The sequence below is a fragment of the Manis pentadactyla genome, chromosome 3 (genome assembly GCF_030020395.1).
Source record: "Manis pentadactyla isolate mManPen7 chromosome 3, mManPen7.hap1, whole genome shotgun sequence".
In the NCBI taxonomy this organism is placed as follows: domain Eukaryota; kingdom Metazoa; phylum Chordata; class Mammalia; order Pholidota; family Manidae; genus Manis; species Manis pentadactyla.
The window spans coordinates 219,272,520-219,342,932 of record NC_080021.1 but is presented as its reverse complement, the minus strand read 5'-3'; the positions used below and the strand labels follow the sequence as shown (position 1 = coordinate 219,342,932).

The 70,413-nt window shown below is 58.7% G+C and overlaps 1 long non-coding RNA gene across 1 annotated transcript; it reads right to left on the bottom strand.

The window, feature by feature from the left end:
• Nucleotides 1–37,169: 37,169 nt before the first annotated feature.
• LOC118920505 (uncharacterized) lies at nucleotides 37,170–70,102 on the bottom strand. Its single transcript, XR_005027948.2, has 5 exons — nucleotides 70,010–70,102; nucleotides 67,439–67,586; nucleotides 66,297–66,439; nucleotides 51,312–51,386; nucleotides 37,170–38,103 (listed from the first exon to the last, which is right to left on the bottom strand). It is a non-coding gene; the product is annotated as an uncharacterized LOC118920505 (long non-coding RNA).
• Between the last annotated feature and the right edge of the window lie 311 nt (nucleotides 70,103–70,413).

The window sequence follows — 70,413 nt, the reverse complement described above, 5'->3', positions numbered from 1 at the left end:
AGACCAGGAGCTCTTTGAGGGAGGAGCTGGGGAACACGGCAGGTGCGTGACGGGAACAATGGCCCAAAGAGGGCAGATGACCCACCTGAGGACACGGGCAGGTCAGTGAGCAGAGGGTGTGAGGCCTGGCCTCCTCTGCCCTAAGCCGCTCGGGAGCCCTCCTGAGGCCCCGGCCTTCTCGCAGCTGGGGGAACCGAGAGCCCAGGCCCTGCGTGGAGGCCCCATAGCACCTGACACCAACCCCGTGGCTGGACTCGAGCCCACGGACTGCCGGCGTCCTGGCCTTCCCTGGATGCTTCTGGGCATAATTCAAACCCACCCCGACCCCCCCAGCCCAGCCAGCTCGGGGCCTGGAGGGGAGCTGCCGGCCCAGCGTGAGAACGAGCCCAGCCCTTGCGTCTGCTCTCCAGATGCCCGACTCCGAGCTGCCTCTCTTCTCAGGCGATCGTCTGATCCTGCCCCAGAGCACACATTCCTCGGCTTGTCCTCAGAAGACAAAGGTCGCTCACCACGTGTGCCATGCTCTCTGCGCAGCTCACCCCAGCTGAGCTGGGGACCATGGCGGGCCCACGACCAGGACGGCCGGCAGATGCCCCCTTGCATGTCCCTGGGGCTGTTCACCGGGCTGATGCGACAGCACAGCGGGGTCAGCCTCCAATTCCGGGAAGACGCCGGGGTGGATTCGTGATGTCTGCCCTGGCTGCGAATGGAGGGCGTTTGTCTGCAGCTGACCAACGGCCTTGACTCTGCACTGTTTGCTGGGGAGGGTGGGGGGCGGGGGAACACGCCTCCTCCTGCGGGGTGCTCTTCCTCACCCACGGCTCCCTGAGCAGACCCAGAGGTCCACCCAGCTTTCTCACTCCTGACCAGACACTGCAACAAACTATCACCACCAGTTGCCCCATTCAACCCTCACTGCAGGCCAGGAGGGTGGAGCCAGAGGGGCGACCCCTGCCCCATGGGAGAGCTGAGCCCCAGGGTGGGGAAGAGCCCAGGCTCCAACTCAGCTCTCTCTCAGGCCCACGCAGGCGGGGCGCCTGGCTGAGACCCCAGCCTCCCCCAGCCCCACTCCACCCCACCTCTGCTGGGCGGGCCTGGGCCAGCCCTCCAGTCTCACCCTGTGCATCTCCCCACATCGTTCACCTCTCTCTGCTCGCCTGGGTCCCCCACTCCCCCTGCGCACAGGGCCCCTGCTGCCCTGGCTCCCCCCCACAGGTCTCAGCTGGCTCTGTGCCCCTCAGGCCCCATCCCGCCTGCCCTCAACGTGCTAGCACCCTTGCCCTTCCCGTCCAGGGCACGCTGCATTCACGGGGGGTGGTGGGGGGGAGTGAGTATCCCTCCCACTCTCCCGCTCCCTCCCTGTCTCCGCGCCATCTAGAACATTCCAGCAGGAAAGTGCCAGGAGGCAAACACTGACCCAGCAGGGGGTGGCAGTGGAGTTGCGCTCGGGGGGCACCGGAACCACAAATGCATCACCATCGTCACAGGCATATTTGCCGCATGTGTGTTTTCCTAGAACCTTCTGGAGTTGCGTGGGAAATCCCCTGGAGGCTCTGACAGGGCCCCTGGGTGAGCCAGGATCCCACAGGGAGCTGAGAGCCTCTGGGAAGGCCACACAGACTGTGTGCGGGTCTGTGGGTCCCACCAGGCTGGGTCCAGCTGCCCTGCCCCAGCCCGGCCCTAAGTGGGGCTGGCTGACGTCTGAGAGCACGTGCTGGGGGTGCCCCTGCTCTTCTCCCGGGGAGCCGGAAGCCCAGGAGGGACAGTGTGAGAGGTGCAGGATGGAAAGCAGGCGCCCTGACCCAGCCTGGGCACCGGGTTCATATGGCACTGGGCCAGCCAGGCCGGCACCGTGCCTGGCACGCAGTAGGCACTTAACAAGAGTCTCACGTGCCAGTCTGGGACGAGAATCACGGTTGTGGCGATGCTCTTCCACCAGCCGTGGGGGGAGTTCTCAGGACAGGGCCCTGCCATTGCTTTGACCACCAACCAAATAGCTACCACGTGTGCTTCTGAGCAGCAGTGAAGCCGTTTAGGAGCAGGAGAAGGTGTGGTGGGGCCCGGGGTTCTGTCACTGCTCATCTCCAGACGCCTCGGAGGCCCAGGAGGCTGTAGGCACCGGGCTGAGCTGGGAGCCCCGGACTGCCAGGGGGGCCGGGTCACGGACCACAGTCGTACTGCGGCCATCCTCCCTGCCAGGGGGCTGTGTCGGGCATAGTGGTGTCATCCGGTCCTCCCAGCCCCTGACCAGTCATTCCCACCTGCCTAAAGGAAAACACTGCCAGCTTCCTGGGCAGGGGAGAAACCAGGCTGGTGAGGAGCTCCAGCAACATCAGCCTACGGTGCCGAGCTGCTCAAGTTCAGAGTTGCCCCTCCAATGTTTATCAAGCTCCCGAGGTGTGGCCAGTCGGCCCTGACCAGCAGCCATGACCCAGAGGAAGGCCCCGGCCCTGCCCTCAAGGGGACCACAGTCCAGGCAAGCTTGGCCCCAGGATGCAGGCGCCCATGGGTTCGGGCCCTCGGTTTTCTCATGGCTAACGAGGTACCATACTGGGGCCCACAGGACCCCCAGGAAGGGACGGTGCTCCCGAGGTGCAGAGTGGCACCCAGTGAGCAGCTAGTGGTCAGTCGTGGCAACTCCGGCCATTGCAGGTGAGTGCCCCAGTCACCGCCACCATGACCTCCCCATCAGCTCCTGCACACCTCCAGGTTCCTGCCCCTGCCTGCCCAGCCCACGGATCCCAGGAGGCAGAGGGAGGCACAGGACGCCCACCAGCCAGGCTCCTCGGTGCCCCCTCAGGCCCTGCGCACCGGCCCCAGTGTCAGCACGTGGGCACTGCTCGGCCATGGCAGAGGGCCCAGGGCCGCGGGGGCGTGGACGCCGGCCCCTCCCCTCGCCCCTCCTGTTTGACCTGGCCTCCCAGGCCCCTGCTGCTTGCCACTGCAGTCCACGCAGGGCGATTTCCTTTCCCGTCTGGACACTGATTCCTCTCCAGACAGCTTCCTCCCGCTGTGCCCTCCACCAGGGAAATGGGCCAAAGCCCAGGGCTCAAGGCGGGCAGGAGCGGCACAGGGTGGCGGGTGGCAGGAAGGCGCCGGCTTGGAGAGGGCAGGGCTGTGCAGAAGGGCCCGGGCTGAGCGGCTTGGGGCCAGTCCCACCAGACCAGGCACAGTGGCCACAACTATGCCATGAGCACATTTTTAGACTGTGAGTCAAACTGTTAATAGAGTGATTTTTTTAATCATCCCAGAAGGAAAGCTGACATTCAGCTCTTCTCTGCAGAGTCGGGAGAAGGAGGAGCTCAGAGAGGCTGGGGTGGGAGGGAGGCAGCGGGGCCCCCTGTCAGCCACTGGCCGGGGCAGGGACAGATCTGAGAGGCAGGGACAGACCCTTGGTGGCCCTCCGTAAGGAGCCCGTGCGCCCCAGAATGAGGTGCAGCACGGACTCCACCAAAGGACCCATTAGCACAGTCCCGGGGCCGGGCTCCCTAGATACTGGCCCACATCACTGTCGCTTCGACTCCTAGTTACAAAGGAAAGTTAAGTCCACAGAAACTGCTCCCCCGTGTCCCTGGCCTGTGCCGAGGCTTGTGGTAGTAAAAGATGAACAAGACAAACCTCACAGGAAGAAAGGCAACACGTGTGAGAAGGAAAGTTCCAGATCCAAACAACAGTGGTTGTGTCCCATCTGTGTCTGCAGAGCAGGGACCCCTTTGGACCAGGCTGTTTATGCTCCAAGGGCCGAACATGCACTTCTCCCTACATGGTGCCCCAGCTCCCGCCGCTGCCGGCGGGCCGGGTGAGGGAGGCTGATGCAACCGAGCCTGGTGGCCAGCCCCGCAGGAGCTCCCGCCCTCGCCTGCCCTGCCCCGGGGGGAGTCACAGCCCCGTGCTGGGCAGGCGCCAGCCGGCGCACAGCGGCTTCTGCACGGTGGCTCCCAGGACCTCTGGGATCTCCACTTGGAGTGAGGCGGGCGGGGGAGCCTGCAAGCTCAGTGATCCAGCTTCCCACCTTCCGGGCCACAGAGCCTCGGCACCCGGCCACTCAGCTCCACAGCCCCTCAGGCTGGCAGTGATTCCCACCACAGGCTGCGTGCCCAGGGGGCACGACCCCTCTAGGTCACAGATCCCTCTGCTATAGCACAAAGGTCATGGTACAAACCCCTCACAGAGCATGTAAAGCGGGTGGACCCTGAAACGCCGACAGATGGCGGTGGAAGCGCTACGTGCTCTGGGGACAGCAAAGGACCCTCACAGGTCTGCCCCCTTCCCTCTGGGTCCCGTGGCAGCCGTTGCTGATCACAGCTCCTTCCTGTAGGTTCAGGTCGGCCTCGGGTCCTGCTCAGCACAGCCCTCGGGGCCCCCACTCGGGATGGATCAGTGCTGCCGATGAGCAAGTTCCTGCCACCGCTGCTCCGCTCACAGATGGAAGGGACGCTCGACAAGGCGCAGGGCTTGCCTGAGATTGATGGTTGTGGGGAGCAAAGAAGCTACAGCTGCCTGGACCGAGGAAGGAGGGAGAGGGGGAGGCAGAAGTGCCCTTGGGAGCATCGGGGCTGGAGGCGCCTGAGCAGAACAGGACCAGACTGGGCAGAGGTGGCCGCACAGACAGCTGCCCCCAAGGGCTCTTCTAGCCCAGCACCAGAGCGCGCCCCCGCCCCGCCCCGCCCCTCCCACTCACCACTCACGGGCTTGGCGCAGCACAGATGCCCCTCCTGAGGGTCCAGAGCTCCAGGCTGAGCATGGAGCGGGGCCTGGCCTGGGGATGCTGAGGGTTTGCCATGGCCAGGCCAGCAGCCAGCGCTGCGCAGGAGAAGGAGGTCAGCTTTGGTGTGAAGATGAACACGCCAGTCACATGGAGTGTCCCTTCCTGCCCCCAGAAGGAGGGCCCTACGGGGTCGCTTACACAGAGACTGCTGTCAGGGGCAGGGCACACCCCAGGTTCTGCCAAGGGCACAGGCACAGTGCACACAGCCAGCAGGCCCCTGGAGCTGGTGCACCCTGGGACCTGCGTCTAAGGGACGAGGCCCTGACGGTTCCCCAGGGACGTGAGGCAAAAGTCATCCACGACTGTGCTCCTGTGTCCACCGGAGCAGGCGCCACAGCCACACCTTCTCTGCAAGCTCCATGACGCTTGCCCAACAGAGACAGACAGGGGACACCAGGGCGGGGCCTGGAGACCAACAGGACACAGGACGGGGACAGGTATAGGAGCTGGGAGCCAGGACTCCCTTTCAAGCCACCAGGACGGTATTCTGCCCCAAGCGCAGGTCTAGAAACAAGCCAGAGAAGAGGGTCAGTGGTGTACAAGGCAAGTTCTGTCATTAGGCAGAAAGTCTTTCTCAGTGGTGGGAAAAGAACATAACTTGGCCCAGGCACTTTCAATGAATATTCCAAACATCCAATAAGCAGCAAGATGCAGGAAGAAATTCCCTCTGTCAGAATTCCTGAGAGCCATTCCTTAGAAGGCCGCAAGGCCCCCCGCAGAGAGCTGGGGCCCGCTGACAGCCCGGGGGAAGCCCCTCGCAGCCAGGGAAGGCCTGCAGAGGCCCCCCAACACTGCCCAGGGCAGAGGCCTGCCCACCTCCACCCCCGGCATGCAGTTCAAAACAAAGCGATGGTGTACACTAAAACGAGGGGAAAGAAACCCGACAAAATGATGATTTTCTCCCGAAAGGCTGCTGCAATGCTCTTTATGAAATACAACAATCATAGTATCTTTTACTAGCTCTAGAGGATCTGAACAGACACTTCTCCAAAGAAGAAATCCAGATGGCCAACAGGCACATGAAAAGATGCTCCACATCGCTAGTCATCAGAGAAATGCAAATTAAAGCCACAATGAGATATCACCTCACACCAGTAAGGATGGCCGCCAACCAAAAGACAAACAACAACAAATGCTGGCGAGGCTGTGGAGAAAGGGGAACCCTCCTACACTGCTGGTGGGAAGGTAAATAAGTTCAACCATTGTGGAAAGCAGTATGGAGATTCCTCAAAAAACTCAAAATAGAAACACCGTTTGACCCAGGAATTCCACTCCTAGGAATTTACCCTAAGAATGCAGCAGCCCAGTTTGAAAAAGACATATGCACCCCTATGTTTATCGCAGCACTATTTACAATAGCCAAGAAATGGAAGCAACCTAAGTGTCCACCAGTAGATGAATGGATAAAGAAGAGGTGGTACATATACACAATGGAATATTATTCAGCCGTAAGAAGAAAACAGATCCTACCATTTGCAACAACATGGATGGAGCTGGAGGGTATGATGCTCAGTGAAATAAGCCAGGCAGAGAAAGACAAGTACCAAATGATTTCACTCATCTGTGGAGCATAAGAACAAAGGAAAACTGAAGGAACAAAACAGCAGCAGAAGCACAGAACCCAAGAATGGACTAACAGTTACCAAAGGGAAAGGGACTGGGGAGGGTGGGTAGGAAGGGAGGGAGAAGGGGGAAAAGGGGGCATCACGATTAGCACACATAATGTGGGGTGGGGCACGGGGAGGGCTGTGCAACACAGAGAAGACAAGTAGTGACTCTATAGCATCTTACTATGCTGATGGACAGTGACTGTAATGGGGTATGTGGGGGGGACTTGATGATGGGGGGAGCCTAGTAACCATAATGTTGCTCATGTAATTGTACATGAATGATACCAAAATTAAAAAAAAAAAAAGAACTAGCTCTGGTGCTCTTGGCGAGCTTAGTGTGCACACTGTACATCTCACTTTATTCCAACCCCGTGTGGGGCTGGGGAGCCTTGCTTTCTCCCACACACCACCCCCAAGGGCTCTGGAGGTAAATGGTACTATGGGGCCCCCCAGCTTCTCCAAGAGACCTTAGCCCCTATGCATGGCACCCCACCCCAACCCCAGCCCCAGGCTGGCACACAGTGCCCACCTCCCCAAGTACCATTTGAAATGCTTTGTGAGTTAGAGGGTGGCCTCCTACAAGGCTGGCCTTGTGACACAAGGGATTCCACGGATGCTGGCTGCTTGGCCACATCAGCTCCTACCCGAGAAGTTCTACACTTTGCACGGCCGTATGTACCTGACAGCGGGGGGAAAATGGTGCAGATGAGGAGGCACTCACGGACAAGCAACGTCTGCTCCTTCTTGGTCAGAAACGGTTTGGGTGCGGCCACTGCATCAGTGCAGCCGGAGAGAAGCGTGGCCAGACACTCACAAGGTTGAGAGGGTTTCAGAAGGTGGGGTCTGGGGTCAGGCATGCCTGTGTTCAAGCTGTGGCCGCATCACAGCCTAAACCTGATTCCCGGAGGCCCCTGACCTGTCGTCTCCCAACTCCCCTCATCAGGAAAGCAGAGCAGATCCCTGCACTCGAGGGCAGCAGCCAGGGTGGATGCAGTAACAGGTGCACACGCGGCTCAGCACAGGAAGCCCAGCCGTGGCCCTGGAGCTCTGTGCAGGTGTTGCACAACCGGCTGTGTGTGGAGTGGGGAGAGCCCGCCTGGTAGCGTTTGCGAGTTTCCACGGTGTAAACACTCCCACCAGAATGGACTTCAAGCACCTGATGTGATGACTCTGAATGTGGAGATGGGAAGAGATGCCCACCATCAGCTCCTGCCAGCCAGCCAGCCTGCCTGGAGTCCAGCAAATCCTGGGGAAGTCTGGTCCCTTCGCTGGCCACTCGCCCAGAAGCTGCGGCTGAGGGAGCAGCAGAAGGGCCTTTGGAAAATGCCACTGAGGCCCCAGCTCGGAGATGACCCTGGTAAGGGTGAGGACGGGCCCCCCAGGACGTGGTATGCGCCCTAAATCAACAACCTGCTCCCAAGAGGTCCACTCTGGGAGTCTAAGGACCCGGGGGGGAGGAAGGTGTAGTCCACTCCCACCACTGTCACCACTGCTCCCAGCCGTGACGTGGGGAGGTTTGTGCTCCTGCCTGCGTGACTCGGTTCTCACCCATGACCACAACCTGGTGAGTTCAGGCTGCTTGTGGCAAGAGGCGAGCTGCTCAGATGGGCCACAGTGCCACCAGCAGGGCCACCAGCCTGTTAGCAGGAGGTCACTGCCCTGCTGGACAGGGCAGCCATCGCAGGGCAGGGCAGGGGAACCTGTGGCTGCTCTGTGTTTGCCCCTAACCACGTGTGACGACAAGCCAACGCACAACAGCTGCTTACCGGAGGCGGGACTCCAGGGGGCGCTGAGCCCTCAGGGCCTCCAGCCAGCGGAGCCCAGAGTCGAGTCAGCGGCGAAGGGATCAAGACAAGGTAGTGGGGCAGGAGTGCAAAATGACAGCAGCAGCGTCATGTTAGGGCCTTGCCGCCCCGGGGTGACAGAGGAGGTGTGCTGTGTCTTTGCTCGACCGCCAACCTCTTCCCCAAGGAAAGTTGATTCCAGGTGGGGTCTGTACCTTATGAACCAAGTGGGTGTGAGTGGCACAGGGGTGGCCTGGAGCGTACCCCAGACCACCTCTCACCACCCTTGCTGGAGACCACGGTGCTCGTTCCTCACAAGCTGGTGCTCACAGCACAGGCTCCCTGGCCATTGCTCCAGACCAAAGGAGCCGTGCTGGGCAAGGCCACCCCCTCCCTGGGCCAGCCTGCGCCTAATGCCTAACGGCCTAGGGAGCGGGTGGTACAGAGGCCACCTCCTTCCCTCACAGTGGGACATGACCAGAAGCCGCTGGGCTCCAGAGCTCCCCGTGCAGTGGCTGCAGCCCCATCACGACTGCACCACAGCTCAGCCCTGCCCCTGCCCACCCGCGCTCCTCACCATCTCTGAGCCGTGAGTCTCCAAAGCCATCTGTACCTAATTCTCCACGTCAAGGCTGCCAGCGAATCCATGCCCACACCGGGAGGAGGACATAGTGGCCGGGAGGCCCGACCGCCCCGCCTGCGCCCCTGGGGGTTGGGTAAGTCGGCTGTGTCTGAGTGTCTTAAGGGCCTTCCCTCCAGCGGACTGCAGGAGGGGACCGGGACGCACTGGGCTGGCCTTTACTGCTGTCATCCTTAATTCCACCGAGCGCCAGGTGACTGCTAGTGGGGACAGCGCGTGTCTGCGTGGCATACTTTGATACATGGTGAGAATGCCTTCAATTAGTCAAACAAAAATGTCTGAGGAGTCGGCTGCTCATCGACTCCCTTTCATGGGGGTGTTGGGAGAATTAGCTGCACATAAACTAGCTGTGGAGAAGACAGTCCGCTTCTCGGCGCGGATGGAATTCTGCTCTGGGATTTTCAATATGGTCCAGAGCCAAACTTATTCCTCTAGGAAATACATCTGAGATTTTATTTGAAAAGCAGTGAGAAAATAATTCCATGTATACACGTTAGGCAGCCCTCATGCTGGAAGGGCTCTGGCCTGTAAAGCCAGGCCTGCCTGGGTGTACACACGCTGGAGGTGGACTCCCATCATGCAGGTAGCGGGAGGGAGCGACACAGAAGGTCTCCGGGCGGGCACGGAAGGCTGGACCATTTTCAAACCGCTGTCTGGGGCCCTCGAGGACCTAATGATTCTCGGAGGCTGCTCTGGGGCCAGTGCGGGCAAGTGGCAAAGGGCATGCTCTCCAAGGGCATTGCCTCAAGAGGGCCCACTGCAGTGTATTCCATACCCTGGGCATCCACACAATTTCAGGTGGCAGAGGGGCCCTGTGGTTAAGGAACTGCAAAGGCACGTGTCACATAAATGACAGCCACGCTCTTGCAAGGTCCTGGCCAGAAAGAGAGGAGCAAGCCAGCCGGGCCTCCTCAGCCACATGGCAGCCGGGTACCGAGCTGCTGGGTTCCACGTAGGCAGTGTGCTGGGCCGCACGGGTTGGGGCAGGGTAACCGTGGCAACCTCGCCCCAGTCAGCGCTAAGTAATTCTTCCACAATGTACAATTGCTCTGTTTATAGGAAGAATGCTGACTATATATTCTGGGTTTCCATGTACAATACCTCACTAGGAAAGAATGCAGAACCCACCAGAAGGAACACACGTTACAATTTTCAACCGACTCGCTTCCCCGTCCTTGGGGAAGATGACGGGTGGGCTCTATTGCCCTCTGCAACCGAGAAGGCACAGAGTGGATTCTGTGCCCAGGAGCGGGTTCCCACAGGTCAAACCGCGCTGAACCCAGCTGAACACCTCCCTGAGGCAGAAGGGGTGTTTGCCTGCCCCCCGTGCGGGTCTGGAGCCTGTAATCAGGCCAAGCCACCAGGCACACTCATTCGTCAGAGTGAAATTTCAACCCCGGATTAACTTGGGGAGAGTTTTACTTCTCGCTGGGGAAGGCCACAGGCATTTCTTTGTGACTTCAGCTGAGCTTTGGTTTAGGAGGGGAAGATGAGTTTCAGATGCTAAAAATAATCTTTGGGGACCTTTCAAGGAAAAGCAACAGCCCTGCAGTTAGGCCAACCTTCGGAGAAACGTTTCACTCTTGATTTCCGTTTTTGATGGATGTGGCACTCAAGTCATTGATATTCCAAATGTAGCCTGTAATTTCCTGCGACCTGGAAATCCAGATGTTCCCTGGCATAGACTTTGCAAACTCAGAAAAGAGAATTTTAGTAAAATGCACAAAGGAACTCTTTGGAGACTTTTTTTTTAACGTTCACTGCAGAAAACTGCACAGATCGACAGTGTCACTCAACGAATGGTCATGAGATGTGTGCCCAGGGAAGGACACACAAGCCAAGAATTCGGGCAGGGTGGGCTCCCCGGAGTCCCCGAGCCTCTCCCGCCGCCATCCCTCCCCGCCTCCGTGGTCCCCCGGTGCTCTCACGCCCCCTCAGGTGAACGGATCCTGCAGTACACAGCCCAGTGCCCCTTTCCTTTGCTCAACACGCATGACATCCACTTGTGTCGCTGGGTACAGTTCTCATTCATTCACTCCCATTGCTGTGTAATCATATCCAGACTTAAAAAAAAAAAAAGTCAGTGGGGAGAAAATTAGCTTGTCATTATTTGAAGGAAAAAGCTTCCCCGGGGTGCAAGCTTGGGGCCAAGAGACCTGGCCCCCAGGCTGGGACAAGGGCCTCCTGTTGCTCCATCTGCCCCCATCTGCGATGAATGGCGCCCGTGTGTGACTCACGCCTCTGGTATTTTAAGGCTGCCTCCAGAGACTGGAGGATTCTGGTGGAAGGAATCTCAGTTATTAAGGGCTGTGCTAATTACAAGCGCCTCCCTGCAGCTGGTCAAAGTGGGAACCACAGCCCAGCAATCCCAGTGTTCGTCCAGTGTTTAATAATACGAGGGAGAAAGCTGGTTTAGGACTCGGAAGATGAGCAGGGGCCCCCTGAACCTCCCAGTGCCCTCTTTTCATCCAGAGCGTGGACACCCCACCCAAGCGTGGCCTCTGTGATGGGGGAGCGCCCACGGCAGAGGGGGCTGCAGGGGCTTAGCTGGAAGGGCTGGGGACACCCATCCCGTGAGGGGCCTGGGCCCTGAATCAGGGTACAATAACCAGCTGCTCTCGTCGGAACCCACTCACAGAACACTCCCAAATCCAAAAATAACTAAGCGTATTTCACAAGAAATACGCAGGATCTATATGTAAAAAGCAGGAAAACTGGGTTATATGAATTAAGACGAAAAGGGGGAAATTCATCATGGATGGAATGCGTATTAACTATAATGCCATCTCCTCCTGAAAGTATATATTAATGCCACTGAATCTTATCAATTAAAATGCAATAGTATTCTCTGTGGTGATGGTAGAAGGAACTTAACAAAATGATTTTTCAGGTCAAACAGAAGAGTTCAGGAGGACAGACCAGAAAACTCTGCTACAGTGACAAAGTCGTTTAAATAACGTTCTCTGCTCTGGAAGCCACCACCCGTACCACAGCCCAGGACTGGAGATCTAGGCCCCGCGGTAAAACTGAGCAGATCCAGAAATGACCCCAGAAAGACTGCAGCCTCTTGGAATACGACAGATTGGAGAGAGAAGACGGGACGCACTATGAACTGTGGCAGGACACACGGCGAGTCATTTGGAGGCAGCAGAGCTTAAGGAAGAGCTGAATTTCTACCTCCCTCCTTACACCTCAACAAATTCATGGAGAGAGCTTCAAACGTGAAAACTGAAGCCATAAAAAAGGGTAGGGGGAAAACCAAGTGAGTTTATAATGCAACCCTGGAGGAAAGGCCATTCTAGACAGGACCCCAAAACAGTTGTGTCAGAGAATATTAATTGGCTTGAATACATAAAATCTGAAGGTTCTGCAGAGCCCCGCAACACACCCACATGTAGATGTGTGTGTATATCTGTGTAACCCATAGAGGCTATAGGTATGCATGAGTGTGTATTCGTAGGTACACATCAATATACAGTTGACTCTTGAACAATGTGGGTTTGAACTGTGAGAGGCCATTTACATGTGGATTTTCTTTCAGTAAACATATTGGAAACCTTTTGGGAGACTTAGGACAATGTGAAAGATATCTCCTTCTCTCTAGCTGACTTTATTGTAAGAATACCATGTATAACACATAGAACTTATGAAATATGTGTTAGTCGGCTGTTTATGTTACCAGGAAGGCTTCTCCGGTCAACAGCAGGCTATTAGTAGTTAAGTTTCGGGGGAGTTAAAAGTTATACGTGAATTTCCCAGGGGGGGCGGGGGGCTGTCATCACTCCAACCCCTGCATTGCTCCCTTGTCAATTGTGTGTGTAGATATCTCACATCTGTATTGACATATAAAGGAAACCTGGCCAAAAAAAAAAAAAAAATCTTCTACAGGATAGACCAGGGCTTCGGTTCCTCAATAAACCAAGAGCTAATATAAATCAATAAGAAAAACAGGCAATTGACACAGAAAAAAGGAAAGAAAAACAGCCTACAATTATATAAAAATATGCACAACCCAACTCACATTATTTTTGACCTAGTATACTAGCAGAAATTTTAATGTTTTCCACACCCAGGTATCGGTGAGGGCACAGGAGAGGCGAGTGCCAGTGGGCGCATTAGAAGGCAGGGCCACGCGATCATGTTGCGGGACATTTAAAATGTACCTCCGACTTCTCAGTTAGGAATCCACTGCAGTGGATTTACTTATTCCCACAGAAGTAAGCTAAAATACACACAGGCGGGTGTTTCTAAAGGCAAAACACTTCAAGTGAGGGGGACGGTGCCCCAACACCTCAGGCACTGAGCCGGGCATGGTTCCAAGTGCTCTGGGAGTGTGAGCAGCTTCCCTGAGATCAAGCACCCCATCCCCTATGGGGCACAGAGGCTGCGTCACTGCTGGGGGTCACAGGGCAGGAAGGGCCGGAGCCTGGCATAGAAGCTGGCATGTGGCAGAAGAACCTTGCCCGGCAGCCAGCACTGCTCTTATCATGACGGGCCCTGGGTGTCCTGGTTAATGGCTTATTGAAATGATGGCATCACCCTTCCAGAGAGTTTGCAGACTCTCTTACTGAAGCACTCTAAAAGCAAATTGTAGAGTGGGCTTAACCGCAGGCAGATTTGGTGTCCAGGGCAGACTGTTGTCCTGGAGGCCACAGGTCAGCTCCATGGTCCTGAAAATAGGGGCCCTGCAGGTTCTGGACATGGGCTTCCCTGCCGAGCACACAGTCTGCAGCCAGGTTGGCCAGGCAGCCCGCAGCCGAGCGCAGCCCAAACCCCCTGCACGGAACGTGCTCCCCAACAAGGCCATGGGGGCTGCGAGCCGCACTCGACCATTTCCAGGAAGTTATTTGAAGCGGGTCATAAAAGCCGAGCGCCCCCCTTCTCTGGGTTCCGGCTCTGGGCACTTTCCAGATGCTGTCCCCACACCCTTGGCGGAGTTTCAGGGGGATTTTTCCCTCTAGTTGAACCAGAGAATCAATAGGGGGTTTGTCCCACAGATGAGGTGGTGGGAACCCGGGCCACTGGAGGCCAGTGTGGAGGCCACTCGGGGAGGTCGAGGCCTCAGCCCCCAGGGCACCTGGAGGATGTCACTGATCCATGCCTCACGTGCCCGCAGGTCATGAACTCTTTCACTCAGGGAAACCCGGGACCCTCCCTGGAGCCACCCGAGCTTCCCCAGGGTCCTCAGGAGTACTAAGGGGAGGCCATCAGGGGCCACCTTAGGGGTCCAAGGGGGCATGATGTGGCCCAGTGGTGGGGGGCACAGGGGCTCTCTCCCCATATAACTGGTCTACCCTGGCTACCACGCACACTTCCCTAGTCCCAGGAACAAGCTTCACTCCCAAATCCCGTAAGAGTGACCCACTAAGAGGAACCTTGGGCTTAGACAGAGCAGGGTGACGGCCTCCGGAAAAAGCAGGGCAGGATATTTACAGTCAAAGCAATGTAATAATGTAAAGTCCCTATGAAAACTGTGTTCAGCATTATGCAAAGTCAAGGTGACACGAATTCTCTAGGGTAAAGATACCAGACTAGGAATATAGGCATCTTCAGTGGGATCAGTTAAAGGTCAAAAGGCCAGGAGCAACTAGGCCTGGAATGTTTGAGTGTTCTGCAAATAAAGGGTTATCTCAGCATATGACTTCACTGTAAACAGCCCTGGCAAACAGACAACAACCCAGCCCACCTTGAGGGCAGGGCAGGTGGTACAAGTCCACACCCTAAGCCCTCAATTCCCCAAAATCCTCAACTGCCTATAAATCCCCTAGACAACACACCACCCCAGGCTCTCTTGTCTCCTCCTGGCGTGAGCTGGGAGCTCTTTCCTCTCACTTTCTTTCTAAATAAAAGCCTCTCCCTGGCTCTCCTACCTTGGGTGTTTGCTAAGTTCATTCTTCAACTCTGCAAACAAGAACCCCGGCATCACCAACACCCAGCTCTGCTGAGCTAGTGTATGTTTACAGGGGGGTGGAAGGGTGGCTGTCTGGCTGGGGAGAAGGGGCAGATTAGAATTGGCCAGTCTGTTGATAAGGAAACAACTGTCTGTAATTACCCCCGGTTCAGCCATGACCACCTTGTGCATCAACACCTACGTCCCCACAGAGAAACCACAGCCGAGGACAGTGAGAGGAGCAGGGTGGGAACAGACAGCCAGGAGGTGGGTGCCTGGATGCAGCTGACTCTCTCCCCCGAGGCCTCCGCTTCCCAGATGAGGAGTGGGCTGCATCGGGCTCCAGTGGACCTTCGGCTGGACCTTCTGGGCATCTCCAGGGGGTGGAAGGCAGCTGGTCACAGCAGGAACATCAAGGGACCAGCAGGAGGCAGATGGACTGGAGAGGGGATACCCTGAAGGGGCCTGGGGTCATCTGAGGCCCGGGCACTGAGTGAGGGGCCAGGGCGAGCGGGAAGCTCATGCACCAAAGCAGGCCCTGAAAGCCAGTGCAGGAGGACGGGGCGGCCCCGGCCCCGGTGGTAGTGAGGTCCCTTCTCCCACGGCCACAGCTGGGTAGCAGCTGTTTGCCTTCGGAAACTTCCCCCACTCCCCACATCCTTTGCTTAGAGTGCATTTTCTCCGTTTGGAATTTCATTCCAAATGGTAAATATTTGATTTCCATCTGTGAGGCCCCCATACCGATGACTTCAGCACAACATGGAAAATACCTTTGCTTCTCAATTCAGGACAGAAGTCCAGGAGGCGAGTTAGCTGTGCAGCCAGGAGGCAAGCTTTTGGCAAAACATTGCACCTTCTTTTGGACCCTGATAAACCCAAGGAATCTGCGCCCTTCCCCCCCTCAAGGGCCCGCTGTGGGGCTGGGAGATGACATCACCAGGGTGAGGAAGCTGGTGTCCACACGCGGGTTTGCGTTTCAGTCCTGCAGGGCCTGGAGCTGGCACACTCCCCTCCAGCCCCTGCACAGGAGCACCGTGGCTGCCAGTCCAGTCTTGGGAACCCACTTCCTAGCTGGGCAACCTTGGGAAGCCGTGTCCCTCTCTGACCCTTGCTTTCCCCTTCTATGACCCATTTCACAGGTTGTCACAAGCTCTGAATGAAGTGACCCGTACAAATGCTCAGCCTAAGGCGGCTGCTACAACAGAAGAGGCTTAGAAATGCAGTCCTGTCCTCAGGCTTTGACGGCACAGTTCCTTGCATCACTAACTGCAGGGCATCTGGAACCCAGGGCAAACCCTGTTCTCGTACCAGCACTCCATGCCCCAAATCTGTTAATATTAAAAGAAGACCAGCCTCTTTGGGTGCCTAGCGAGCATGGAGCTGCCCGCCTGCGCGTGGAGCCTTCTCTGGGCTCCTCCCGCCAACTGCATTCCCAAGGCTCAGCTAAAAGTGAAAGATGGACAGGGGTGGGGGGCCCCTCCAGTTCACGCCTGGACGTGCCGGCCTCTTAACACAGCCAAAAACAGCTGCCTCATAAATGCGGTTTTCATTAATTTCCTGGAAGATGGAGCTTTAATTTCCACAGGACCGGTCTTGGGAGACCCGGAGAAGGACCCGAGGCAGAGCTGGCCCCCCCACAGCACCTGCCCCCCTTGCTTGTGTTTATTCCCACACCGTGTGCAAATCATCCCCAGCCTGCCATTCTGTCACCCGAGGGGAGGGAGCACGCCCACAGGATCATCCCCGATGGCCTTCCTGGGGGCGAGACCCCCACTCGGAGCTGCTGGAGGGCTCGAGGGCAGGGGCGGATGCAAAGGACGGTGAGGACCTTCGGGCGGTGGGGCTCCCTCGCTTCTCTGGAATGTGCTGCACGCATTCCCAAAACGTCTTGTCCCTGGGACAGGGCTGCCGTGGCCCAAGAGGCCTGGGGAGAAAAGAGTCAAAACGTGCAAGGACATCGCTGTGTTTGGACAGACACAAAGTCTGCCCAGTTCTGAGCGTTCAGAAGTTTTGTTTTCTCCAGGTTTTCATTAAACCTCCAATACAGGATAGCAGGGGCATTTTCCTAGGAAGGCCAGGGCGTGGGCGGGATGAAGTCGTGCGCCTGGGCTGCTGGGATCCCGGACACCCAGGGACTGTCCACACAGCCCACGTGAGCAGAGCAGCCACTGCACGGCCACGGCCACAGCCGCGCACACGGGCAGGTGCCGCCGCAGAGGCCGAGGGCACCTGCTCTTCCCTCTGCTGGGAGACGTGGCCTCCGGCTGAGGAGCAGAGCTGGCCAGGCAGGGGCCTGAGTCACTCTTACTCCAGCACAGTTTAAAAACATGGAAAGAGGCAGAACGTGGAGCAGAGCAGAAGGGGTGTGCACTCCGGGCCCCCCAGACTGACCATGTGACCAGGGGTGGGTCACGTATCCTGTGTGCCTCAGTTTCCTCTTCTGTAAAGTGAAATTCATGAGATCTGCTCTCGGGGGAGTGGCATATATTAAATGAGCTAGAATTTGCAGTGTCTAAAATAGCTCAAAGCAGATGGCAAGTTCTTCAGAACTGCCAGTTGAATGAAGAAAATGCATAAGAAAGGGGGCCAATTCTAGGAGGAGGGGGGCTCCCTGGCCCTGCAGGAGGCCAGATGGGCCGGTCACTTCACAGGCAAGGAACTGAGGAATCAGAGACCCAGGGCCTCCAGGGCAGGCCCAGCTTGGGGGCAGGAAGGCCGTGAGAAGCCACCTTGGACCCGATCCCTCTGGGGAAGGGGTGGCAGGGTGGCCCCCCTGCTTTGCTGTGTCTGGGGAGGAGGAAGACAGAGTGGAATTCCCTCCTCGGCCACCCTGCACGGCCTCGGAGCTGCCTGGACATCTGCAGGGCTTTGCCAATGACCAGTGACTTCCTGGCTTGAACCTCAAACAAGGTCCCTGCTTCCATAAGCAGTGTGTACCGACCCCACCCAGGATGGCCTGTCCACATCCCCAGACCTGCCCAGCTCGGCAGGGCCAGTTGGCTGAGGGGCTGGGCCCCAAGTTCAGAGGCTCCAAGTCAGCTCATCCCAGGCCAGTGCCACCAGCACCCGCCTAACCAGCTCCTCCCCCACCTCCCCTGTGCCACCCGGGTCCAAAGCACAGCTTGCTTTGTTGTTTAGTTGGGGGCTTTTGAGGGCATTGCTTTAAAAGTGTTAACTATTTCAAATATACCAGGAGGTGTGCAGCAGGAAGGCCCGCAGGGCACTGTGACGATCAGGCTCCTCGCCACCTGCCCTGTCTCATCTGCAGTCACTAGACAGACACGAGGGCCCATGGGGCCGTGGAAATATGGCTGGTGCACCTGAGGACCTGCATTTTTAACCTAAATTTGTCTTAATTCACATACATATAAACAGCTACAGGATGGCCAGGGCTGCCCTGCAGGACAGCACAGGTTCAGAGACAATTTGTAGCATTTCTGCGAAGTTTACTTATTTTCTCCAGAAACAGATGCTGCGGCAGAGATTGGAGAACAAGTCTTGTTTGGCAGAAGGGGAGGATGCCGGGGCCGGGGGCACGAAGAAGGAAAGCCGCGGGTTAGGGGAGCATCGGCTACCAGGCGTGTACCCAGAATCCCAGCTCACAGCAGCCAAGAGGCGGGAACAGCCCGAAAGCCTTTGAAGCACTGGACCCGTGAACCAGCTGGACGTATCCAGACAAGGGACTGTTACTCCACCGTGTCCAGGAATGAGGCCTGACATGGCTGGGACGTGAATAAGCCTCAAAAACACTGTGCCATCGAGGAAGCCAGACACAAGAGGCCACACGCAGAGGGGTTCCATTTCTATGAAATATCCAGAACGGGCAAATCTATAGAGGCAGAGAGCAGGGCTTCGGGGAGGGGAATGTGGACGTGGCGGCCAACAGGGATGGGGTTTTAATTGTGATAACGAAAATGCTCTGTGACAATTTAGGGGTGACAGGTGCATGGCACTGTGAACACCACGGAGCTGCTCGCTTTAAGATGGTCGACTTCATATGATGTGAATCTCACCCCAAAAACAAAAGTATGTGTGTAGCCGGTTCCCGCAGGGGGTGGTCAAGCATTACAGGGCACTCAAGGCAAACAACCAGAGGTCAAGCCACCAAGTGTCCAGGGCTGGGGCGCTGATGCCAGTCCTGATGTGGGCACAGAGGTGCAGCCCCTGGGGGCTGAGCACCAGGAGGACTGGAGGGTGTATGGGGGTGGGGGTGGGTACGATGCTGCCACTCCAGTTAACAATAAACAAACCAGCCCAGGCCTGCAGATGCCCCCATGCCCCCCAGATCCCCTCCCCTCCCCAGAGACCAACTTTCTCCTGAATGCCGTGTCAACCACTCGCCTGTGTGGTACAGAGAATTGCACAAATGTGTTCTCATTCCCGGAACCCATGACTACATGGCCTTACATGGCAGCAAAAGGGACTTTGCAGATGTGATTGACGGAAGGCTTTGTGATGGAGACGCTTTGGATGATTGGTGGCAGGGGATGCCAATGTCCTCACAAGGGGCCTCTCCAGAGGGAGGCTGGAGGTCAGAGTCAGAGAGGGCGTGGGGACAGAGCTGCAGTCACAGGAGAGAGGACGCTGGCCCTGAAGGCGGAGGGAGGGGCCCCAGCCTGGGAGCCTGGCAGCCTCTACAACCGGGAGAGGCCAGGAGGCGGCTCCTGGAGGCGGGTGCCCCCCAGAAGGAACCAGGCCTGCTGACACCTTGACTCCAGCCCAGGGAGACGACTCTGGACTTGTGCCCTCCGGAGCCGTAAGGCAGGAACTGCTGTCTGCAGGCCCCAGACCGGTGGTGCTCTGTGACAGCAGCCAGGGGCAGGGTGCTTATGAAAGGAGCATTGAGTATCCAATTATTCGTCTTTCTTCCACTTGCCTTCCTTCCTCACGTTTTATGTTCATCCTCGTCAATACCTGTAAATGTCATTCATCCTTTGGCCGTGATATTCCGCCATGTGCACACAATTCATCGTCCCGTCACCTGTGGCCAGGCACGTGAGCCGAGCCTGCACCACAGCATTACAAACTGTACTATCATAAACGTTCTTTCCCATCTTCCCCATTTTGTAGACAAGAGTTTCTCTGGACTCATAGGTTCTGGTGTTGATCTATTCAGCAAATACTTCCTGAACATCTGCATGCTATGCTAATCACTAGGAATACAGCCAGACCCCCCAACCACACCCCACAGGACACAAGCAGGCTGCGGGCGTTCCCTGGCACCCCTCCTCCTGACCTGCCCTGGGGAGAAATCCCCCTCTTCCCCACCCCCACGTAGCACCCCTCAGCTCCCCAGAGACGCTCCCCGCTCACCTCTTCCAAAGGAAGCTGGGCGGCCCTTCTGCCTGCCCGGGGGCGGGTGAGGCACCACCTGGCAGATGGTCTGCACCCTCAGTTCCTGGCATCTGCTCCCCTGCCCCAACTCCCAGACAAGAGGAAGGCTGCGTAGCATCAGACCAGGAGCGTTTCAGGCCAGCGCTCAGGGCCATGAAGACTCCCACCACGGCTGTGAGGTGTGATGTCATGGCATAGGCTGCTCTGGCCTCCCCAGTACATGCCCCTCGAGGTGCACCCCTCTGTCCACAGTCATCTGGGTAGTCCTCGCGGCAAGGGTAATACTGTCCCCAGTTTGCAGATGGGGAGCCTGAGGTCGGAGAGGTGAAGGCACCTGCCAGGTGGGCGGAGTGTCAGCCTTGCACTTGTCAGACCACAGGGCCTTCTCGCTCTTCTGCCAAACGAACCTTCCCCTCTTCATGGAACTTTCCTGAGCCCCAGCAGTCATTTTGGTTTGTTCAGTAGGTGAGCAACCCCCAGAGAGAAGGCAGGGGCTCAGAGCCTCAGATGTGCATGGAATAAATGGGGCCTAATGAAATCAGTTTTTCATTTCTCCAAAAATCCCATCCTGAGCTCTGCCTGGTGCTGGGCTTGGGAGGGTTGGTTGGCTGCACCCCATTGGCAGGTGCACAGTCAGAGCACCAACAGGAAATAGGTGGCTCACTGAAGTCCAGGGGATTCAAGGAGGGTCTATTTGCGCAGGGTCATCTGCATGGTGTGGGTGACAAGGAGCCCCTGGGAGCATGCAGTGACCAGAGCATCATCCCAGACCCCGGGGCAGTGGCAGAGCTGCAGGACCCTGCACGGAGAAGCCACCTGGAGAGGAGCGCACCAGCCTGAGATGGCCTCACAGGGGTCCCACTCGCCTCCTTCCTTTCCTCCAACCCCCTACCCATTGGGCTGAGCCCGACCTGAGGTCAGAGGGCAAGGGGGCCCTGTGGTGTCTGCCCATAACATCCCACCTCTTCAGCCCCCAGTCCTGAGCTGATGGACAGGTTCACATCCCAGCACAGAAGACCCAGTGTCCCCTGCGCTGCCACATTGCCATGGGCGTGTGCCAGCGTGACTGCAGGACCCTCTTCCGCCTGTGACGTACAGTCTCAGCTCTTCCTGCAGGGGCCAGTGCACAGGCCTGCGGAGAGAACTGCTGCCCCAGCTGGGGCTCCGGCTTCCCTCTCCCGCCTCAGGTTCCCGTGCCCCTTGACCTCTGCCATAACCTCCGTCATTGGGATGAGCCAAGAGTTCTCGTGTGAGGATCTGGGTCCCTGGTGGCCCTGCCTTTACTGTCTCACCTCCTGAGCGATTTCTTAGGTAACAGTGCATCCCTGGGTTTTATACAATTTTTCCAATCCTCAAATTAGAATTCTTTTATCCGGTAATGGTGGACAATGTTGAGCAGAAACTGGCCCCCACTACTGTCTTTTCTAATAGTCGCACCAATCTGGCTGTGTACACAAGTGTGTGTGCACACGTGTGGAGGGCCCTGGGGATGGCAGGCCCCGGCACCTGTGGGCGTCGGGGCTGGAGGCAGGTTGAGGCCTGAGGCCACTCCTGGGGGGGCACCTCCCCCAGTCAGGCCTCCACGAGATCTGGGTGAGCAGGTGCCCGCACAGCAAGGCCTTGGCAGTCCACCTCCTCGTTTGGGGTCATTCTTTCCTCTGGAATCATGTCCTTGCCACCTTCCTTTACTGAGGATCTGTGGGGACTCTCAGACTTTGTCTCTCTGAAGTGGCATTTATCCACTGTTATTTAAAGGACATTTCAGTGGCGTACGACTGAAAGTGGCCATTATCTCTGGAGCACTTTGGAGATATTTTCTACTTTCTGCCATTGCTATTTGCAAGTCTGCTGTCGGCACCGTTGCTCTTTGATGGGGAATCGGTCCTTGCTCTCTGGCCACTTGCAGGACCCTCTCTTTGTGCCCGGTACCAGCTCCCCGTCGTGTGTCCAGAGCGGCTTACTTTTCATCATCCACCTTGCCTTGCCGAGCTTCCTGAATCCGGGATGTAAGTCTTGCATCAGTTCCAGGCGCTCCTTGGCTGTGGCCTCTCATTTCTGCCCCTCTTCCATCCTCTCCATCCCCCACTTGGACAACTTCCGTGGGTGATTGTGTGGTATGTGAGTTACACGGCAGCAAAACTATTTGAGAAACTGGATCTCTCCCTCCCTGAGCGTGCAGCTCATTCAGAGAGCCGGCTTCCTCGTGCACGAGACCCAGCTCTCCACCCGCTGCTGACTGCGCCTCTCCTGTCTCTACCTCCAGGCAGGCAGTTTGGGTCCGTGCCAAGGAATCCTGAGGGCTCGTGGGTCAGGCTCAGCCATGTGGTCAGTGCACGCGTCCCTTGCCCCGCCTAGTATGCCGGATTGTCCTTCTGCTGCCTGTGCTCATTTATGCATTTGAACGGGTATGTGTGCAATTCATCCAGAACTTCCAAGTGTTTTGGCGTGGGGCAGGGATCCGAGTGTCACTGTGCTGAAAGACTGGGGTCTCAGGCCAGCATCCAACACAGGGATTTCCACTGGAGCTTCTCAAAGAATGCTTGGGGACAGGGACTTCGACAGCACCCAGGAGGGGTGCAACCCAGCTCTGCTGCTCCACAGCTGTGAGGACGGGTGGGTCTCAGTCTCTCTGAGCCTGAGCTTCCATATCCACAAAATGCATCCCTTCCTGCACAGACCGTCCTTGGCCCCAAGCATCTGCCTCAGCCCTCTCTCCTCCAGGAAGGTTCTGGAACCTTTGCAGCTAGACACAATTTCTCCTTTCTCTGGGCACCGGGCCTCCTTTCAGGCCTTGAACTTGCAGAGCATGTCCCACTGGGTCCCACGTCAGACACTTCCCTGGAATTTCTTGCTATGTCCACAGATTAGCAGCGTCTCCTTTCCTGTGTCCCTTGTGGCACCTGGTGCTTGGCTGTGTAGCTCCGAGTCCCCATATGAGGCTGCGTGGAGAGCCCACTACCCAAAAACAGGTGCCCCAGAGGGACTCCCACGCCATCGCGAACAGGGCAACTGCGCCACTGGCTCCCTACAGCTGTGGGACCCACTTTGGCCTCGGCATTACGAGCATGCACCCGCCATGCAGAGCCGACACCAGTACACAAACCAGTAGGAGCTGGTTTGTGTTTCCAGAATGAACACCAATGCAGTTTCTTTCCTCTTTGGCTGCTAACGGGGGAGTGGAGAGTGAGCCACACCCCGTCTTATCCTGGCGAGGCCTTTGGCGAACATCCCTCTGATCCATTTCTCCCCTTTCCAGGCAGTTTCCCCTGGCCCTGCGTTTGGTTTGGTTTGGTTTTAACTAACTTGGTGAATATGCGTGTGGTAAAATACAGATAACATAAAATGTACCATTTTGACCACTCTGAAATGACGTGTGCGATCCTGGGGCATTCAGTGAATTCATGAAGCTCTGCAGTGACCATCAGCATTACCTGGAGGTTCTTTGGTGGGTTCGAATGTTTATATTTTCCTCCATGCATTTCCTGTGAGCTGCCTGAAATCCTCACAGAATGAGGCAAAGCAGCCATTAAGAAAATGCCCACATTGAAAAGCCTGAGGCTGGGCTCTTCCAGACGCGTGACGCTGCTCCTGACAACGCACAGCTGGTGCGAGCGGGAGCGGCTCCTGGATTCTGGCACCGAGCACTCTTCCTTCAGGCCCCGCTGGCTCACAGCTCCTCTGCTCCTGGCCCATCAGGGGAGGGGCCGGTGCTCCCCAGGAGCTGCCTGGGACCCTAGGTTCTCTGTTTCCCTGGGTTACACACAAAACTTTTGTCCCCATGGCTCTGCAGACAGGCTCTGTGTGATACAAACCGAGCAGCGCCAAGAGGGGACGGCCGGCAGCCAGCGCCCCGGAGAGGCTGGAGGGTCCACTCCGGGCCCCATGGCCTGCTGCCTGCACGTCGTGGGCCAGGGGCTGGCGGCGGGGGGGCCCACCGTGAGGCCCCCACAGCAGCCGCCTGAAGGGCAGCAGCTCTGAGGCTGTGGCTTCTCTCTGCTGTTGCTCCTCCTTGCAGCATCTGTGCCAGACACTGAGTGGAAACATCTGAACAGCTCTGACAGCATCTCAGGGTGGGATCCGAGCACAGTGACTCCGTGTGCAGCTCTGCTCAGCGTCTCAGGCTGTCCTCCGCATGGGTCTTAGACAAGAGGACCCGGCTCGGCCTTCTCCCAACCCAGGCTGGCTCCCTGGAGGAGGACGGGCAGGGGGAGGGGAGTGAGTAGGAGAGCCTCTGAGGCTTTATTTCACCATGCCCTGACCATCACAGCTGTGTGCCCATCCAGTTGGGAGTGCCCATCAGGCCTCAGGAAGCGCAAGGCAGAATGGAGACCCCCCCAGCCCACCACCTCTCCTGGTGGGGGCCACAGACCACGCCCAGGCAATCTAGGCTGAAGGCCCAGGGCTGCAGGCAGCTGGTCAGCGTCCGTGCCTCCGCTGCATGGGGGACTAGAGAAGGCAGCGAGGTCACCACAGCAGCCAGCTGTAGGGCCGGCCGCACCCAAGGCTCCAGGCTGCCTTGGCCGGGGGCCCCAGCGGAGCTGTGAAGGGCAGCCTGAGCTCTGGTCCGAGGGGACATGAGCCGGCCGCTTCCTCAACCAGGCCTCCCAGCCTAGAACTGGGAATACTGGCGGCGGCTGTGGTGGCACGTGTGGGGTCCCAGCAGGAAGTGCTCGGACCAAACACATTCCCTTGGACCTAATCCAGCCTCTGGCACTAAAACACCAGGGACGGGGCTCCAGGAAGACGGCACCCCAGGACATCCAGTCCAGGACGCCGGCCGCTTGGCCTCCAGAACGTCCATGAGTCCGCGCGACGGGAAAACGGGAGGGGCGGGGCTGCTCCCCACAAAGCAGATCACAGCTGCGCCACATGGGATGTGGGGACCCCATTCCATGCCAGAGGCACGTGTTTGGAACAAGAGACGGAACTTCCCGGGGGCCAGAAACGGGTCCTGTTTGTGAGGGAAACTGTCCTTATTTGTAAGAGAGGAATGCCAGTGTGTGCAGGGAAAATGTCACGGCATCTGTGGCTGTCGCTCCAAGGTTATTCTGCCAGAAGGGAAGGGAGAGGGCAGGGGTGTGGCGCTCAGGACGGGGGCTTCCTCAGAGCGGACGCCGCCAGCCCCGCCCTGGGGTGGGGGCCCCAGAGCCCACCCAGTGCAGCACTGAGTCTAGTTGGCGGCCACCAGGCCAACCTGGTTCTCTTTTCTTCCATTTTTGTTTGAAATGTTGGATGTTTGAAAACTTCCAAAAAAAAAAATTGGGGCTGTGGGAGTGAAGAGGGCCAGAAAGGGGGGCGGGGGGCGCTGAGCCGGGCTGAAGTGGGCACTGAAGCAGTGGGTCCTGCGGCCACCCTTCATGCCCCCTCCCCCCGCGGTGGGGGCCCCCTGCCTGGGCAAGGAGGGCGGGGGCCACACCCCAGGCCCCTGGGAGGCAGGGCTGGGTACCCAAAAATAAATGAGCAAAATGTGAGTAACAGGTGCCTGGGGAATAAAACAACATTTTGGTCAAAACGAAACCTCATTAGACATGCTCACATTATTTTACGGTTTAGCGCTGTTTTTATTTGGAATTACATGGGTGTGGGAGCGTTTCAGAGCCTGGTCCTCCAAGCAGGCCCCCCAGGCCCTCAGACCAACCACATCAAGCAGGGCTCAGGAAATGCAGCACCGCTCAGATCTGCTCGGACCCCGTCCCCAGTTCGGGGGCCAGCCCTGCAGCCGTCGCACAAATAGCAGGAGAGGGCACCCCAGGGCCCAGACGGGGCCTGAGCCTCCCCAGAGCCTCTGCCCCCTCCTCCCGCGGGCCCGGGGCCCTGGAGCCCCCACCTGCCCACGCACGCCCAGGCTGCCCAGCCCCCACAAGAGGCCTGGAAGCTCCGGTTTGTGCCGGGAGCAGTGCCCTCAAGGCACAGACAGAATACGCAGCCCCTGGAAAGTGGGGGAGGGACTCCAGGACAAGTCAGGCGGAGGCCCCAGGAAGAAGCAGAGGCACAGAGAGCAGGAAGGACCCTCGCCACCCACCCTGCGGCCAGTGAAGCCTGCAGGTAGAACAGGCTAAGAGCCTTGCCTGGGGCAGACAGACCTGGGTTGCAGCTTTCTCCTGGCCCTTCCTCCTGGCTGTGCGCCCCGGGCAGGTCCCCCGCATCTCTGAGCCCCCGTTTGTCACCCTGTGAAATGGACTTCATAGCACCAGCTCCAGCCCTGGGGGAGGGCAGCATGCAGGAAGGCATTTTTTGATTGAACTATTGCTGATGTACAAGGAAGGCATTTAAAACATCCTTTCCTTGGTCTGATTTGTCTGGTGTGCTAGTGCCTGTGGCAACTTTAACAGAGCACCGCGGACTGGGGGCTGAAAGTCACCGAAGTGTGTTCTCTCCCAGTTCCCGAGGCCAGAAGCCAAGATGAAAGGCTCCGCAGGGCCGAGCTCCCTCCACAGGCCCTAGGAGAGGGTCTTTGCTGTCTCCTCCAGCTCCCGGGGCCCCCAGTGCCCCTGACTCCTGGCCTCGTCCCTCCCATCTGTGTCTCTGTGGCCTCTCCTCTTCTTAGCAGGACACCAGACATTGGATGTAGGACCCACCCCAGCGCAGGGTGATCTCACCTCACTACCCTTAGCTATGGACCTCTGCAAAGACCCTATTGCCAAATAAGACCTTGTTCTGAGGTCTGGATGGACATGTTTGGGGTTTGGGGGACCCTACGCAGCCCCCTGTACTTTGAATCATGTGTGAGAGTAACTATGTCATCTATGAATGTCATTCCTGGAAAATAAAGGCACTTTAACATATTCGTTAGGAAAAGGGGTCCGGCTGGATGAGAACCACACGTAAAAGCAGCAGCACAAGAACGGAGCCCGGCGTCTGTCCGCAGTGCTCAGGAGGGGAGAGCCTCCCTGGGTGGCGGGGCAGGGAGATGGGGAGACTGGACCTGAGCAGCAGCCCGAGTCCCACCCGGAGTGGCAGGCGCGGCAGCTGCAGGTGGCCACACACGAGATGGCGCTGCCCCAGAGGGCCCTCCACCTGCAGACCTCTGGACCTAGAGGCCACCCTGGCCCTCCTCCTCCTCACCTCCCTGAGTCCTCAGAGCCTGGGGCACCCCAGCAAGCCCGGAGGTCCTCCAAGCCCAAGGACTTGGGGACACAGTCACCGTGTGGCCCGTCACTGGGTCCCAGGAGGGCTAGGGGAAGGGGCTTCATGAGCACGGGAGCCCACAGTGCTTGGCACCTCCGCTGGGGCATGCACCATCCTGAAGGGGGAGTCTCCCACTTGCCAAAGCTGAGAGGTTGTTTCTCACCAGAAACAAAGCACAGCATACAGACCCAACTCTGCCCCAAAGCCGAGTCTGGCCTCCAGCATGGTCAGGGTGGGGTGCGGAGGGAGGGAAGCTGACCGTGGACCCCAGGTGGATGCTTACATGACTCAAGAAGGCAAGACACATCAGGGGACATTTTAGCCCTTCTGGAGAAAAGAAGGCAGAATTATTTTTCTATTAATAGTTCAAACACTCAGAAGACTCTTTCACCCAAGTCAGGAGAGTCACAGTGCAGGAGGGATGCTCAGAGGGTTGGGGTGCAGTGGGTCCCAGCATCCGAGTGGCACTGGTCAGTCTGCGTCAAAAGCCAAACAGAACTGGAGGTTGTGACAGATCCGGCCCCATGACACACTGTGTGTAAAATTTCAGTATTTCTAGAACCTCTCCCCTGACCTTAGTGCCTCTCCATATCAATAGGCGATTACCAGGGTCAGGGGAGCAAGGGTCCATCAGGAGGAGAGGTTGGGTGGGGTCCCTTCTTTGCAGCCAGGTGGTGAGAGACACGGGTGAGCAGAAGTGGACAACTGCTTGTATGCAACAAATGGGTTTCTCCCACTTTATTTCTCCCTTTGACTGATTCTAGTTTCAAAGGTAATTTGCCCCAGGCTCGGAGAAAAATCCCCCCCCCCCCCCCCCCCCGTGGAGTTACACACCCTGAGGTCCATGAAAGCACACTGAAGGGCGGGCAGAGACCTGTACCCTTTCAATCCACACTAAAGAAAAGGTGATTTTTTTAAATGGATGGGAGGGAGCCCTATATACAAGTATGTTCTTAGTATTATTCAGAAAAATGAAAAATTCAAAATACCTAGGTGTCCAGCCATGGGAGAAGGTTGGTCTGGGACATGTCTGCCCCAGGCAATACCCCATGGATATTAAAATGATGCGGAGAAGCCCCCGGGGGCTCGCTCACGGAACCTTAGCTGAAGAACAGGATGAGGGACGGTGTCCACCCTGACCACAGTGTGACACCCACACAGAGCCAAGGAGAAGAGGAAGCACAGATGCAAATGGCAGTTGTTCTGGGGGATAAAATGCACATAGATAAAAAGGGCAGAGACACCAGGTGGGCGTGGGGGTGCGGCAGGGCTGCCACATGCCCGGGCGCAGGTACAGCCCCTACCTGGGCAGGGGCAGGAGAGTCAGCCCAAACCCCAGCCCAGAGGACCGCCACCTGCCCCGGCGTCAGCCAGGAGAGCCCTGTGGAGGCTGAAGCAGGCCCCAGGGAGGGACACTGATTTTTGGCAGGAATATGAGTATAAATCTGTTGCCCAGGGAAAAGCACAGTGCCCAGCAGGGGGAGGGACAGTTTATTTCCCAGGGCAGGTCCCAGGTAGGCCCAGCTGGGCAGGGAGATGGGCTGTGTCTTCCATTCAGCCCAACTTCCCCTTCCCCAAAGCTGGGCCATGCCAACATCCCAGTGCTACCAGACCTGGTGCTCATCCGGGGACACCATGATGGGTGGGGGCTCAGTGCTCCCCTCTGTCCTCTCTGAACTCTTCAAATGTGGGCAAGTCACCTGTCACCTCATAGGACCTCCAACAAGCCCCTGGGAGGTGCCTCCACCCGCCCACCCTTGTAAGGAGAAGAGACCGGGGCTCAGGGGACGTCTGCCCCCAAGGCCACGCAGTGTGGACAGGCAGGTTCAGGACCCCTTGTCCAGGGCTCCTCGCCCTGAGCCAGTAATAGCAGGTGGGCAGAGGCCAAGCTGATCAGAGTTTCAAATCTGTTCTGTGTGGCGTTTCTAGGCCTGTTTCTTCATCTGCAGAATGGGGACAGCGACATAGGGAGAATTAAACCTGATGACCTGCTCTCAGGAGCTGACCCTGAGCCTGGCATGGAGTTGGATGGTCCCTGACTGTCAGCTCATGACCCCAGAGTCCAGGCCACCCAGCACCAGAGAGCTCAGGCCTCTCTGCCAAGAACACGCCTCCCAAGGCCTTGATTTCCTACATGGGACCCTGTCCCTGTGGGCCTCCCGCCCTTGCACAGCACATGGCATGGCCCCACGGGAAGCCTAGGTGAAGCCTGGGTGGCTCCGCCCCATCCTGGGTCACAGGCAGCAGGCCTGACCTGCACCAGCAGAGTGGCTTGGGCACCGGCAGGCCAGGCACCTGAGCAGCAGGGCCAGGAAGGCACCCGGGCTGGGCCTGATTCCCCTGGAGCAGCTCCTCAGCCCCCCTTCTTCCAGGGGAGCAGCCCCAGCCCATGTTCCGACCGGCTCGGCCATCCTCTCCTGTGCTTGCCGGGTCAGGCCAGGATCCTGGGACCAGGCCACAGCCTGGGAGTAGAGGCGGCAGCCCCACCACAGCCTGAGCAGTCACAGCACCCCCCTCATTAGCTGGGCTCCCAGTTGAGCTGTCATGGTGGCTGGTCGCCAACGCACGCCAGGCCCAGGGCTCTGATGACATCACCCTGGCCCAGGAGGCCACTAAGTGAAAACAGATGATGCCTCGTCCACGCCAGGACCCATCTCGGGAGGCACCTTAAAAGAGGCCCACCTCCGGGTGAGCCCAGGGTGACCAGAGGCACCAGGACAGCTGCCCCAGCACAGTCCCCACCCAAGCCACCCATACTGGCAGCCTGCTTCTGCCCCCACGCTGGGCTCAGCCATGGGGGTGGGCAGGCACCACGCACACCTCATTCACTGGGGCCTCCCAGCCTCTAACACAGCACAGGACACCAGGTCGGTGCTCAGGAAAACACTGGCCCGGTGAATGAAAGGTCACTGGACTGTCCCCAAGCATGGGTCTGTGGTCCCATCCCTCATGGGGTTTCCTCGGTGTCTCCTTGGTGGTGCTCCCAGCAGCACCAAAGACCATATATGAGATGAGTCCATGCATAGGAAACATCCAAAGGAGACAAATCTGCAGAGACGAGAGCAGGAGCGGGAGTGGGGGTGGGGGGTGGCAGGGCCCAGTGCGCAGGGGGTGGTTGCTAAAGACTGCAGGGCTGCTTTCTGAGGTAGGAAAGTGCTAGAACTGAGAGTAGTGATGTTTCCACGGCTCTGACTTCACTGAAGCCAGCCGCTGTGCACTCTAAGTGGGTGACTCTCATGGGGTGTGAATCACAGCTCAACAAAGCTGCTTAAAAAAATGACAGCAGCAAAAGAGCCAGTTGCAGATAGGCCTGCAGCCTGGAGCATGGCACCCGGGAGCCCAGCTCTGGGGACCACCTATCTGTAAGGATCCAGCAGAAGGGAGTCTAAGAGGTCTGCTTGATCCCCTGGTTCTAAGTGAGGCTTCCCTGTTGTCAGTAGAGGTTTGCAGAGAACAGCAGCTTCCTATGTATTTTCCTTACTATGATTGTGCTGCAGAGCTTCCCTGGGCCCTGATTCGTCCTGATAGAACCTTAGACTAAGGATACAATGGGCCCCATGTAATGGACGTGCTAGGCACAGAGGCAAGCTGCCCTAGGACCCATAGTGGACAGGCAGCCCTGGAGGGGACCTGGTCTGACAGGAGACTGCATGCCAGCACATGGCCTGCTGAGCTGAAACAGCCGCAGGCTTGCTCACCATTCTTAGGGGCTGTCAGGGCATGATTTTCAGAAAGTGAAAAGCATGGCTGCCATATGACGCAAAGCAATCTGCAGATTCAGTGCAATCCCTTATCAAAATTCCCGTGGCATTTTACACAGAAATAGAACAAACAATCCTAAAATTTGTAGAAAAGACCCCAAATAGCCAAAGCAATCCTGAGAAAGAAGAGCAAAGATGCAGTCATCACAGTACCTGATTTCAAACAATGTGACAAAGCTACAGTCATCAAAACAGTATGGCATCAATAGAAGACCATTCACATAGGTCAATGGAACAGAATAGAGAGCCCAGAAAGAAACCTGCTCATAAATCATCAATTAATTTATGACAAAAGAGCCAAGAATATACAAGGGGGAAAGGACAGTCTCTCAATAAAGGGTGCTGAGATCACTGGACAGCTACATGCAAAAGAATGGACCCCTATCTTACACCATACACAAAATCAACTCAAAATGGATGAAAGACATGAATGTAAGACCTAAAACTATAAAACTCCTAGGAGAAAGCATAGATGGTAAACTTCTTGATATTGGTCTTAACAATGGCTGTTTGGATCTGACACCAAAATCAAAGGCAGCAAAAGTAAAAATTAATGGGATGACGTCAAACTAAAAAGCTGTACAGCACAGGAAAACGTCAACCAAATGCAAAGGCAACCTACGGAATCAGAGAGAATATTTGCAAATCATACATCTGGTAAGGGGCTAATATCCAAAATATATAAGGCACTCCTACAATCCACAGCAAACAAACAAAGAGTCTGATTTTTAAGTGGGCAGGGGAATTAAATAGTTGTCTTTCCAAAGACATATAAATGGTTATCAGGAACATGTGACAACAGGGATGGACCTTGAGTGCACTGTGCTAAGTGAAGTAAGTCAGAGAGAGAAAGACAAATACTGCCCGATCCCCGATCTCACCTGCACACGGAATCTAAAAGGAACGAGCTCATGGACACAGAGAACAGACTGGTGGTTGCCAGAGTCAGGGAAAGGGTAGGTGGAATGGGTGAAGGTGCTCAGAGGTACAAACTTTAAGAGAACAAAAATGTTTTTAACAAGGGGGAGCGTGCAGATTAAGTCACAAACCCTGAATATAGAAACTCCCCCTGCCCCTGGCCTCCAAATCCTCCCACTAAAGTCTGTTTGGAAACAGACGCCACTGAGCTCTATCCTCACCCCATTCCTCTTCCTCTGAGCAGCACGCAGAGAGGCCAAGAGCTTTCATTCAGCCCTCAAGTACTTATTGAGCACCTACTGGGTACAGGCAGTGGGCTGAGTGCTGAGAAGCCAAAGAGCCTCTGCTCTAGATGGGGAGACAGACCAGCAAGGACAGAAGGAAGGACAAATGGAATGTCAGACGGTGACCAGTGGAATTAAACTGGAGAAGGGGGAAGAAGGGAGAGGAGTGGACAGAGAACAGTGGAGCTTCTGGACAGACTGACCAGGAAGGCCTCTCTGAGGAGGTGTGGTTGAGAAGGACCTGAATGAGGAGGTGCAGCCAGCCTTCAAGAACCTCCCAGGCCTCAAGGAGGCAGTGGTCTCAGCATTGGGTGGGGTGCCAAGATGCCCATAGCAGCAGAGCCAGGTGAGGGAGGGAGGAGACAGGGTTGGAGGGACAGCTAGAGGCTGGCACGCAGGCCCTGCTGGCGTGGGCAGAAGCTCCACCTCACCCTGCACGTGGGCAGCCACAGGGGGTGCACAGCCGAGAAGGGGCGGCACTGACAGGTGCCCTTCCAAGACCTCTGACCGCCGGAGAGCAAGACCGGTGCCGGGGAGCCACAGGGAGGTTACCTCAGGAGCAGGCAGGGGACACCGGTCTTGGACGCGGGTAGGTGGTGCTAGTGAGGAAGGACCGAGGGGGGAGCGCGGTCTCATACAGCCCGTCACACCGGCGTACGGCGGGGACGTGGGAGGCGGCCAGGACTGCCCTTCGCGCACACTCTGGGGACAGGACAGGGAGGTTCATCAGACCAAGCTCACTGAGGAACAACAGTTCAGGCAGGCATCGGAAGGTCAAGAGGGGTAAGGAGCCCGCAAGCCACCGGGCAGGCCTGCAGATGAGGGCAGGGCCGCAAGGCGCTGTGACTGAGAACCGGCGGCAGGACCGAGGGGGCCTCGGGGTTCAGCAGCTGACTGCAAGGCACGGGCGCTGCGGCCCAGGCCTGCTCAGCGGGGTCCGAGGGATGCACTCCTCATGGGATCCCCCCCAGTGAGAGCACTGGCTCTACCCGGAGATGCGGACCCAAGAGCTCTGCCACACAGGCCCACAGCTGACGCCGCAAAGGAGTCTCTCGGTGGATTCAGGTCACCGCGAGCGTGGGTCTGCGGAGGCCAGGGCCCAGAAGGGCCAAACCTCCCCGCTGAAATCCACCTCCTCCTAGACCTCAAAGGGCCTCCACCAAACTTTATGGGGCAACAGGCAGGTCCCGGGACAAATGGGAGCAGAACCCAGTGAGTGGCAAGCAGCAGAGGGCACAGGCAGCAGAGACACACCCCCAGAGCCCGGACCCTGGAAACTCAGACACTCCGTATAAACAGCTGTGTTTCCGTTAAGCTTAAAGAAATAAAATTCAGATTGAAAAGCTCACAGTGAACAGGAAACCATTAAAAATGAGTTGATATGATAAAAATAAGGAGAAAGCTGGAAATAAAGGATGCAATGATTAAGATCATTTATTAAATGTTTATGTTCATTGTATATTCAATTCAACTGAAGGCGCGCTGGCAAACCAGGGAACTGGTCTGAGATGTCGTAGAGCAGGTGGCACAGGGAGGCGAGGAGATGGGCAACGGGAGGGGCAGAGCCACGGAGAAGAGGGGCGGGACACGGTCCGGCCACACTGACGGGGACAGACGGGAGGCCGGGCGGTATCTGAAGGGACGGTGTCTGAGAATCGCACCGGACTGATGGAATCACACAGGCGCTTCTCAGTCCCTCTGAGAAACCAGCGAGGCCCAAGCAGGATTGGCACAAAGCAGCCCACACCCAGACCCACCTTAGTGAAGCCCCAGAAAGAACGGCAGGCGCCGTAGGGCCGCCCGAGGACACAGACTGGTTTCCAAAGCGGAGCACGGAGGCCGGCGTGCCGCCCGCGGGGATGGCGCCCAGAAGCCCGTGAGAGGCCCTCTTCAACACGCCGGCGGGAGTGCCCGCCAGGAAGGAGGGGATGCTCAGAACACCGGAGCCCGAGAGTCCTACAGCTCAGACTCGCCCTGCAGGGAATCCTACGGGGCCCCTTCCAGGCCTGCTGCTCCGGGATCCCGGCGGAAGGCCCGCGGGGCAGAGGAGGAGGAGGGCGCAGCAAGCGGGCAGGTCGGAAGGCGCCCTGGGTGCAGGAGAACAGCGGGCTCGTGGGCTACAATACAGCCCCAGCCCCACAGCACGGACTCACCACGAGCCAGGCGTTGCTAAATAGGAAGCCGGGCACCGGAGCTTCTTGGACGGCCTGCTGAATGTGGCACCGCACAGGTGTCACGGGTTGGACAGAGTCCCCCGCCCTGGAAATTCATGCCCACCCAGAACCTCAGAATGTGACCTCGTTGGGAAATAGGGTCTTTGCAGATGTAATTAGTTAACAATCCAGGTAAGATCGTACTGGATAGGGTGGGCCCTAAATCCAAGGACCGACATCCTTGTAAGAAGACCGAGGACACACGGAAGGAGAGGCCCACGGGGCAGTGGGGCGGAGATGGGAGCAGAGAGGGTGGCAGCGGGAACCCACAGTGGCCGGAAGCTTAGCGAGAGGGTCGGGGTGGGGACAGGGGAGGGGACAGCAGCTGAGGGAAGGCCTCCAGAGGAGCCCGAGCTTCAGTGCAGAGGGCGAGGATCTGCCTCTGGGCACACGCTCAGTGCGGGGTTTGGGGTTCCCGGAGCCCTGAAGGACTGGGGATCCTCAATGCCCTCATTTGGCCCAAATGCCACACAGCCCAACAGTTCTGGTCATGCAAAAACGGCTGCCAGGTGTGAGAGCCAAAGACTGCTCAGGGTGCCCGCAGTGCAGGGCTGAGGGAGCGCTGGCTCGCTGCCGGGCCTGGCCTCAGCCCCCCGTGGGCTGGAGCTCTGGGTGCACAGAGCCACCTCCTCCACGCAGAGCGTGCGGCTCCCGGTCCTGGTGACTTCAGGACCTCAGGCCTGTTACCCCAATTTCCAGGAGCCCCAGGTTCCCCACCCCGGGCCATCCTGTCTGGAGCAGTGAATGTTTTCCTGCTGTGCAGCCACAACTAGGGGACCAAGCGTCCCAAGTGCCTGGGACTCTCATGGCTTTAGCACCAAAAGGCTCGTGTCCCCGGGAACTCCTCAGGGCCTGGCAGTGCAGCCTAGACCGGGGGATGGCCGCGCCTGGGGCCCCCACCCTGCACCAGCGAGCGGACGGATGGAGACAGCCTTTCCCAGGGAGGTCAGCAGGCAGGAAGCGAGCCCATCCTCCCCCTCCTGGCTCCAGTTTGCAACATGGGATATCCCCGAGGCTCAGAACAGCTGGGCCCCGTTCTGCTCGGCTCTCAGCTCTCGATGAGTCAGCCCACCAGGCCTCCCACGGGCAGGCCAGCCAGCCAGGGCTGCATACGCCACGTCCCCACCTCCCACCCTCCACCAGGCAGCTCTGGGCCTCCTGAGGGGCCCCGGGCTCCCGGGAGACCCCAGCTCAGGCCCCACCATCTGCTGCAGCAGCAGGAGCCCCGGTGAGCTGGGGGCTCTGAAAGGCAGGAAGGAGCCAGGCTGGTCCAGGCCCCTCAGCCACGCCCGCTGACCACACGCCTCGTTCACCCTCTCAGGGGTCGGCCAGCCAGGCCTGTGCCCAGGGCTCCTCCTGGGAGTGAAGCCTTCCACAGGCGCCTCACCATGAGGCAGGCCGCTCACACCCGGGCCAGCCCCTCCCTGTGACCACCCCCACCTCTGCCCCCCCACCACGAAACCCTGTGTGCCGAGGCCAGCATGCTCACTGCCACCGAAGTTCAGAGCCCGTCGCACAGCAGGCGTGGAGCCACCAGCCCTCTCTCCCCGACAGCCTGAGGGCTCGGCCGCGCCTTCTGCCCTGCGTCTGGGCGCACAGGGAGGGTCTGAGACTGCTCCTTGCAAGAGGAAAGAGGCGGCATTGTCACGCTGCAGCCCAGAAAAGGAGAGGCACAGCGGAGACCTGCCTGGGCGCACAGGGCCTTCTCGGGACTCCACCACGACCCGGCAGAGTGTCTAGGTGGGGGCGCCGGGATCTGCACCTGGAGGGGACAGTCGGGGGTCCAAGGAAGGGCCCACAGAGGTACCCCCGCACAGAGCCAACCTCTGGGGCCAAGGGGCATCACCAGCAGGGACAGAACCACACTCGGCCCCACCAGACAGGGGACCTGGGGTCCCTCCCCACAAACCAGGTCATCACTCGGTAAAAACTGTGGGAGCTCTGAGTTCAGGGCACCGCCCTGCCCGGGTGGCCACAGAAGGTCCCTGGGAGCTCTGGGGGCTGAGTCAGGGTGGAGGAGGGGGGACTCCCAGCCCAAGGGCGCAGCCGGGCTGGAGGGCCGCCGCCCACCCATTCCCGACCTCACGGCGGGGTGCCCACAGTGACTGAGGCTGTGAGGCCAACCGTGGGCCTCTTACCCGCGGGGGGCTGCATCACAGTGAGGGACCCATGCAACAGTTCCATTCAGAAACTGTTGGAAAACAGTTTTCTAAAAATGTGTACACTAAACAACAAAATGGTGCGTTTACGCTCACCCTACTGCGTGCCCCTCTCAGCACCTCGGATCACTGATTCTTGTCGCTAGTGTTTCTCAGTATGACCTCTTTTTTCATGAAATTGCTGGCAAATCATCAAATTTATGTTACTTAATTTGAATTTCTTGAGGGCCCCAAGAGCCCTTTCTCTGTAGACCATAGCATTCTTTTATCTCAGAAAATACCCTCTTGATGGGCGGTGAGGTACGGGATAAGCTCGGGGCCACTTCTGCCCTGTGGCCAATGGTCACACTCTTACGTCCGTTTGTTTGGAGGTTTTTGTCTTTGTTTTGCTTACGTGTGTAAATATTTCAGCCCAAACATTCTCCCAGGTGCTGTATTCGGGCCTTTCTTCAACGAACACATTTATGAGGCAAAATTTGCATACGTGGTCCCCGCACCTGATTCTTTTCCATGCCGTCTCAACTTTGTTCCATTCGGTTTCAGATTATAAATCTATCCTACTAAACCTAAATGCACCAAACCATTCTTCCCACCAGTACAACTTTCCAAAGTACAAGTACACAATTCTGAAGTTAGACGTTTGCTCTCTGAGCCCCTCGAGTTAAATTCGGTCTGTTTTCCTCCTCGCTTCCTGAGGGGTGAGCATCGTTGTACTAACTCTGTGAACTTTGTCTTCAATCATTAACGATTCTTAAAGATTCAAAAGCTCAAGGGCTTTGGCATTCTGATTATCGAATAGGTAGATTAAAAATCTCAAAATGAGTTTAAATAAAATATAACCAAATTCTAGAGACTCGTCTTCAAGGACATTCAGTGCCGTCACAGGAATTCTTCAAAGGCCCAGACATTTCTGAGCTCCAGAAACAAGCAGCAGAGAAACTGCAAGCTGCTGCGCTGAAGGTTTTTTTCCTTTAATTACATACCTTTGCAAGAAATTGTGTAGTTCAGTCATTCTGCACGTGTATAAAAATATTTGTACATTTTGACAACTATACCTTCCTTCCCTATTGGCTGCATATCAAGCTGGTTTAAATGCAATTAGGAGCTTGTGGGCACCGCAAAAATTCCCAATAATAATGGGTTTCTTCATTTAGTCAAAATACTGTATTTTTAACCATAGTGTTGCACTCCTCCAAACTTTGGCTTCCTTTTATCACCTCCAAAACAAAATTTCAGTGTTGAAGGCGGCCTTTATTTTTAACTGAATCTACAGCACTATTGACAGTTCACATGTAATAAATATCCAGATGCTGTACTTAGATGCCATCAACTAGGTGAAAAAAATCAAAGTGTTTTTGAAATTAACTGATTTCCTGCTTGAGACGACTACGACGCTGACCTAAACAGGCACCACTCAGGGGCTTACAAAGTTCTGCTGACAGTGTGTGCATAAGAAGACTTTGAATAGCGCACCAAGATAATATTGAAGACCTTACATGAATAAGACAACAGGCTTCCCGGAGTCCGGTGTAGATGCCCCCTGCTCCTGGTTCTCATCACTGGGCCCTATCACAGCTGCCCTTTGGGGTGTCAAGGTTAAATGTTCTTCATCAACTGTCTCAAGAAAAAGAAATAAAAATTCAATATTTTTATTGAGCATGACTTTCATTTTTTCTGTTTGTTGCTGTGAATGGGTTTATTGCAAAATTTTTAAAGCATTACTGAACAATAAAAAAATAGTTGTGGGTTTGCACAGTCAATGAAAGAGAAAACCAGTCGTGTTGAAGCCCATTCCACATCTGCTCCAGGCAGGGCCCCTCAGCCTTCTTCCCCACACACAGCTCACGCTTTCCTCACGTATTCATTCCCACCGGCCCCACCCACTGGCTGCCGGGGACTTGAGCGCATCGAGAGCACAGCACCCACCGTGCTTCAGCCCCACTCACTCAGGGGGTGGCCCTGAGAGACAGAGCTTCAGGCAGGACCCTTGTCGTCCACTTTGTGTGGAGGAGATGGGCCAGGAGATTAGGGTATACAGTGACTCCAGGGCAGGAGCAAGTGGCTCAGACGCGGCAGGGCTGGAAGGTCGGCGACCAGGAGGCTTTGGGCAAAGGTGGGCTCCCACTGTGTGAACTCTCCTCTCCTGCAGGCAGTGGCCTCTGGGGGACGTTGGTGCCAACACAGCCAGGAGGACAGGATGCTGGCCCAGTGAGCTCTGCTCACCTCCCAGCGCTTGGACAACGAGTGCAGGAACCGAAGAGCACAGTGGTGGAGCGGGAGGCTCCGCACAGGCCGAATGACCTGGGTTCCTCCCACCAAGGCTGCCCTTGCTTCTGCCACTGCTGAGGGCTGCGTAGGGTGCCAGCCAGCACGTCAGGACCCACCCAACCTCCCACCCCGGAGGCAGTCGCCTTCCCGCACTGACCAGTGTTCCAGGTTTGCCTCCGTGCACATGGCCTCTGCCAACAGCACTCGCCAGAAGCTCGGGGTGCCTCGCTCACCGACATGGGGTCCGGCGTGAGGCTGCCCCAGGCCGACAGATCCCCATTATGGTGAAGGAGGGATTGTGACCCTGGAGCCGGGTTCTGCTACAGGATGGACCTCAGAGAGGTTAAGGGGACTTGCTCCTTGCAAGGGGTGGACTGTAGCCACCAGGTAGTGCCTGCCCACGTGGCCTCCACCTGCCCCAAGGTCACCTCCAGACGGTTCCCATACTGCCCCCTGCTGCCCATGTTTCTTAGCCCCGGGATTCTCTGGTGTGGGGGTGCTCTGTCCATGAATGCGGAAGCCTGAAATCCCCCAGAATGACCCTCAAGCACTAAGGGATGGGACTCGGCGATGGTTGCTCATTGCCATCTACACCCTCACGGGGATCCAGGGGTCCCCAGCAGGCTGAGCCCTGGCGCCCACCCCTTAAGGCTCTCCTCACCCCTCCCACCTCCCCCACAGCCTCACGGGGGCTCCCAGGACCGTCTCCAAAGGACACTACTCGCATCCAAACCCTTGTCTCCGGCTCTGCCCCGGGGGGAAACCAGCCCAGGACAGACCGAGGGCCCTGCAGGCTGCCCTGGACAGGAAGGTGTCTGAACAGGAGAGAAACTGTGGCGGGCCCCCACTGCCCGCTTCCCAGAGCCGAGCACGAGACGGGCACTCCCTCGCTGTTCGCTGGATGTGTGCCCCATGCGCCAGGAAAAGAGCTTCACACAGGACTTTCTCAGGCAGCCCAGAGCCTGCCCATCACCCGGCCCCAGCCCCATTCCCTCTAGACAGCTGAGGTGGTGCCCCAGCTCCACCCCTGCCCGCCGGCCCCCAGCACCACCTCCCACCTGGAGGACAGCGGGCCCAGGCACCTGGGACACCTCCCGCCCGGAGGACGGCAGTCCCCTCTGCCTGGACGGCTGTGGCTCTGGCCCTCCCCCCAACTCCTGCCCAACTGCCAGAATATGACTCAAACACCAGTTCCTCCAGGAAGCCCCAGCTGACCCCTGAGACAGTGCCGGCCCCGTACTTCCTCCCGCAGCGCTGGGCACCTCTCGCCTTGGCCATTACTGACAGTCCTCGGGTCACTTGGCCAAACCGCTCTTCTCTACGTGGCTGCTTCTCTGAGGGCGGTAACAGGCTGGGGTTTTCTCCCTCACCCTTGTGTTCTCCTCACTGAGCAAGGCACCTGCCCGGAGCAGGAACCCAGGAGCTATTGGCTGAGTGAGTGAATGAAATGCCATCCAAGCTGGGCTTGAGCACCTCTGCCAGCAACCCCCGCAGCCACGCAGCACACACAGGAGGCTGGGGCTGCACATGACCCCAGACTCTCAGGAATGCTCTGGCAGCACAAAGAATTTGCTCAAAGCCCCAACCAGACCTCTTATCTGAAAGGATTGCACAAAACCCTGGAACTTGCCTTAATCCTAACTGTCCATTTAGAGAACACGCAAACCAGTAATACTCAGGGGCCTCGGGGGTGAACTCACTGATCCTAATCTGCAGCAGATGCTGGGCGGGGCGTAAGCTTTATGGAGACATAGGGACTGTTTCTTGATGCTCATGTTGAAATTCTATAGAATTTCCCTGTAGAAATGGGCTCACTGGGCAGCTGGAAACAGCCTTTTCTTCCCTGACCCACCAGGGAGTCTGGTTGGGGTCCATTTACCCTCTGAGCCTCATGAGCCTGGACCTCAGGGACATATCAGATGTGGCCAAGCAGGGGCACCTCAACCAGCCTTCAAGAAAATCCAGGACCCACCTTCTCTGGCACTTTCCATGACACCCATTTTCCTGACTCCCAGGGCTTGTACAGTTTACACAGGTTAGCAATAAGCTATTCTCCAGCTAGATCATGTGGCTCGTACTGACCCAGCACTTACTGTCCTGTGTCAGGAGGGACTGGGGGGCAAGAGGGGTTGGGAGAGAGAAACTGTCACCCCTGTGAAGGTCAGGATATCTGGGCAATTAAGTAGGAGTCCCTGGAGTGAGATGTGGGTTCAAATCATGGCACCTCACTTTGTCCCTGCATGACCCTCAGAAGGTCTGATTCCCCAATTCCCAAATCTATGAATAGGGGAAAAAAACAAGCTCTCCCTTCATGGAGTCAACATTTATACTGTGCACAGCACATCTTAGACACGTGATGTCTGTGAAGGCCTTGGTTATGGGCCTACTATGTTCCAGGTTGCGGCTCAATAAACAGTGGCCCTATGATCACTCTCCTAGGGGCCGTATTTCTGGCCACAGAAGGATCACGTCTTTCACTCAGATTACAATGAAGCCCCTCCTTCATCCGCAGAGAGAACACAGTCCCAGGATAATAAGCACACAAATGAGGAAGGAAAGGTGGGGAGAATCACAGAACCGCGAGAGCCAAGCCCCTCCCTGGGGACAGGCAAACCAGGAACCACCGTCTCTGCAGAACTTCTCACAGGAGGCAATGGATGCAAAAGCAGTGCTGGAAGGTTCTTCCAGGGAGTCCTTAGGTGAGGAGGCGGGAGCCCCAGCCTCTGTAGGTGCCTGCAGGCCAGGCCCGGCAGCACGGCGTACACAGGAGCACGGTAACAGAACGCTGCCTTCTTCACACTCTGATCCCTGGGTGTCCCTGCTGCGCCACATCCCAGGCCAGCTGCTCTTCACCCATTCTCTCCTGGGTTCCTCTCACCAACCCAGCCCGGGGGCCCCCTCAGCACGCCAATTTTACAGATAGGAGGTTCCAAGCGGTCAGTACTGGCCCAGGATCCCAGGTGTGGAGTCAGGATTGGAACACAGGCCGACTGACCCCAGAGCTACTCTCTCAGGGCCACTCACACAGGAAAGGGGGGACCCAGACCGAGCAGAGGCCTGCCCCCCACAACATTGCTAATGGAACACCCAAAATAAATTATTTAGTGAGAGGGAGCTAGACGTTTATCTCAGGGCCCTGCTGGCTGTCACTCCTAAATGTTGACTGCAACCACACCTCGGCTGACTTCAGAGTATCTTCTCCACAGTTTCATGCTGATGTATGTGCTCAGCCATTTGCAGCTTTCATTGTCCCCCAAAATCCTGAGGGAGAGAACCCCTTTTTCCCAGCAGCATAAGGCGGCAGGGTCCACAGAGGGAACCTGCCTCACTGTCACAGCTGACATTCTGGGGCCCGGGAGGAGACGACCCAGCGCTCGGTGCTGGGGGGCGGTTCCGGGCAGGATCTGGCGCTGGTGCCGCGTGCTTCCCCTTTGCATCATGGCTCACCCTCAACCTTCCCAGACTGAGTGAGTAGGGGACACCCCACCTTACAAGGGGGGACAGAGGCTCCAGGAGGGGGCCTGCCCTTCAGCAGGGGGGTTTGGATTCAAACCTGGGCTGCTGGCTTGAAAGATGGGGTCTCTCAACATGTTACCACCTGAGCACTGTGACGGGGCAGCCGGCCCCTCACAGCTGATCTCCGCTGGGCGGCGGGACACACTGGGACAGAGTGGGCCCCCTGCGCCAAGACCTAGGTCCTCTCTTCACAGCTGCACCGTAAGCTCATCCCCAGCAGGACTCTCCTTCTGTCACGGGTCTTTATATGGTCCCTGTGTCTGCCGCCGACCTGCGGGTGCAGCAGCCACTCACTGAAGGCCGTGCCATCCCCGAGGACCCGCCTGGCGCAGAGCTCCGCGGAGAAGGGCTCCCTGACCGTGACAGCGGCAGAGAGGTTTCCTCTTGGAAGCATCCTGCAAGCCCGAGGCAGGGGCCCCGCCCCCACAGGGGACACTAAGTATAGAGGTGGGCAGTGGCCACATCACATGCGGACATGGAACCCTGACCCGCGACCCCCTGCCTACAGTAACCAGCGCAGGAAGACAGCCCGCTGCCAGTCAGCCTGCGGGGCGTCGCACTGCTGCCTCTCCACAGCCGGGGAGCCAGACAGTGCCCGTCAGAGCTGGGCCCAGGCGGACTTGACCAACAACTGCCAGCTTCCCTGACTGTTGTCCTCACTTCCAACTGAGGCCCCACCAGAGAAAATCAAATACGCTCCCCTAACCAAGTACATAGGATACCCCACTTCCAGTTAGCTCCGCTCCAGCCTCCCCAGGGCCACAGCCTCCCTCCGGGCATTCAGGGAGCCTCCCCTTCTCCCCTGTAAAGCCCTCCCAATCTCCTGCCTGCTGCTGAGTCTCCGTCAGAATGAAAACAAAGCTACGTGGCTCCCCCGCTATGGCAAGCTTTGAATAAACAGCCTTTCCTCTTCTCACGTGGTTGGTCTTCGTTTATTGGCATCCAGTGGGTGACAATGAGGATTCTGAGGCTCCTTCTGGTCTCAGAGGCCGAGTAGCAATGTCTGCGGGCCTGTGGGTGGTGGACAGATGCTCAGAATCTGCCACCCTCTCAGAGCATTTCCTCCTGCTTCAGCCAAAAAGATGCCACCTGCCTTCTGCCTCCCTGAGCCCAGTGGGCATGCAGACTGAAATGCAGCTGGGGGGTGTTTGCCCAGCCCCAGGCGGAGAGTCCACGGCCCCACCTGGAACTGGAGTGAAAGCTCAGGCCCAGAGACTCTGAAGGCAGACGGTGGCTGTCCCCATATTCTGATCCGTCAACCATAAGATCAGCACAAGATGTATTAGATCGCAGATGGCTCACGTCCCTCCGAGGAAGCGTTGCCAGGCCGGGACTCGGAGGACTGCGGACTGCGCCCAAGGCAGAAACAGGGAGCAGGCCAGAGAGGCCCTGACTGCCCCTCTACCCCGCAGAGTCCATGCCGGAAGCCACTGCCCCGCCATGGACGTTTCCCAGGCTCCTTTGCAGCTGGGAGGAACCACGTGATTAATTCTCACCAAGGGAAGCGAAGGGAAAGTGCTGGAAGCACTTCTAGGTCAAGGTGGCTGAAGGCAGGAGCACCGACTTGCTCTCTCTGCACAGGACCCTGGGACCCTGGGGTGTAGGCACCAGGTGGAGGCCACCTGGGCATCCCCTTGGCCGTTTGGAGGTGCTGCCTGCACAAGAAGGGCTCCAGGCTCTGCCTGACCAGCCTGAGCTCCTACTGAGTAGCCGCTGAGGCCCTGGAACGCAGCAGAGGGGCCTGCCCGAAAGACCACGCATGGTGCAGCGCCTGGCATCAGGAGAAGGAAGGAGGCATCCACATGGCCAACCTCAACACGGGAGCAGACCGGAAAGGCACCACATCCGGGAGTGCATGGGGAATGGACGTGGAGCTGGAGGCCAACCACTTTCCCAGAGGGCAGCTGACCAGCACACATCAAAACGTAAGAAAGGCACCGGACGGTAGTTAGAGGTCTGGGCGAGGAAGCCCTCCTCAGAGGCAGTAATACAAGTCCAGGAGGCTTGTGGAAGCATCACTTGCATTAGCAACACAATGCTAATCGGCTGCGGGTCTCTGACTGCAGACTGGGCAACAGCTTGCTGTGCTGAGGCCACAGAGCCTCCTGATGGTCTTGGAATGCCGTGCACCCAAATTCGGGGTCACCTCTCCTCACAGGGCAGGGATGCACTGGTGAGGAGCAGCAGACACCAGCTTCCTATTATCTGGGCTTTTGCTCTGGTACAGGAAGTAAGACAGACCAACACCCTCCAGCACAGATCAGAGGGAAAGGTCGTCAGGGGACACGGGGGCCCGGCTTCCAGCTCCCCCTGTGTAGAGGGGGACAGAGGGCGAGGACCCAGCCCCTCCTGCTCGTGGCCCAAATACTGGCCTGCGAGGGGAAGAAGGCTCCGAGGTCTCCCTGCCTTAGGGAGCGACAGCATCCTCACTGCCGCCCGACGTGGTATCACAGCAACTGACGGACACACGCCCGTAGAGAGCAGCCAGGCAGAGGCCGTCTACCTGCCCCCTCCTCCACCTGAGTGTCGAGGCGGGGCTGTCTGGGGCCTGGACTTGGGGCCGTTTTCCCTCCAGTGTGGACCTGGCTTTGCTGTTTGAACTGTCTACACTGAGCACACTCTCTTTGGAGAGAAACTAATTTTAATGAGTTGGCCGAGAGGTAATGGTTGAGGGAATCTTTGAGGTGACCTGATGCTGGTGTGTAAGAGGCATCCTCAGAGGCAGAACAGGGCCACCACTCTGGTCCCCCCAGTGTCCCCAGGAACACCCACCCTGGCCCAGCCCCTCCCCACTTCCATCCCAGGCCACCCAGGCAGGGCTGCCAGGGGCTCTGACCCTACTCAGAGAGGGGCGGGAGGCCCCAGGTGGGGCATCTGGCTCCCTAGTTGCTGGGAATGGCTTCCCGCGGTGCATCAGGCTCAACCCCAGGGCCAAGCAGCCCTCCCCTCCCGCGGCTCTCTGGCCTTCCGTCCAAGGAGTCGGAGCAGAGGGCCCTCTGCGGTTCCACCCAGCCCCAGGAATCCTGTGATTTCATGAGCCCATGGTTATTATCCCTGGATAAACTCTCCAGCCCGCAGGACCACGCACTGAGAGGCTGATTCCAGAACCGAGGAGTATGTGGAGGTGGGCTGCTCACGCCCACCGTACCAGCCCAGCTGTGGCACGGTGCTGACGTCACCCAGGCTTACATGGAAAATCCACATCTGCAGGCCTCCCCTGGGCACCTGGGACTCACTAGGCTCTGGGCCCCGGGTCCAGATGGGGCTTAGTAAAGTCTTAGGCTGGCAAATTTACTCCTCAAGTGCTGACATGGCTCCCAGCTTTGAAACAGTGGAAGGATGGGAAGCGCTGGCCAGGCCCTGATGTGACCTCAGGGCCTGAGATGCAGATAAGCCTCGTGACCCCCCAGCAAGCACTCCTGATGCCACGAGGAGCCCAGAAGCAAGGCCAGAGAGGGAGGGGACAGGTGCCAGGGGCTGCCAGCCGCCGGCCTGCGGCCGCCCGGTCCTTCCGCCTCACGCTGCTCCTGTGAGCCTGAGCACATGCCTGAGCCTCCAGAGCCTGTTGGCTCTCGGTCAGGGGGAGGTGTATGTGTTAAGGTGACCGTCGCTGGTGCCCTCTGTCCCTGAGGCCCTCTCTCCCCATGACCTGGGGAGGGTGTTCTCCTGGCTTAGCCCACAACACGGGGAGGACAGAGGCGCCAGGCGACTCGCACCCTGGAAGCAGCCTCAGATGGGACCCCTCACCCCTCATGCTGAGGGGAGTCCAGCATTGCCCCTCAAGGTCCCCCAGGGCCCTGTTTCTCATAGCGGTCCCCACCTCATCGCCCAGCTTCCGTACCAATGCTTTCTGGGATCACCCCAGATGAAGTCCTTGCCAGTGCATCTGGGTTCGAGGCTGCTTCTGAGGGGCCCCTTCCTGAGGCGGTCATGCTAGGTGCCGCCAGCTTTTTCTGAAGGAGCCAGTAGTAAATATTTTAAGCTGTGTGGGCTAAGAGGCAAAATGGAAGGTTAAGTAGGCGTGTGTGCCCAGTGGAAATGTAATCCTTGAAAGTGTAAAAACCATTCTTACCCCAGGACCCCATAAAAGCAGACAGTGGGCCGATGTGGCTCTCAGCACAGTGCGCTGACCCTATGGTCACACGTGAGGCCTGAATCTCTGCGGCTTGAGCAGGTAAATTTACTTAGGCTCTTGTTCCAGTAACATCCTTCTTGTTCCAGTAACATCCACTGATCGCAGGGGTGGGTGGCCTAGCATTCCAGGCCAGGGACCCAGGCTGACAGGGGTGCCACCACCTTTGATATGCGGCCTCTCAGTCACCCTGGACATCAGAGTCCACACCCACATCCAGTCAGCAAAGGAAGGGGCACTGTGTGGGGGCACTTGTGGACCAGGGTCCCGGTGGCACGTGTACATACATATGTCCGCCCACATCCTGTTGGCCCGACCTCAGCCACACAGCTCTGTCCAAGGGCAGCAGGGGTATTGGGAGATGTCATTGCCCACCTTCCAGCTGTTCCCTGGCAGCAGACCATGGGGGCAACAATGAGGGCGGTGACACCACAGATGGACAGGAAGGGTTACCCGCGTGAAGGCCTGGAATGGGGGAACCAGTCGGTACTGATTATCCTGGGTACCAGACCCAGAGCTTATGACACAGCATGTTTTAAAGGCCAGTGAAAGTGAAGTTCCCATGCTTAACACCCAGATTAGGAAATAAAACTTTACCAGTTGTTTTGAAACCACTACGCACCCCAGTCCCATGTCCCCCCACCATCATCCGTTCAGCGCCTGCCTCCTGTTCCCCACCCAGTTTGCTGCCCCTGCATCCCCTGAGGACCCACCGCTCAGAAGTGCCGGCTCTCCAGCTTCATGTGAATGGCTTCGTGCTCCTTGTAGTCGGATACTGAGTCTTTTCTGCCCCGGACATTTGGTGTTCACCTGTGTTTTTACACAGCCAGGGTCATTTACTTCCGTTGCTGCGTTTTGTGTGTACCTGTGCACCGTGACTTACATACCACTGTCCTGCGAGGGACAGTTGGGTTGCTTCTCAGATCAGGCTCTCAAAGAGCTCGGCTGTCAAGGTTTGAGCACATCTTCCTGCGGAGAAGCGCCTCCACGTCACAGCGTGTGGACACGTTCAGCCAGTCAAACACAGCCAGAGGCGTCCCCCGCGGCTGTTCCGGGGAGCAGGGCCCTGGACACCACCACCGCATTGATCCTGCCTGCAGGTACGTGTCCCCGCACCTCAAAGAGCCTTGAGATGCCACACTCCTGACATTCAGTACCACCCAGTGAGGCACACAGAGCCAGGTCCTTGTTCATAAGGGACAGATAAAGAAGCTGAGCAACTTTGCCTGACCCTCAGCAGCTCCGAGGCGGGACACTCACCACTGTCCCACACTGACAAGGCTCTGCTCTGAGTGGGAGGGCACGTCTCTGTCTCTACCCTGGTGAACCTGCAGTCAAGCACGCAGGAGTCCTGGGCCTGTCGGTCCTGCAAGGAGCCTGGGACCTGCTTTCCCTTGAGCTCCGCCAGGCACGGGGCCAGCACCAGCTTTGCGGCCCCAGAGAAGGGGCAGGAAGGTCCCAGGGCTGCACGTGGTTGGTTTGTGAACTGAACTTGATCTAAATCTCAGGATGCGGATCTCCACCTGCATCAACACAGGAATGCATTTCCCTGCAGAAGCCAAGGGCAGCACCTTGTGCCCTGGGGCACCTTTTCCGGATGCATGCGCTGCTCCCTTCAGGCCTGGGCTGTCCCCGCTCCCAGAGGCCGCATGCCTGTGCTCCTGGTCCCCCACCTCTGTAGTCTCTCCCACTCTCCTTTTTCTTGGGCAGAAATGATGAGTCAGAGGTTGGGGGCAGTGCCAAGCCCACCACCCATCTACCTGTAGCCTGTGCCAGCTCTCTCCTCCCTCTGAGACCACCGGCCCTCATGGCAGGGTGAGGAAAGGGGGTCTCTCGGGATCTGTTCAGCTCTGGAATCATGTGCGTCACTGGCAGCTGGGAATGTCTGTGGCCCCACATGCACAGAGCCCATGCTGGGCTTGAGGAGATGCAAGTCCACTGCCTTTAAGGAGCTTAGTGTCACGTCATGAAGACCTTGCCAAGACACGGTTCTGTCCATACGGCCAGGGGGCAGAAACACAACCATCTATAAGATAAACTGATGCAAACTACAAGAAGCAAGAGACATCTGGTGCATTCCGAGCAAGAAGAGCCCAACATGGGTCATTCCAGACCCCCGGCCTGGCTGGGAAGGAGGAGGGTCAGCCAGGGCCCCAGCAGGACTCAGGTGGCAAAATCCCACTCAGCTCTGTCCTCCTGCTCGTGATAAAATCCAAAAGGAAAGAGCTAAATTGGAGGAGAAAAGCACAAGAACCTGATGATTTTAAAAATTGTAAGCCTCTCCAAGTGACAACTGGGCTGAGATTAAGAAATAGCTTCCAAGCATGGTCAGGAAAGTAATGGTGCCGAGAAAAAGCTGAGAGTGTACTTGTACAATCTTTGGCTAAAATTCAGAAAAATCAAAGGATCAGAGTATTAAGTCGCACCGATGCCCCTGTGAAGAGATGAGGGGTCTGCCTCACAGGACCTGTCAGTCAAATTGCGTGGCCTGGTTCAGGGGGTGAGTTCCAGACTTGCAGTCAATGCTGTAAGGAGCTGCATCACCTGCGGGCCTTGGAAAATGACTGTACTTTACCTGAATCACTGGGGGCCAGACGGCTGACTTAGATCCTAACTGTCTTCCCTGACTCATGCCTCTGGGAATCCAGGCCCTTCTCCCTGAGTGGGGGTGTGACCTGTGATTTACTTGTACCCAGTAGAATATGGTAAAGGTTCCGGACATCACCTTTGTGACTACTTTACTGAATACTGTGACACCCATCCTGCTGGTTTTCATGAAGAAAAGATACTGGGCCCTTGCTGGCTTTGTTGAAGAAAGCTGCCACATCAGAGGGCCCCATGTGACTGAGGGTGGCCTGGGGCAGCCTCTGGGTGACAGCCAGCAAGAAACTAAAGCCCTCGTATGACAGCCCCCAAGGCCCTGGACCCCTGGCGGGGCCGTGTGAGGAGAGCCCAGCACTACCAGCCTCTTGATGGGCAGCCTGGCAGAGGACCAGCCTCGCCCAGACGCCCCCACGGGAACCACCCCAGGGTAAACCTGTGTTATTTCAAGCTGCTAAGTTTGGGGTATTGGGGTGCAGCACTAGACCACATGTTCAGTGCGAGGGGCTCGAACACGGGCAGCAGTACGGATGGAAGATTTATTATGCTGAGGCCTTTTAAATAAAATAATTTCTGCAACATAAACAGTCATGCCACGGTATACTACCAGGACGTTGGAGGGCATGAAGGCCCCCAGAACCTGTTAACAGGAGGGAGGGTCCCACACAAAAGCACAAACCCAGGCCCCGGATTTCCAAGCCACCTGGAATGCAGGGACTTAGTTTGCTTCAGGTGGCAGGATGTGGCCTCCTCCTCTGAGCTCTCCGACCATCAGAAGGCGCTCAGTCTTAGCCCTCTGCCGGCGGCCGCTCGAGGGTGCCACGCTTACATGTGCTCAGCCAAGACCACCGATCACCCTGCACTGGCCTTGCTGAGCCCGGGGCCCTGGAGCCGGTCTCCGCCTGCTCAGGCTGCCTTCACTGAATGCCACAGCCTGCGCGGCTTCAACAACACAGTCCTCACAGTTCTGGAGGCTGGGCACCCAGATCAGGGTGCCCACCCATCTGGTTTCTGGCAGAGCCTCTTGCTGACTTGGTGGCTGCTGAGTCCTCACATGGCAGGGAGACTGAGAGATCAAGTCTCTCCTTAGGGCACTAATCCTACAGGGCCACGGCCCCATACTTATGCCCTCATTTAACCAGAATTAACTCCATAAAGGCCTACCTCCAAATACTGTCGTGTTGAGGCCTGGGGCTTCAGCGTATGAATTTGGCGGGGGTAGGAGCACAGATGTTCAGCCCCTAACAAACCCCCAGGGCCACTGGCAGAGAGGGTTTGCCGTCTCTCCCGCAGCCACGGACAAGGGCCTCTACCCTGGACTCTCTCTGATTTCCTTTGACAAGAAAGAGTGTTGCCAAAACACTTCCCACAATGCTTTCCACGGAACACCAGTGTGCACACAAGTGACAGGTGTCCCAAGAAACAAGGGTGCCATGGGGAGATAGGTTTTGGGGGATGTGGTTACACTGAGTGGATCCACCTCAGGCTTCCCACACGTGGCCTGGGGGGGGGACGCCGGCACCCAGCCAGGGCAGCTTTCCTTCCTCTGCCCAGCACAGCATCACCCTTCTCAGTCTGGCCAGCGAATCCTGCCACGTGGTCCCCAAAGTGAGTCAGGGCCCCGCAACAAGACCTACCTATTCCCGCAGACAGAGGAGCCCCGGGGGAGCCCATGCAGGTCAGCACCACCAGCTCTCCCCCTTTCGCTAACACCTCCTAAAGCCAGTTCCTGGCTCACAATCTGCTGCCGCTTTGTAAGCTGACTGAAAGGTCACTTCTGCCAGCCCCTGAGCAAACTAAACCAAGAAGCTTTTCCTCCCTTCAAATGTTCAGAAGAGCATCTGAGATCCTGTCGGCTGTGCCCACTGCCTGCCTGCTCCGCCTCACTGCCCCGGACAGCTGGGCATGTGAGCAGAGCCCAGGAAGGACCCGCAACCCTGCCAGGCTCAGGCAGGACCTTCCGGGCCGCCTCTGCTCCTCCCTCTGCCTCCCACCAGCGTCTCCAGCAGCCCCCGCCCCTAGGAGTTTAGAGGATGTCGAAGCCCCCAAGTCCTGACGGGGTAGGGGCCCCACAGAAGGTGCACGAGAATGGCCGCACTGCGCCGCCTCTGGGAAATCAACGGAGCCTGGCACATTGTTGGTGCTCAGAACAGATACAGGTGAGCCAGGCCCAGACACGGCTATGCAGCAAACTGCAGACCCCGTCACCGGCACGGGGCTGCCGGCCCCCCGGGAAGACAGTCGGGGAAGTAGAAGCCCGCCCGCACAGCACACCGGGCTGGGGGGGCACCTGTTGGGCACTCACCTCTGCGTCACTGTCTGTAAGGCAGTGGGGTGGAGCATCCTTCCAGAGCGTGAGGCTCCCACACCTTTGGAGGACCTGCGGTCGGCACAGACACGTCACCCAGGCCCTCTGCTGCGGGCCCCCTTCCCAACCATTGGGAGCGGCCGGCACCCGCCTCCAGCTGTCCCCTCCCTCGGGTCACCCAGGCTGTCGGGGCTGTGAAGCCAAGCCCCCTCTGGCATCCCAGAAGGGAGGCCTCTAGAGGCCCAGCCACTGCAGAGCAGCACGAGGCTCTGACAGGGCCACCTGCTCAGGCACCCTGCAGGGCTGGGCGAGGCCACGTGGGCCTGCGGCCACTGGCCCCACCCAACCTGCCTCCTCCTGCCCTGGCAGCATGGATCCCGCACACACATCTGGCTCCCAAACTCCAGGCCTGCTTCCAGAACACCCCATCTAGGACAGTGCTCCGAGGAGGCAGGCCCTGCTGGGCGGGGAGCAAGCCACTCACAGGCAGCCGTGTGACATGACGGTCCATGTGTGTGACTTTGCCCCGGAGGACATGGCCAAGCCCCCACCCCAGCTGGGGGACCCAGGCACCAGAGGATCACCCCCAGCCCACTGATGCCCAGAGAAGCACAGGGTCACCTGAGGCCCAGCAGCAGGCAGTCGGAACCCAGGCGTGAAAGCCAGGGGCCTGCATGGCCATGGAGTCCTGGATGCGCAGGGTGGCTGGACTCCACAGACACCCAACCGCCATGACAGGCCTGCTCAGCCACGATCAGGGCCCACGGGGGGGACTTAGTGTGAACGAGCTCCCTCCCCAGCTCCTCAGCCCTCTGAGTGTGGGCCCACCGGGCCCCGAGAGGCCACCCCAGGAGAGGACCCCATGAGACAGCATGTGCCCCCCACCTCCCTGCCGGATGCGGGGCCTGTCACTAGTCAGTGAGATCACAGCCTGTTTAGGAAGAGGGGACAGGACCCCAGGGGGAGGAGACCGGGGGTACATGCAGTATGTGAGTCCGAGGGCGCCGGAGCAAGGAGCCAGGTCATAGGGCCACCCGGGGAAGAGGCTGAGCAGAGACACAGGGTTTGTGCCCCGGCAGGGTAGAGACCAACCCCAGCGGTGGTGACGCGCTGAGGAGTCCTAGGCCGGGACGGGGCCATGTGCGTGGAGAACTGTGTTCCTCCTGAAAGGCAACTGCCAGCAGGCCTGGCGGAGACGAGGCTGGACCAGGGGACCCCGGCCCACCAGCCATGCTCTGGAACGACACCCCTAAGACGGAGCAGGGCCATCCCTCACCTTGCTCCTCGGCTGTCTGGGGGCCCCACGCTCCCAGCCGAGGGGGGATATCCCAAGCTGGGGTGCCGAGTGGTCAGCTCGGTTTGTGGGAGCAAACTGAAAGGGGTAGCGGGTCCAGGGCAGCCTCAGCCCAGCCTGGCCTCGGGTGCGGTGGGAGGCCCCGGGCAGCCCCGGCCGCGGCCCCAGACGCCCCACCCCTCCACACGGCGCTCACACAGCTCCTCCTGCTGACCTTTCAGGAAAGGGTGGCTCGCGGAGAACTGCGTCCTGTGGGACCCGCTTGAATTTTCCTCAAATACTGAATACAAAACTTTTTCCACTTCCCTTGAAATGAGTTGCAAACAGTGCACATGAAGCATTTTTTAATACATGTCAAAACTGCAGTAAAAGCTAAATGCAGCTAATTTTCTCCACCTGGTTTCTATATTTCCTAAATAAAACTTCACAACGACCTAAAATTCTTTCCCATTCCAAAGTGCGCTCCAGGGCACATTTACAAGGGTGGATGAGTCAAACAGCGCCGGAGGGTGTGGGGGGGTCGGAGAGAGATGGGGGGGAGGGAGGAGGGGGAGGGGAGGGAGGCGAGGAACAGGGCCATCTGACTGCCTGCAGGAGCGGGCACAGGCGTGCTCTGTAATGTGACCTCATCGGGGCCTCCCGGCCTGGCTCCCGGCTCTGGGTACGGCCAGAGCTTTGCCAAGAGCAGGCCCTTTGGCTCTTCAAGGCCCCAGGGAGCCCGTGCAGCTAGCCTCCCCAGCCCTCCCGGCTCCCACAGGCTGACTCAGCCGTGTTGGAGAAGAACTGTGGGCGTCCGGACCACAGCTCCTCCTAGACGGAGGGCAGGCTGCTGAGCACAGCCATCTGGGGGCTGACACCCAGGAAGCCGGGCAGGGGCCAGTGGTGGCACTAGGAAGGCACCCCTGTGCGTGCCTGCCACTCACTCCCTCCTCTTTCCAGGGATTCTCGTCCCACCTGCAGCCACAGGTTCCTGCAGCCTGGTGCCAGCTCCCTGCCTGAGGGCTGAGGCTTCCCACCAGGCCCAGCAGAAAGCACTAGAACATCCCTAGAGACAGCGCTGGGGGGGAGGAGTAGCTGCCATGAGGCGCCTACTTTTCCCAGTAACTGAGCATTTACTAAGCACCCGTTTCACCAGCAGGGAAACTGAGGCTCAGGCAGGGAAAACCACTTACTCAAGGCCACCCAGCTGAGGCTGAGCTGGAATGCAAACCCTCTCCCGTCTGCTACCAAAGCCTGCCTCTCCACACACACACCTCGGCTACAGCCATCTGGCTGCCTGGCAGTGTCAGGTGCAACGGGCTGTCGGGCAGACCTGCACACCCCACCTGGACGGAGGAAGCAGCTCGCCAGCCACTGGCCAACAGGAGGTGCAGGTGGAGGCCCAGCCCAGCTACCAGCCCAGAGTGTGTTCACTGCTCTGTTCTGAGGCTCTGGGGGTATCCGGGAACCCCCACTCAGAACATGTAGGGGCAGCTGACTCTGGCTGCTCCCAAGCCCAGGCTCCCAGCAAATAGCACCCGCTCTGGGCTTCGGGGCTCAGGAAGGTCGGAGCTGGGGAGTGGCTCGTGCAGGGTTCTGGTGGGGAGTGGGACTCCCTGGCCAGAGCTCGCCTCCCCGCCACAGGCCCAGCCTCCTGGGCAGCAGCCCAGAGAAGGAGGAGAAGCTCATTTCCTGAACATGCGTGGAGGAGGGGTAGGCGGCAGGCAGGCCCACGTGGCAGTTCCCCGGCAGTGCCTGCACACCGACAGGCCGGCAGCTGGAAGGGGGTCCTGCTGGCACCCGCAGCACCCCCTCCTCAGGCCTGGCCCCTCAGGATCCTTCCCTCCCCGCAGCCCCTCTCAACCTCTGCCCTGCAGAATCTGCGCCCAGGACAGCTGGCAGGCAGCCCCTCAGACACCGCCCACCAGCAGGAACAGGCTCTCCTTACTCCCCAGCCTGGGCCAGGCCTTCCCTTGGGGCCCAAATCCCTGGGCCTGGGGGACACAGCAGAGAATAAAGCCCAGGTCTCTGCCTTGGGACCCAGGAAGAGAGAATAAACAGGCACACAAGATGCTCCCCAGAGTGATGGGGGGACCAGGCTAAGACAGGGAGCAGGGCTGGGTGGGCATCCTGAACGGGCCATCGAAGAAGGCCCTGCCCAGATGTGGACATCAGAGCCAGGATGCAGTGAGGCATTCCAAGGTCTGGAACAAGCTCCAGGCAGAGGTCCTGCAAGTGCAAAGGCCCTGGGGCAGGAGCCCTGCTGGGAGGGGCTGAGAGGCAGACCAGACCTGATGGGGCAGGACGCAGGCTCCAGCCATCCTCTTGCACTGATGAGGCAAAGACCCCTGTCTTGCCAGTGGGTTTCAGCCCCAGGAAAGTTCACTATGGATTCGGTGAGACTGAGGAATGATGATGGAATGTTCTTGGGGTGAAAGGGTTTATTACCAGGCTTGTTCTGGTGACAGGTCGATCACTAGGATCACATCTGCGTCCAACAGTCTGCAGACCTATAATCCTCCTTCCTCTGTCTCTGCCCAGAGCACTGGGCAGAGCTCTTTATACAGTGACTCAGTCAGTGACAGCTCATTGCCTACAGGTGTGGGAGCAGGAGCCCAGCAGCAGGCCCGTTACATCATCAAGTAGTTTAGGTTCAGGTGAGGATCTGGCCACAGGAACCTTCACTTTATCCACAAGGAACCTGAAGCCTGGGCCCAGCCTGGTGCGCCCTCCTGTGCCCCTGGGCATGGGACATGACCTGAGCCTCACCTGGGAGGGGGCAGACACACCACCTCCCAGCCCAGATGGGGAGGTGGGGGGGACATGGGAGAAGTGGAAGCCTAGGCCTGCATTCGCACAGTAGGCCCTCAGTTAATGTGGAACCAGGGCCTGCAGTGAGCCAGGCCATGGCAGCGGCCTGATGCTCTTAGTCCCCCACAGGAGGGAGGGCAGGGAAACCTGAACTCAGGCCACCCAGCCTTTTCCTGGGGAAAAGCTGATTGTGGGGGACACAGTGGGGTGGGCCTTGGAGCCTGTGCCCTCCCCAGGCACAACCGCAAGGTGGACCTGAGGGTCCCAGGACCGCCCCAAGTGCCTCAGCCACACAGACGGACAACCCGCTGGGAAGCGGCCCCCGTGCTGAGTTCTGGGCCAGGGGAGAGGGAGGGGGCTGGGGGGTAAAAGGGGGCAAGGTGGGAGGGGGGCAGGAGGAAGAGGGCGGGAACTGAGAGGAGGGGCCAGGGTGGGGAGGGGCCAGGGCAGGGAAGAAGGGTGGGGGGGATGGGGAGGCAGGGGGGAGGGGCCGGGGGCCAGGGGAGGGGAAGAGGGGGCAGGGGGCAGGCAGGGGGGGAGAGGGAGGGAGAGACAGGGGTGGGGGAGGGGTGGGGCAGGGGGGAGGGGGCAGGGCACGCTCCCGGCCGCAGGGAGGGTCCAGAGTCCCCCTCTGGCGGCCGTCGTCCCCCCTCCGCTCCCTCCTGGCCCAGTCCCCACCCTCACCCAAGGAGCTAGGAGGACTCGGCATGTGGCCCGTGGAAAAGAAGTGGCTGCACATTTTCCGAGATGTTTTAAACATTGTTTTGGCAACACGGCCCCTGCTCTGCGGCCCAGTCATCCTGACATAAAACAAGCCTGACCCACGTCCGGCCACGGCACCCGCTCCCTTCCTCTCCCACCAGCCCAGGCTCCCAGCTGCTGGCCGACCAGGCAGAGGCCAGCCTGCCCTCGTCACTGGGCCTGCAGGGCCAAGTCCACCTCTGCCCGTGGTTTCATAGCCCTGCAGACTTCGCGGGCCAGGGAGGGGCCCAGGTCAGCCGTCAAACCCCTCAGGGTGCAAGGGGAGAAACCAAGGCCCAGAGCGGCAGGGGAGCTTGCCAGGAGCTCAGAGCAGGCGGCCCGGCTGGGCGGGCGTCAGGTGTGGGTTCTGACCAGAGGGCGCTCTCAGCCTCACCTCCACACTTATGAGAACACGGATGGTCTAAGCGTCAGGAACCTCACTGGGCCTAGCCCAGGGCCTGAGTCGCAGGGGCCACAGAAACTGGCACCTACGTAGGACTCAGACATGTGAGTAGGAGGCCAGCAGCCGGCAAACTCGCCCGCCAGCTCCACGCCTGGACCTGGCATGTGAGCTGAAGCCAGCAGGCCTGCTGGGACTGAAGCTAGGAACCCAGGTTGGGGGTGGGTGTGGAGGCAGGAGGTCACAGCCTGGGCATGGAGGAGGCCAGCCTAGTGAACAAAACTGTGCCGGCGGGGCAGCAGAGGGGCACTGGGCCTCGACAAGGGCAGGTCCCCACGATGGCCTGTGGAGCCCCAGACACTGACGCCCCACACATGGCCGGCCCGGTGGGTGTGGAGCCAGGAACCCCTAGATGTCTCAGGCCGCACACCCACCACCTGTGGTGCCCCCTAACTCCCCCAGGGGCACAGAAGCTCCCTACAAGGACTCCAGTGTCCAGGGTCTCCGGCAGCTCAGCCTGCCATTGGTTCCTTGGGGTCCGGGCTGCTAGCCCAGAACTAGCCGGCCACCTCGGCCCCAAACTGGCCAAGACCAGGGGAGCCCAGCATCAGTGTGGACACATTGTTAGGACCTGGTTGAGGAAATCGGCCTGTTTACCTCCATGGGCCCCCAGGGCCTCCTGCTGGCACCCCCTGCTCCCTCCCCAACTCCACCTGAAAAGCCACAGCGGTGGACACCTGCACTGGCCAGGCCTGTGGATGTGGAAGGTGGAGGCCCACTGAGCGCCTCACGGAGGCCCTGGCCCCAGGACACCTGCACTGCAGCTCCAGGCGGACAGGGGGCCTGGGGGGGGTGCCGAGGAGGGCGGCTGTCGCCAGGGTCTCAGCTGGGCACTGAGGGATGAGGTGGAGGGGCCAGGCAAAGAGAGGGCAAGGAGGCTGGGGGCAGGACCCTGGGAGGGGCGGGCTGCAGCCAGGAGAGTGGGGGGTGCGGCCTCCCCCGGGGCTGAGAACGGCTCCAGGCTCGGACCCGGGCTGCACCTTCCGGTTTGGGGCAGAGGGGCGAACCTCACCACAGGGTGGACACATCTGGAAGGAGTTCTGGCGGCAGAGAGGAGGCCAAGACACTGCTGCTGCTGCAGGGGGCTGACGTGGTGGCCTCGTGGGAAGTGGCCTCGCGTGGAGATGGCCGTGGGGACAGAGAGGGACAGGAAGGACAGAGGCAGCTGTCCCCACGCCTCCACAGGGAGCCTGGAGGCCCAGAGTTACCTGTGCCTTCACAGAGTGGAGGGGGGGCCTCGAGCGTGACGCTTCCCCTCTCCTTTTAAAACTTTTATTCTTTCTTTTCATGAAAAAGGGGCATTGAGTTACCGGGAGGGAAAGCTGTTGACAGACCCTAGACCAGTGAGCTGCACAGACGCTGAGCCTTCTGGAGCATGGGATGGGGCCGGGGCCACGTGCCCATGGGCTGACTCCAGATGGCACAGGGCAGGACGACCAGCGCCCACCCTGTCTCAGCCACCAGCACCTCCCATTTTATCCACTGCTTAAACTTCCTGCCAAGCTGGGCGTTTTGCTGGCCGAGTTCTTTATTGTTGAGCTGTTTTAAAGGTTTATTTTTTCCCTTTTGCTCTAACAAAATTGATGCCCTTGGTCTTCAGGCAGGAGATGCCGCAGGGGACTCTAAGGGTCAGGTCTGTCTCTGAGGAGACGGAGATAGCGAGAGATCAGCCACGAAAAAGAGGCAGAAAATGCACTAGAGGCACAGGACGGGCAGCGAGTTTGGTGTGCAGGGCTGGCTGATGCCCCTCTCCCGGCCCCACCCCGTCTCAGTGGGCACCCCACCCTCTCCCTCCCAGTGCCTAGGCGCTGACTTCCCTCCAGCCAAGCGTCATGGCAACAGGCCTGTTTTGTGGCATAGCCATGGACCCTGGCCCGTCGCTGGGGAGTGGGTGCCCTTCTCTGCCTCCTTCCTTCCCCGTGTGCCCTTCAGCTCCTCCCACAGCCGGCTAAGCCCAGTACGGCCCTCCCCCTCCATGGGCAGAGGCCGAGCACACGGACGGCACACAGCCTGGCTTCCAGCAAGTCGCTCTGCAACAGTCCCCACTGGTTCCGCTCTTGGCCACGTGTCCACTGCAACCTCCATGGGAGCTTCTCAGTGGCCAAAGGAAGGGGTTTCATTTAGTCCCAATTTTGCAGACAAAGAAACTGAGGCCCAGGGAGCCTGAGGCCACACAGCCAAGTCGGGATGCGTGTCACTCTCACCGGACACCACCACATGCAGCACTTCTCCTGAGCCACAGAGTGGCCCACACGGGGCTCCAGGGGCCAGTCAGCCCTGGGCTGGGGGCAAGCTGGGAGGCTGGGAGTCCAATTCAACCCCCAACTGGGCTGCTTCTGAACAGCTGGGGGTGGGGGAGGCCAGCAAGCGCACAACAGCCTTCTCTCCCCACCGCAGCGCAGACCTCCTGCAGAAGCAGCGAAAGATGATCAAGGTCTTTGCTCTTCAGCCACTACGTTCTGGGGCAGCTTGTTGCACAGAGCCCCCCACAGCCCTCCTGGCCCTGAGGAAGGAAGGCAGAGAAGGCCCCTGTACGTGCTGCATGGCGCTTGTCACTTGGCGTCTTCTCCCATTCCACCCCAGTGGCACACAGAGGGTCCCCCCCAACCACGTGGCCCTCAGGGGAGGCAACGGGGCACCACAGCCTCTGACAGAGGATGAGGTGGACAAAGGGTGACATGACCTGTCCTCAGACCTCAAGGGAACCCGGGAGCAGCTTGGCCCCGAGTACCAGCCTTCCCCCCTGCCCAGCCTTCTCCACACACCCCCACACCACAGTCTCCCTGGTCCCCAGCACAGGGAGGGGGAACATCAGCACAGTGTGACCGGGCTGCCACACAGAGGCCACCACACCAGCTGATGGAGTTCCAAGCCGCCTCTTCCTGCCACAGCACAGACCTGCAGGCTGTCTGTCCCCTGCCCTGGCACTGGGTTCTGGGGGCCCAGCCTGAGTTCAGCCGTCGTGCCCTTGGGGAAGGAGATGTAGACAGACACCTGAACTTGTAAAGATCCAGCCAGGAGCAATGCTTGCAGAATTTCTGACGGGATGTCCCCATCAGCACAGGCCGGTGAGGTCCCCAACGGGAAACAACCTCAACTCCCACCAGTGAGGGGTCTGGGAGGCCCAGCAACGCCTTTGGAGGGAAGGGCTCCGTGAGCCATGGAGGCCTGTGGCTGGCGGCGAGGCAGGGCTGCTGCACAGGGACCCACGTGGGTCAAGTGCTGCTTCGCGGGCCTCGAGTGCCGACACGATCCGGAAGGGTGAGCTCCAAACACGACGTGAGCCTTCATCCTCACTGAGCCCCCCCTTCCCCCACAACCGGAGGTTCTTCCTCCCGCACAGGCCCCTTTCGGCCCAGAATCCAGAACAAAGCCCACACCGGACTGAGAACCACTGGCCAGCTTCCCTTCTCTGGGCCTCTGGGTCCCCGTTTGTCCCTGGAAGGCCTCTCAGGACGGGTCCCCAGAAGCCAGGTGTTAATGCTCCTGAAACAGAGCACAGGAGGGGACAGTGACAGCAGCGGGGCTCGCTCAGCAGACCACGGAATCCCCCCAACACTCACGAGCGCCGCTGGCCAACGGTGAGACAGCGAGAACAAGGGCTGGCTTCCTGGAGGAGGCCACACCTGAGCTAGTCTGATGCTCGCCTTTTGTCCCCCAGGGGACACGGGGACATTTGGCAATGGCTGAGGACAGCTGCTGCTGTCACAACCAGGGTGGCGGCTACTGGCACCTGGTAGCAGAGGCCAGATGCTCTAGTCTTCGTCCTCTGCACAGGACAGGTCGGGTCCGAGATGCCATCGTGGGCTTCTCTCTCTGGGGAGAGAAGCCCTGCTCAGGGCCAAGTGGGGACGAGGCCACGTCCAGATTAGCAAGACCCTACCCACAGGCAAGGAAATGTCCCTGGCCCAGCCCCAGGCAGCCTGCAGGCAGGCTTGTGGGAGAGGACATGGGGCTGAGGGTGGGGCCCTGACTCCCCAGGCCTGATGCTGGGACCCCATGCAGGCCGTGGGAGCCACAGAAGGCATTTGAGAAGAAAGCCCAGCCCGCACGCCGAGAGGCTGGATAACCTTGGGCTCAACGAAGCCCAGGCTGGGGCCACCCCTGACTCAGGTGTTTCCTGAAGTTCGTCCTCAAAACCAGGGCATTCACTGCTCTTGGGGCGCCCCACCCCTGTGACCCAGGCTCCTGCTCCCACCCACTGTGCCCTGTCCTCCATCCACTCAGGGCCCCAGGGCATACCTGCCCTCCAGCGGCCATGAGGAGTCCCTGTTCCCGCTTTCCCGGGCCAGGCCTCGGCCAGCAGCGGCCCCTGAGGGTCCTCCCCACGCGGCTCTGCCCCCACCCTTTGGTTCCAGGGATGGTGACAGCACCCCACTGTTCCTAGCCCAGCCCGCACTAGCCCTTGAGGGTGGCCTATACTGACCCCCATGTTTGCACACGGCAACCTCCCTCACTAAACTGACTTCACATTACCCCAGCGGCACAGGGGGCCTGTGTCCTGCTGGGACCCTACTCTCTCCAGACCCCTGAGAGGTGACGATCCAGCCACACCGGAAGGAAGACTTCGCTGGCTGCCGACTCCACAATGTCCCTGTGCCTCAGTTTCCCCAATCTTCAAAGTGACAGCTTATTTTGGGGGACTTCGAAGGACTGAGCCCACCAGTCCCTCCTGGCCTTTGAGAGACACAGCAGGCGAGACGGCCTGGCTGAGGCCCCAGAGGCCCCAGAGCCTGGAGAAGCGCCCGGGCGGACGAGCCGCAGCACCACACTGCCACTGGCCAGCACCCCCGAGGCTCTCACGGCCTCGGCCCAACGTGGATTGTTTATACTCAGCAGCTCCCATACTTCTCACAATGACCCTACGAGGTGGGCATCAGCCCCACAGCACAAATGGGGAAACAGAGGCCCGGAGCGGGTGGGTTCTCCCCGTCCAGGCCCAGTGTCCTCATCTGCCTGTCCTGCCACCTTGTGACAAGGCCACTGCCCCTGGCAGCTGCCCGGGACCCCGCAGGGAGACAGAAAGACCCGGTCCTGAATGCTCTGCGTAGCCAGCGCACAGAGGGCACTCTGCCGGCAGAGCCCTGTACCCAGGTGCCAAAGCGAATGGGCAAAGTTTTCAGAAGAGACAGGGTATTTGCATCCTCTCAAAGTCCCCTCTCCCTCCAACAAATCTTTCCAGTGTGCGTGACCTGGAGTGCCCAGGACACAAAGTGCCGGGCAGGGATGGGGGGCTTCTGGGGGAGGCGTGGGACCCGACGTGGGTCTGCAGGGCCTGGAGAAGGAGAAGGGGTGGGCCTGACCCAGCACAGCTCACAGGCGCACCCTGGGCCAGGGGTCTGCATCCATCACCCCCTTCAATCCTCTGGCAACCCAGTGAGACTGGTGCTGCCATGGTCCCACTTCGCAGAAGGGGAAACTGAGGCCCAGACTGGCCCAGGTCCATGCAGGTTGTGGGTGGCACAGCTGGAGTCACACCCAGGCACGTCACGCTGCTAAGCCCAGTGCCTTCTTCAGGCCCACACTCCTGCCACCCACTGTCCCCTCAGGCAATGCAACCCACCCGTATGGGGGCCTCCCACAGCCAAGCCTTGGGACTGCCCCGCCCGTGGCTCTCCGGAGAAACAAGATTTCTGTGTACAAAAATAGCAAGCATGAAATGGATCAAAGACCTGAATGTAAGTCATGAAACCATAAAACTCTTAGAAAAAAACATAGGCAAAAATCGCATGGACATAAACATGAGTGACTTCTTCAGGAACATATCTCCCCGGGCAAGGGAAACAAAGGCAAAAATGAACAAGTGGGACTATATCAAGCTGAAAAGCTTCTGTACAGCAAAGGACACCATCAATAGAACAAAAAGGTATCCTACAGTATGGGAGAATATATTCATAAATGATAGATCCGATAAAGGGTTGACATCCAAAATATATAAAGAGCTCACACACCTCAACAAACAAAAAACAAATAATCCAATTTAAAAATGGGCAGAGGAGCTGAATAGACAGTTCTCTAAAGAAGAAATCCAGATGGCCAACAGACACATGAAAAGATGCTCCACATCGCTTGTCATCAGAGAAATGCAAATTAAAACCACAATGAGATATCACCTCACACCAGTAAGGATGGCTGCCATCATGGAAAAGACAGACAACAACAAATGTTGGCGAGGTTGTGGAGAAAGGGGAACCCTCCTACACTGCTGGTGGGAATGTAAACTAGTTCAACCATTGTGGAAAGCAGCATGGGGGTTCCTCAGAATGCTCAAAATAGACTTACCATTTGACCCAGGAATTCCACTCCTAGGAATTTACCCTAAGAATGCAGCAGCCCAGTTTGAAAAAGACAGATGCACCCCTATGTTTATCGCTGCACTATTTACAGTAGCCAAGATATGGAAGCAACCTGAGTGTCCATCAGTAGATGAATGGATAAAGAAGGTGTGGTACATATACACAATGGAATACTACTCAGCCATAAGAAAAGGGCAAATCCAACCATTTGCAGCAACATGGATGGAGCTGGAGGGTATTATGCTCAGTGAAATAAGCCAGGCGGAGAAAGACAAGTACCAAATGATTTCACTCATATGTGGAGTATAAGAACAAAGGAAAACTGAAGGAACAAAACAGCAGCAGAATCACAGAACCCAAGAATGGACTAACAGGTACCAAAGGGAAAGGGACTGGGGAGGATGGGTGGGAAGGGAGGGATAAGGGGGGAGGAAAAAGAAAGGGGGCCTTACGATTAACATGTATAGTGGGGGGGGGGCACGGGGAGGGCTGTGCAACACACAGAAGACAAGTAGTGATTCTACAGCATCTTACTACGCTGATGGACAGTGACTGTAATGGGGTATGTGGGGGGGACTTGGTGAAGGGGGGAGCCTAGTAAACATAATGTCCTTCATGTAATTGTAGATTAATGATACCAAAAGAAAAAAAAATAGCAGACATGAAGGTCAGACTGCATGGTCCACATGCAGAATGCAGCAGACTCCAAAGGAGAAAGAAAGCTGGGCAGGCAGGGGTGGCTCAGGAGGGCTTCCTGGAGGGGGCAGTGGGGTCGGGGATGGTCACAGAGTCCCCCCAGGCCTGTTGAAGTCCAGGGCCATGTTGCCAAGGCCACCTGCGATAACCCACTTTGGGCTCTCCTGGGCTGCATCCCACCCAGCCCGGGGGCCCCGGGCCGCCTGAGACCTGCTGCCCGGGATGGTGTTGTCCTTTGTCCCCTTCCACCCATGCTACAGAGGAGAAAGGAGGGCAGTCCAAACTCAGCCGAAGACTGCGGCTCTCCCGGGTGACTCTGTCACCCCCAACCCACCACAGCCCGAGTCCCTCCAGCCGTGAAGGTTTCTGGACCCCTAGGGGGCCTGCATTTACTATGGGGATGAGGCCTTCAGGGGCCCAGGGAGGATTCCTAAGCCTTCATGGCCAGGGTCCCCCCAGTGGAGGGTGGGCCCAGGGGTACCCCAAGGGCAGGTACATTCCTTTCCACCAGGGCTCGGAGAGGCTGCTACTAAATTCAACGGCATAAGAGATCCCCTGCCCCCCATTTTCTGCAGTTCCCAAGAACACAACCCACCCGTGCCCACCCCTACCCCATCCGCCCCTTGATGAGCTAGTACAGGAGTCAGGTTGGTCCCCTCACAGCCAGACCCCTGACATTCATCCCTGTCACCCTGAAACCACAGGCTCAGAGGGCCCATGCTGGCGGAGGCTGGCCCAGGCCCAGACGCGCCTGTCTGGCCCCTGCGCGGCACTCCCGCCCCACCCCGGGCCGGGGACAGTCGGCAGAGAGACCAGCGCTCGGACAGCTGCAGCCCCCTGCCAAGGACTCCACTGGCGACGGGGGACAGAGCTCCTCAAAGAGAGAGCCAACAGCTACTTTCCATGGAAAAAATGTCCTCAGAGCTCCCAGAGGCCAGGGGGCCCCAGCCCATGACTCAAGGCTGTGCAGCAGCCGCCCCCCACCCACCCCGAGCCTGACAGACAGCCGCCTCCCACCCACCCACCCATCGAGGCCCAGTCACAGCAAGAGCCCACTGCACTGACCCCCTCCAGATGCCGTGGCCACCCCCTGCCCACACCCTGGCAGCAGCCCTACCCTCGCAGGCCGTGCCATAGACGCATGCCCCCAGGACCTGAGCTGCCCACCTGTAAGGTGGGAAGAGGGGCGGGGCCCTAACAGCCTACAGGGTGTTTGCTTGGAGAACCCCTGGAGGGGCCTCCGGCCTGAGCCCTCCTGGGTGAGCCCCGGAGGCAGGGCCTGGCACCAGTCAGGTGCCAATAAATGCTGGTCAGTCTGAATGAGTCCCTTCAGCAGACAGACGCCTGTCCACCCTCGCATGTCCTTGGGCTGCTCAGCGGATCTTCCATCAAGATACATTTCTGAGATGAAGCCTGGAGTGGCGCCAAGCTAGGCCACCGTGCAGCTCCCCCTCAGAAGTGGCTTGTGACCGTGCAGCCTTACCAGGAGCAGGCAAGGCCTTCCTACCGTCGGGGCCTCCGGCTCTCAGGGCAGGAGGGGCTGGGGCGAGCCCACAGGGGAGGCGGTGGTGACCTCGGCCCACGGTCAGGGCTGGGGAGCGCTGATGGGGAGTCGCTGGAAGCATGAGGTTGGAGTTGGCATCCTTTCTGCACACGAGGACCACACCGGTTCTGTTCGGTCCCTGGGGCCCTGACTGGAGGGACAGAGGGGCTGCCACCCTCACCCCTGCACTAAGGCCTAGGGGCACCGTGAGGGCCACAGGGTGGACTGCGGAAAGTGCTGGAGCTGGGGCACTCTACAGGTGGGGAGCCCTGAGGGCTGACCCGCTGCCAGCAGCCCCAGGGGACTCTCCCAGGCCTGGGAGCCCTCCCGGCAAGGGCGCAGAGGCAGAAGATAACAGGCTTCGGAAAGCCGGTGTCTCTGTCCCTGGAGCTGGTGTGCTCTGGGGGGCTTGATGGAAATGGTCATTTTCAGGAGGAACCCAGTGGACCCCCAAGGGGCAGCCGGCAGCCAGGTCAGGCCTGTGTTTGAGGGCAGACAGCCTGGTAGGCCCAAAGCAAGGGACCTGTGCTTTTCTCCATCTGGAAAAGACACCACACTCATCAGCTGGCTCGGCCCGAGGGCCGGCAGTGGGCCTGGGACCTATTCCGTGTTGTGTGCATCCCAAAACCATCAACTAGCCCCGTATTTTCCCCCTGACGTCACCGGCGTGGCTTGACTCTGGAGTGACTGCAAACCCGAGGCGTAATCGCTGTTGTCTTTGCAAAGCGAAATCAGATGGTTTTTCCAAACCTCCCCCAGCCCTTGCCTCCTCCCCGGCTCCCTCTCTCCCTCTCCTTTTTTTTTATTATGTTCCTTGGACCACGTCCAGATGTTTCCTGCAACAACAGTCCTCCAAAATTTCACAGAAGGAGTGAGAGCGCGGCTTCCTGCTCGCCGGGGGACGTGGCGACGTGGCAGGGCGGGGGCCGCGGCCACGTCTGCAGCCCTGGGAGGCGGCTGGCTCGGCTCCGGTCCCAGTCCTCTGCCACCCCCACGCCCCGGGGCTGGACACTGGGAGGACATGGCCGTGGGGCGCAGGGCCTCAGGGACAGCCCCCTCCTCGGACGCCAGGGCCCTGGCCCCAGCTGCGGGCTGAGCAGAGGCCATGGCCCCGGAAGGAGCAGGGCAGAGCGTCCAGACCAGGCTTTGGGCTCCCACTGACCTGGGTGTGACTCCAGCTCCAGGGCTCACACATGTGGCCATGGGCAGCTTCTCCATGCGGTAGACAGAAGCAGGGCTGAGAGCTTTCATTCAAGTGGCCTCCGTCCAGTGTTGGCACCAGGCAGCCCCTCTAGACCAGCTCACCTGGAGGCAGGTGCAGAGCTGGACAGGGAGGGCAAGTTCCAGAGGACTCAGGGGAGAAGGGACATCTGAGCCAGGGGGGACAGAGGCAGATGTGGCCTCGGGAGCCGCGGGCCCCCAGGTCTCCACCTTCTGACATGACAGTCTCCCCGTCCAGGCTGCATGGGCAGTGACCCCTGCATCCTGCCTGCCTCCCTGTGCCCAGGAGGCTCAGAACTGGGTGGCATGGGCAGAACGCAGGCCTCCCCGCCTGGAACAGTGTGGTTCTCCCTGAGAACTCTGGGGTGCCAGCTGGGGGCCCCAGGCAGGCGGAGCCAGGAGCGTGGACCGCTGGAGAGAGGAGTCAGAGGTTGGGGAGACCCTTTTCACATTTCAAAATGTATTGCAGGGGCCTGCGCCGTGGGCCGTGCTGGAAAGGGGCTGACCGCTTCCCCTCACCTGCCTCAGGACCAGCCAGCAGAGGCGGAGCCTGCAGGGCCAGGGTCCCAGGACCACCCTCGGGCTGGGTGATTCACTAGAAGGACTCCAGGAACCAACCAAGCTGTTAGCTCAGCAAGAAAGGACAGGAGACAATGAACAGAAGGAGGAGCGAGGGGCAGGGTCCGGGGGGCAGGCTGGGGCTTTGGGCTCCCCCCTCCCATGGAGGTGTGGGAGCAGCCCCTTCACTCCCCAGAAGCGGTGTGACAATATCTGTGGGGTGTTGCCCCCCAGGGAGCCCAGCTGCTCCTCGTCCAGGCCACTGGGTGTTGGTCACATGGACACGGCTGAACCCCCCACATGCAGCCCTTAGTCTCTAGCCGCACTGAGGTTCAGCTAACACGGTGCAGCCCCAGGCCCCCCCCTAAATCCCATGGTGAGCAGGGACTCTCTGGTGTGGCCCAAGGCCCCGGGTGACCAAAGACACTCTTATAAGACAGGATGTCCCAAGGGGCCAGAGGCGCCCCACCCCCCGGGAGGACTCTGACCCTGGGGCCCGGGGTGGCCCTCCTGGGCACTACCTACCGGTTTCTTCGTCAATTCAGGTGGGGGTTGGGCTTTGACACGCACACCCTGCAGGGTGGCCACACCGCCGGGCCCTGCTCAGATCCGCTCAGGACCCCTGAGGAGGAGAAGACGGAGCCACTTCCACTGTGGGACGCACAGTGAGCATCTGTGAGGGGAAAGGGCATTGCTAGCCAGTGGGATGAGCCCCAGAGCCCAGAGCAGGGAGGGGTCGTGGGGGGAGACACCTTCCTGCTGCCCCTGCCGTCCCCCGGAACCACAGTGCAGAGGCCAGAGCAACGCCACTTCCTACAGAGGCAACACTAGCCCCCGGGGAACAGAAGGGACAGCCTCTGGTCACACACTGCTCTCACAGCCCTTGGCCATCCCCTCACTGGTCACTTGGCCAGAGAAACATGTTGGAAGACTAGTGCCTAAAGGGTTTCAAGAACTCAGCAACCTTCCGGCTGGTCCCCGGGGACCCTGAGTGAGGGGGCTTCCCTGCAAGGCAGCCTCACCTGGGGCCCAGCAGCAGGAGAGAGATTTCAGACTCAGGAGGACAACACAGGCAGTGACCGGGTGATCGTGCCTGGTTACACCGCCTGTATTGGGAATCACCCCCGTACCTTCTCCCTGTCATACACAAAAGGTTCTGGAAGGTACAGCCACATGCCCAACGGCCTTATAAAAGCCAGAGGACCAAGTGATAGTGTCCAACGGTGTGGCTAACACGGCTCAAGATTTATGGCTGGCCTGTTAGTAGCTGAACTTCTAGACCTCAGTGTTGCCCCTGAACGACGGCTAGCACTGGCCTGGAGGGAGAAGTAAGAGGCTTGAAACTGGCGGCTCCTTCGGGGCCTCCCGCTGGGAGGTACTTGATTTTTTCAGCCCTCAGTGATCTCCATGAGCCCTACCTGGGGTACCCAAGTGAAATCAGACGATTCTTTTCCCTGTTTTATACCCGAAGACCTCCTACTCACCCTCAAAGAGGAAGTCTCCTCCTCTGGGAAGCCTTCCAGCCCCCCTCCCCACCGGCAGCTCCCTCCTCTGTGTTCCCACAGCCCCTTGGTGGGGGCCTCTTCCCGGCACACACCAGCCCACCTTTCCAGCCTGTGCATTAAATACATGCAAGATATGCCAGATCTCAAAGACTGGGTGCCCAGAACAACGAATGCAAGATGGCTCATTAATAATCTCTACCTTGCTTCCTTATTGAAATAATAATAGTTTGATACATTGGTATCATGGTATCACATGGTAACTAGAAAATTTTCAATCACATGCACACCCCACATTATATTTCCGTCAGACAGGCTCTGTGTCGCTCGGACCCCTCCTGAGCCTCCGGAGCACAGGGCCTGGCCATGCAGGTTCCAGGCAGTGTTTGCTGAATGAATGAATGAGTGAGTGAGTGGGCAGGTGCTCGGGGCCAAATGCCATCACCTTTGCCCTGGAGCCTCTGCCTCACCCCAGCATGACTGTCCTGTTGAAGTACAGAGCATGTGTAAGTTACCACTGCTCCCTCCTCTGGGGTCTACACCCAACGCACGTGCCATGTGATCAGCCCCACAGGGCACCTTAGCCCACACCAGGGTCTCAGGGCTCCGCAAGAAGATGGGGAGCTCCAGCGAGTGAGGGGTTACAGAGGTTTGCGATCCTGAGGCTCAAAGCTGGTGGGAGCTTAGACAGAGAGGGAGGGCATGATGCCAGCCTCCTGCTTAGGGTCAGAGCCTGCAAAGCCGAGAGCAGCTGTCAGTGGTACGGGCGCAGAAGGGGCTGACCCTCCCGAGTAGGGGGGTCGTGAAAGAAGGGGGAGAGGGAGGCGACTGAAAGGAGGCGGCCAGACCAGCAGATGTCTGGCCAGTGCTCGGCGGTGTGGATGCTGCCACGCTGCCTGGCCCTTACCTGACCTGTCCTATGGGCCCCACCTTTTCACCTGCCTCTCTGCCCTCTCCCACCTCTGGGCTGTTCTCTGACCAGCCAGGCACCCCCTCTGAGCCTTCGCACCCGCTGGCTCCCTACTGGGATGCCCTTCCCTGGACCTTGGTGTGGTTGCCTCCTCCTTGAGGCCCGCCCTGACCACACGGTCTAGATTGTCTCCTTACTCGTCTCCTCGCGCTCCCACCTGCCCCACACCTTGACCTGAGTGCTGAGCTGGGACCAACAGCCCTGCCCCCAGACGTGGGCACTAGATGCCCTGTGCAGGCTCCTGGCTCCTGGCATGTCCCTGGCTGCCCTTCTGTGTGTCTTGCTCTGAACTGGGAAGGTGTCCTCCTGAGGCTTTTTGTGAGTTCTGGGGACAGGCTGGGGTGTCACAGCAGAGCCCTGGGTGGTCGAAATTCATCATGACTGCACACCTGGCAAGGTCTGTCCACGGAGGAAGCTCTCACTCGCCCTCCCCCAGGACCAGCTGGAGCAGCGTCCCAGGCACCCCCTCTTCCCTGCCCTGGACCCCCCGGGGCCCCCTCTCCCCTCAGCAGCAGGCACTCTCCCAGCCCAGCCCCCACCACCAGGTGTGACACAGTCAGCGGCAAGGGGAGCCCAGGGGCCCTGAGGGACAAGGCCCGTCACAGGGTCTTGCTGCCTTCCCACCTGGCTCTGAAAGCTCTCCTTTTGCCGCCGTTCCCAGGGCAGGACGGGGGGACCCTCAGCCGAGATGAAAGCAGAGATGCGTCCACCGTGAGTCCATGCCATCCACCGCGGGCACGGGGCAGCTCCGGCGGACAGCTTGCGGAGAGCCTGCACCTGCCCATCACACCAGCGGCGGGCTGCGTGCTGGGCGCTGGGATAGGGAGGGCTGGAGACGGTTGCCAGGGAGACGGCAGGGCTTAGCCAATCAGCTGGGGCCGCTGGCTAGGCAGTGAGGCGCGCTCAGCGGGACGAGGCTACCCTCTGGTGGTGGAACGGGGTGCTGCATCACTCCTACTGCGGTCCTGAGCCCGATGGAGGCACCTGGGGATGATGCTGCCGCTCCTCCCGGGTACAATAAACACACC